Source organism: Ochlerotatus camptorhynchus, unplaced genomic scaffold, assembly GCF_037179485.1.
Source record: "Ochlerotatus camptorhynchus isolate MF236.1 unplaced genomic scaffold, CSIRO-AGI_Acam_v1.1 ptg000432l, whole genome shotgun sequence".
Classification (NCBI taxonomy): Eukaryota; Metazoa; Arthropoda; class Insecta; order Diptera; family Culicidae; genus Ochlerotatus; species Ochlerotatus camptorhynchus.
The window spans coordinates 8,700,454-8,772,542 of NW_027040918.1; the positions used below are offsets into that span (position 1 = coordinate 8,700,454).

At 39.0% G+C, this 72,089-nt stretch overlaps 4 protein-coding genes across 4 annotated transcripts in view; 1 reads left to right on the forward strand and 3 right to left on the reverse strand.

The window, feature by feature from the left end:
- Positions 1 to 3,797: 3,797 nt before the first annotated feature.
- Positions 3,798 to 18,351, reverse strand: LOC135711395 (17-beta-hydroxysteroid dehydrogenase 13-like). Its single transcript, XM_065234272.1, has 5 exons — positions 18,171 to 18,351; positions 17,777 to 18,106; positions 4,470 to 4,726; positions 4,176 to 4,289; positions 3,798 to 4,111 (listed from the first exon to the last, which is right to left on the reverse strand). The coding sequence occupies exons 1-5, from the start codon at positions 18,321 to 18,323 to the stop codon at positions 4,036 to 4,038; spliced, it is 930 nt and encodes a 309-aa protein (XP_065090344.1). The 5' UTR covers positions 18,324 to 18,351; the 3' UTR covers positions 3,798 to 4,035.
- Positions 18,352 to 24,967: 6,616 nt separating this feature from the next.
- On the forward strand, positions 24,968 to 29,002 carry LOC135711443 (uncharacterized protein K02A2.6-like). Its single transcript, XM_065234310.1, has 3 exons — positions 24,968 to 26,666; positions 26,826 to 26,986; positions 27,065 to 29,002. The coding sequence occupies exons 1-3, from the start codon at positions 24,968 to 24,970 to the stop codon at positions 29,000 to 29,002; spliced, it is 3,798 nt and encodes a 1,265-aa protein (XP_065090382.1).
- Positions 29,003 to 51,421: 22,419 nt separating this feature from the next.
- Positions 51,422 to 53,104, reverse strand: LOC135711339 (cytochrome b5-related protein-like). The gene is made up of 5 exons (XM_065234133.1): positions 52,805 to 53,104; positions 52,351 to 52,742; positions 52,094 to 52,288; positions 51,808 to 52,029; positions 51,422 to 51,740 (listed from the first exon to the last, which is right to left on the reverse strand). The coding sequence occupies exons 1-5, from the start codon at positions 53,102 to 53,104 to the stop codon at positions 51,446 to 51,448; spliced, it is 1,404 nt and encodes a 467-aa protein (XP_065090205.1). The 3' UTR covers positions 51,422 to 51,445.
- An 8,612-nt stretch (positions 53,105 to 61,716) lies between these two features.
- The window catches only part of LOC135711394 (17-beta-hydroxysteroid dehydrogenase 13-like), a 15,171-nt gene continuing 4,798 nt past the window's right edge, over positions 61,717 to 72,089 (reverse strand). Inside the window, exons 3-5 of the mRNA XM_065234271.1 lie at positions 62,114 to 62,370; positions 61,942 to 62,055; positions 61,717 to 61,814 (exon numbers count right to left, since the gene is read on the reverse strand). Of these exons, the coding sequence (XP_065090343.1) occupies positions 61,742 to 61,814; positions 61,942 to 62,055; positions 62,114 to 62,370 (444 nt within the window). The 3' untranslated portion in view covers positions 61,717 to 61,741. The remainder of the gene's footprint in view (positions 61,815 to 61,941; positions 62,056 to 62,113; positions 62,371 to 72,089) is intronic.

The following is a 72,089-nucleotide window of genomic DNA, read 5'->3' on the forward strand; positions in this document are numbered from 1 at the left end:
CATCAACACATACTTTGTTGAAATGTTAAGGGGGGAAATACAAGTAACACGTCAAAAACTCGACGATTTTCGGAATATTTTTGTGAGCAAATGAAACAACGCAAACGTTTGGGGTTTTTTGCATCAAATTGCTTAAATCTTCCTCTACATTTGAGATTTTTTTCATTGGTGTGTGACCTCTGTGGCTCCTTGGGGTCACATCGGAAGGAGGTCGCCTCCGGTGGGGATTGGTAATTGGCGGGCGTTCTAGAGACCTGAAAAATGGACAAAACTTACTTTTATCAATTGGACCTTATTCAGAAAAGATTTTTGTTCTATGTGAACCTCATAAACCCAAAAACAAACGATTTAAAAATTTAGAAAAAAATATCTGAAAGTTGATTGTTTACTGTTTTTTTTCCACTTGCAGACCTGAAAATTATTTATTGATATCAGTGGTTCACATAGAGTAAAAATCTATTTCCTTAAGATGTACCAGGTTTCAAGTCATTTGGATGAGAACTTTTTAAGTTATCTTTCCCGCCAATTTGGAAAACACCGTTTCGAGAAAAACGCGTTTAAAGTTTTGGGTTGTGTAAAAACATGATTTCTGGAACGGTTAATTATAGATACCGAGGCCATAGATCACTCCTTCCTCGTGCTCGTAGCATTAAAAAAAAAAATTAAAGTAAAATCTAAATATCGATAAAAAAAATTTTTTAACTTGAGCTCAAATCCACCGGCGCCGTTTTCATCATAAAATATTGTGCGTGCGACTGAAAACCAGGGCCACGAGCTCTAATGTCGCAAGTTATGGCTGCTAGTGCAAGTTTTTAGCAGCAGCAAGGTCACGAAAACCAAGTTACATCGCGTTTTATTCGAAGCGTAACAAAGATGAACGGTTCATAAGGCACTGATTAGCCCATAAATTTCTGAACCTCATTAAAATGAACCAACAGAAAAATAGCGCATGCCTCACAACTGTTTGTCCAAAACTGTATAGAGTGTTTTTTTTTCAATTTGTTAAACCTAATGTTCAATTTTTTTTACGGATTAATACAAGAAGCAGTACTGGAAATTTATTTAGTATAGGGAATGCGACCTTTATTTCTCGAAAGATTTTAATAGAGTTAAATAATTGTGACCGGTGCGTAAAATTTATAAGTTTTACACACTTCTCTGCTGTTAATGATCTGGTGTGACTGATCTATGTGTTACCTTCCAATAGGAGAAATTATAACTTATTTGGTTGATTATACTGTTAGAAATACCATGTTTAAAGAAACCTTTAAACAATTAACTAGGGTTTATATACTTCAAATTCACAGAAACTTTTCTCCCAGTGAAGAATTAAGAATATTTTTTGAAACATGGACTCCTTTGTCATTGAAAAACGACCAGACCTACTTATAATCTATAGATGATTATTGGCAGGAGGAATTACGACTGCTTTTTACAATCTAAAATCATGCGACGAAACACACTGGGTTGGATTTATTTCTGGTTCGTCGCGATTCAATGTCTGATTGGAAGGAATCATGTACCAGCACAGGTTGACCTCATCTTTTGTTTTGTTTATTTGAAAATATAAAATTTTATATTTACCTTGTAAACGAATGACCATCACCTTTATGACATCTTCCATTAAAATACGCATCTAAGAGGAAGATGAGACAATATACGGGGGCGAAAACAAACCACTTTTCTGTCAAACGCGAACCAGCTCGTGATTGGCCGATTTGAAGTGCGTACACACTTAGTTTTTTTTTCTACCGAGCTCGGCTGTGCAAATCCAAGCAAAAATAAGTTTCACTGAGATCTCAGCAAAAGTGACATTTGATTCCTGTGTATCGGATAATGCTTAGATGAATGTTAAATGTTTGAATAGATCACAGTAAAAAATTTTTGGCCGAGATTTGCACAGCCGAGCTCGGTAGAAAACACTAAGTGTGGAGACTAAGATTGAGATCGAGATAGAGATATAAGTGAACCCCACACGATTGATTTTATTGACAATAATCGTATTGTCAATAGATTCAATATTGACGTCAATACATCGGTATTGACAATATTTCTGTACTCACATCATCAATATTATTGTCAATAATTCCCCTTCGTGTCAACATATTGATGCGTGTGGGATTTGCTTTAGATACAATATTTCACGCACAGACGAGCTTAAACTAAAAAAATTTGTCACATAAATTTCACTGGAAAAAAAACCTTCAGGTATAATAAATGATCTGAAAAGTACATGACGTTAACAAAATTCATTACAAATATTAAAAGCAATGTGATAAGCTTTGAAACTTAGATGAAACATATATATATTTTTTTAATTTCATGTAAGATAATTTCACTTAGATTCTACATGAATTTATAGTGTGAAAATTTCTGAGTGGCGATAGCATGAACAAAACCTAATATGGCGTCCGAATGCTGACGACCGGTTGCTAGATTTGCCAAATCCATTGGATTTATTTAATTTTCTGAATAGTAAGTTGTTTTAATTTCGTCATCATACAGCATTTACTAATCATAATTTTTTGTAGAACGAGGAATCGACGAGTTTGATTTCCTTACTTCTCACCCAAAAGATTGGCAGAGGAAGTGCAACTGGCTGGGGGCGGCTGGCAGTTGCATTGCATTGGATTGTAAGTTTTTTGTGTGTGTATAAAATAGCTTAAACATAGAGATAACCCTAAGACCAGCAGGTCCCGAAGGAACGTGCACAACTTTTTGGCTCAGCTCTGGTACTATCCTCGGTCCCAAGCTAATCGATGAACCCCTCGAAACATAGGAAAATCCACGAGCCCCTAATTTTATCTGTCAAACTTTCATATCGAATCAAAACAAACATAGTGCAGTACTAGAATTTTTACTAGAATGGGATACGTTAATCGATTTGCTTGGGACCAATAGACTAGTCAAGTAGTGAGCCAATTTAAAATCGTCAGTTTCCACCGGTTGGCTTAAACGTGCAAGGGACAGTTCATTAACTACGTAGACAGTTTTTTTAATTCATTACCCCTCTCCTTCTGCGCAGACAATTGTCCATACAAATTATTAAAATTAGTATGGGCTGTGAATAATTGCCAACCCCTCCGCCCCCCTAAACTGTCTACGTAGTTTATGAAAAGCCCCTAAATACATATAAGAAACCATCTGCATTAAGCTGAACAATAAAATAAACAAACAATTATCTATTCAGTTATTTTTATTATTTCAAAAAAACATTTTAGAACGCCTAGCAACAGTTTGGATGCTACGAAGAAATTTACTAAAATTTATGTGAAAGCGTAATAAAATTCACTTAGAAAGTACTATAAAATCTATGTTGCTTTCTAGTGGATTGGGGGAAGATCTTTTCACTTTGAGTAATTTTCACTTAGATGTTACATGAAAATATAGTGAAATTTACTTCACAGGTCAATACTACCTACTACAATTTTTTATTTGGATTGAAATTAAAACTTTAGAACCGATCTACATATGAAAAACGTAAAATTTACGTGAAAAACTAGATGGAAAAAATCTATGTAAACATGTAACATCTAAGTGAAAAAATTTCTGAGTGTATTCGTTCGTCTGACTATCAGCATAGTGTAGTGTAGTGTAGTTAGGGTTGTCAGTACCAGACCCTTTTGCTAGTACCGGTATTTCGGTACCGAGAGATTCAGTATCGCTGTTGATGCATATATTATGTTACGCTCTAGGGGGGAGGGGGGGAGGGTGGTTAGGGGGTCTAAGATTTTGTGACAAGCAATGCATTAGGTATAGGAAAAATCTAAATACTAAGTATACATCCATGCTTAAGAGCATTTTTTGGCCAAAATCGAGCACTCAAGGACTTCTTTTCCTTGGCGATAATTGGTATTGCCGAAAACGTCATTCACCCTGTTTCGTTTCGTTTGACTAATTTATGATCAACCACAACCTAGTCATTTGTTTTTGACAATTCGAAAGACTGGATCACAATCGAGAAATTAGCTCTTTGATAATGGCTTTAAAATAACAATATTGAAAAATCATTTGTCTAGAAATGTGATCGTACGTTTACAGTGCTGAGTGTAGTTCATATTCTCTCATAATATGATCCCTGACTAACTGCTGTACCTTCAGGGGGAAAAATCTGAAACAAAAAACCGAAAGTTAGTTTTACAAAGTTTTGACTACAGTTGACAGAAAATACTTACTGTGAAATCTTAAGCCCAAAGTCCATCAAGGGTGGTACTGATACAAAGGATTCGTTACGTAAAATACCCTCAACTGTGGTGCGTGCTGTGTATTTTGTGGTCAATAGTTCGAATCTTTGTAGATAACCAAAACATAGAATGAGAAATGATAATTGATTAGTTGTGTTTAATTGGACGTTCGGCTATGCATAGGCAAAATTCCAATTAATAATTTACCAAAAGTTGGAAAATTAGTTACGTTTCTATTTGCATATCCTACCGCTTTTTTTTATTCCAGCAAGAAATATTCCTTACCGAGGTTTCTGGAGAAAATCGACAATGTCCTTTCGTGTGGCAATGTAGTATGGGCATACGCAAGTCGTTTGGATTTGATCAGCATAACCTTGTAACCGAAGTTGCTCGGCTACGGCTGCCATGAAACCATTCACGGCAAACTTCGATGTGGAGTACACTACGGCCCACGGGAAGGCATGAACACCAGACAGTGACGAAATAGCCACAATGTGCCCTCGCTTTCGATCCATCATTTTCTCCAGCACGACTTTGGTGGTCTGAAATGGGAGTAGGTATACGAATGTCGACCTTTGTATTAGTAAATTTTTATTAAGGCAGAGCAGAGCTAAGAAACTTTTTACGTGTACACAAATCTGTGTTTTTAGTGTTGTGTTATAGCTAATTACAGGGTGTCTGAAAGTAATACCAACCGGTGAACACTCGTGTTTATTTCAGTTACCGTGGGGACGTAATTTGTGATTAGTCCTTTCAAATTGTATCATTATTTATGTATGGGCCTAATATTTGAAATGACGTTTCACATTCATCTAGTGGTGGCCGATTTTCATTCGAATAATCGATTAATCGATTAACGAACCAAAAAGTAAAATATTTGTAATCGGTTATATCATGCCGATATAAGTATTAACATCTCCAGAGGATCATCACCGATCTTTTCAAACATGTGCTGCACTCTCATTGGTGGAAAAATGGCAGCAAAGCGAACAAAAAAAAATCGATTAGTTGTTAATCGAGTAATTAAAAGATGGGACATCTCTGATTTTGGTGTGATTGTTTTGATCAAAATGAGCGCAAAATTTCGAGGGGGCAGAAAAACCACAAAATTACCTTGAATACGGGGGGTATTCATTGGATGAAAGGGACCGTGAAAGAGGACACTCAAATGGAAAGTTTTTCTTCCGACAGTTTCATCTTAGTATTCATCTTTGGTAATACGAATATATAAAAGGTGTCCCACATCAAATTTCATCACGGAAAAAACGCTGTAGAAAATTGCCAGTTGACCGATCCTTTTCATACTTTCAGACAATAAAATACAGCTCATTAGTAAGCTTTTGGCATATATATTTCATTCAATTTCAATACTATAACCAAACACTCGCACCTTATGATTAACTCCACTATTTCCTTAATTTGTTTTCCGTCGATCTTGTTTTCCGTGCTGAGCACCAATGCTACCGACGCCAGGGAGGCAGCTCCCACACCTGGACCCTACATATCGACCCATCAACTCATGAACCGGGGACCAACGGTTTCACTTCCCTTCCTAACTTAACTCCACTCATTACACGGATAGAAATCTCCTTATACCTTTTGGTAAATTTCTATTGCTGATTATTCATAAAATGTATAAGTCAACTAATAGGCAGACGCCTTGCAAAAAGCTAATGGAGATCATGTGTCAAATGAAATGTATAAGCGGTCACACATACCTTTTATGCATTCTTATAGGACCTATGTGGTTTGTCTTATGGAATGTATAAGGCTGATGTTTTGGCAAAAATGTTACACGTTAGTCACGAATGACCTAAAATGTGTTAAACAAATCGGATAAACGATAATCATTAGTTCAACGACAGATGAATTTCAATTAAATTTTAAACAAGACGTAAACAGCAGAACTTCAAGTTAAGTTGCTTTCATTTAAAACGTCTTGACTGCATAATGAAAGCACAATATGATATCAGACTTATGTCGCAACATTTGAAATCAAAATGAGTTTTTATTATGATAGGAACTGCACACTTTAATATCGATTTGCTTTCATTTTGTTAACCGACTTTGCTCGGGTAGCTCATCGATTCTTTCGGTTCGCCTCCTAGCATCGTGCTATAATGTACCAGGCGATAACCAGGGTAGTTGATCGATAGCTCGATGACGTCATTTCGTTGGCATCTGCAATGGGAAATTCTCATAGCAGGCGTTGACGATGGAACGTTGTCGAGTTGTTGAATAGCAACTATCGTGGTAACTCACCGATTACCTGTCGATCTTCCAAATTTGGATAGACGTCTGCATTGAATTGTCTCATATAATAATATTCCGCCCACTATATCAAAAGAAATTGCGAGTAGCTGAGTGGAATGGAGATAAGTTAAGCATTGGGTACAGGACCAAGTCTCCCCTGGGTGGTGCCAGAAGATGAGCGCAATAGAATCATCAAGTTGCCATAAGGCATGGAATGAGACTATTGCATGGCTGGGTAGTCAAAGTCTTCCATTCGTTAGTCATTTCAGGTGGGTCTCGCTGGATACGCCCAAGACTGGACGGGCGGTAGCTGGTGGCCGTGAACGGTTCCTGGGGAAAGCACTAGATGCGACCCTCCTCCCAGATGACCATGGCAATACAGGAAGTATTACAACAAAGGTAATTGCTATCAGATATGTTGCAAACAGTGACAGATAGCGGACATGAAGAACCAGTGGAAGTGCCGGGCAAAGGTGTTTATCCTAGACAAATGGTAAGTTACAAATTCCATGTTTCGTTGTCGTAGGCGCCGTCGTAGTCGCTGTCGTAATCGCCGTCGTAGTCGTAGGCAGTACCGTTAGTATATTTAAAATTAACCACCAACCGCTGAAAATATGAATTATCGCGTATTTCTGTTGTTCATTACATGCCAAGTGAAATTCGGGAACGTAATTTCATTTGAATAGCTTGTTTTACCAGGTCTCAAACTATCGTCACGTCAGTCATAGCTTGTTATGATTGCCTGAACCATGCGTAAAGAGAAAATCGAAACATTGAACGTCGCGTAAAAGTGGATCTTAATGAAGGCCTAAGTACTCTTTCGTAGCTTTTAGTTTTAGGATTTCAAAGGTCGTCGGTTGCAGTGGCTTGCTTACTTAGCAGAAAAACACGGTCCCAGGTCCTTTCATATTTAAAATGTATGGTAAGATGTCGACTTTTTGGTGTCGTCGGTGCCGGGTTTGAATAGTTATACAAACTTGAGTAACGCTATAATGTGATATGAGGGGCTCGGTGGCCTTAGAGCAACCGGTTTTGCCTACTGAGCAGACCATCATGAGTCTAATCTCAAGCCCATCCACATTCAAGATTCTTCAATCGTTTTATTTGTTAACATGACTATATGGTAATAACAGCACCTCGATGATTAAAAAGGAGCTCGTCAGTCTAGTGGCAAACGTTTTTGTTTACTGAGCAGAAGACCGTGGGTTCAATCCCAAGCTCCTTCGCGTTATATGATGGTTAGGACATCAATTCAGCTTATCGTTTACCAAAACGAACCCTGCTGCAAACTCAACCCTATTACCCAATATCCCAGTGATTCCTCGTGGAAGTGCAGAGGTGTTCTCGGCTTTCATCAAAGCGAGTGTCACGTCAACACATTCCTACCCCTTCCTTTCTTGACCTGTGTTCGGGCGCGGCCGGCGCTGGTATTGCCTAGTTTGAGATCACCAGTTTTTACACATTGAGGATGATTGCTAGTCCCAAGCAGCGTCTATTGGTTCTCTGTGTAATTACAGCTGGTGTGGCAATAACAGAGTAGCAACCGTGGGCGGTCAATCATGCTCATGCTCATGCTCAAACTATTGCTCTTCCATCATTGTATGTGATACTTAAATTTACTTTAATTTATTTCAGATAATTATAGGTAAAAAATTATCCAATGTACAGTTTGAAATTATGGCTACATGATTGTTACTTCTGTCATTCTGACTGCCTAACATGATTAGTGCGCATTTTCTAAAGGCGGAGCCAATCTAAAGTTAGGTATTCCACTCTGAAATCTGTGCAAGGGAAGCTAGTATCATCTAGAACAAAACGTCCAATGTAACACTCATTGATTATGTCATTGAGAAAAATCGTCTAATGTAACATGTCCGATGTACAACTTAACTGGTCAAAACGTCCTTTTTGGTTTATTTTCTATATTGTAGTATGAAGTAAAATTTTGATTTACCGTTTCTACTGAATTATCAACGTTATTATTCACTGACTACATTAAAAATAGTATTGCTAAATGTATTGTTTCTAAATAGTTAAAATAATAATCTGTCGCATTCGAGGTCGCATTTCAAATTCGATTTTTTCAAAATAGTGGATACGTTACATTGGTCTATTTGAAAAGTGACGCAAGAAGTCTCTGTCAAATTAGCAAACTAGAGTCGGTGTATAATGAGTCACGCCAAGTCTATCTATCGAACTGTCAAACCAGCTACCTATCGTGCAAAGTAAACAAACATTACGATGCTATGAAAGGTCCACGAAAGGTATTGCAATAAAATATAAAATATAATCGAAGAAATGGTAATAAACACGCAGTGACCATTCAATTGTAATGGGATACGTTTGGTAATGATCAGTAATGAGAATTTCTACTAATTTTTGTTAAAATAATTTGACAAAATCACTGATATAATGATTTACTACAGCCGCTATTATTTTTTCTCGCTAGAATTCATTTGATGTTGATGTAGAAGTCCTCTGTTGCCAAGTTAAAAGAAAGGAAATCTTTCGAAAACCATGATGCGAGTTCAACTGTTTTTCTCTTGGCGTGACTCATTATACACCGACTCTAGAGCAAACGACTTGGCACGAGCCCGCGAGCGAGCCCGTCTGATTTTGGCGAAGCTTTCAACGTGTCTTCATTTCATTAACATGTCTTCAGTATGGAAGATCATGATTTTTCCAAGGATTTTTCCAAAAAAATCTACAAAAAAAATCTAACTCTAAAACCGTTTATTATATAAAAATTGTGTCTGAGAAGAAGTTGTAGAGAATTGATTGGAATTTAAATGAAAAAATATACACTGAAAAATTATACGTTAAATTGTTGAAAAAAAAAATTAAAATATAAAATGTGAATTTCTTGTCATTTGAACTTACGATTTTTTTTCATTTTTTTTTTGTTTCGATGACCTTATGTCATAAGACAATTTATAAAGGTTAATCCAAGATGGAGCAATTTCAAATAAAAAAGCGTCAGAAAGAAATTGTTTTTATTAATTTTTCAAATTACCAATTAAAAAAATACCATATTTCTAAAACGGCTACAATTATTTTGATTTTTTATGACCTAAAGAATCATATTCAATTATTGTAATATTCTTATTCATTATAATTCATTAAATTTTCATGAAAAGTTTTCTTCCAGGATTTTTTTTTATTTAAAATTGCTCCATCTTGGATTAACCTTTATAAATTGTCTTATGTCCTACGCACTTAGATTTTTTTGCACCACTGAGCATTTATTTTTACTGAGATCTCTGCAAAATTTATGTTTGTTAGCCGAGATCTCGGCTAATTCCCGTTTGTTAACTGAATCTCGGAAAAAATTTCATTGAGATCCAGCAAAATAGATTGCCGAGCTGCTTGGTGGTGCTCATCTCGACAAAAAAAAATCTAAGTGTGTTAAGGTTATCGCAGAAAAAAAATGTAAATAATCGTTAGTTGGAATGAAGAGAAATTCACATTTTATATTTTAATTTTAATATAATTATTTATTATTATTATTATTTTTTTTCTGTGTTTATTTTTTTCTTTAGAGTTAGAACTTTTGAAAAAAAAATCATAAAAAGGAAATTGCTCTAATGTTGGCCTATGGATCTAAGATTATGCCCATCGCTAATAATCTGCTGTTTATCAATTTTATCTAGATGAACGCGTCATTGGGACGGTACTAATGGATATTTTTGGTTGCTGTTGAAAATTTAGTCGATTGCTGAATTTAAGTATGGGCCCAAATTAGGGGCATTTAGGCCGACATTACCTCGGACATTACATCCATTTCCTCCATTAAAACAAATATGCATTTATCAAATATGTATTAGTCTTAAGTCAAAATGGTCTCGTGATCTGTGTAAAAATCATAATCTCCAATGCTGAAAACATGTCGAAAGTTCCATTCAGATAGATCGGAAATAGTCGTGTCAGATTATGACTTTTTCTGGCAGATTTCACCTGGAAATGCTCAATAACGATTCGACGCAATCAAGTAAGTTCCACGGTGCTTCATGGCTTCAATAAGGAAAAGTCATTGAACTTTTACGATGCCCCAACGAACGCAGTAGTTAATTTGAAAAAAAAAAGCACCGCAGGCATTAAATTGGTTGACTGTTTCGAAGCGTTACAACTAATAAAATTTAACTTTTACTGTTTGAGCTGCCCCACATCAGACGTACGATTTTAAATTACAGTTAAGATTCCTGTCGTTCTATAGTATTGATTCGTGGTAATGTCGTCAATAATACATGTACACTATATGGCAGCTTTTCTCAATCTATGGGTCGTGACCCTCCGTGGGAATTTTATGTGTTTCAAGCCGAATCAATGTCAATGTGTTTTTAAGTTTCAGGTAATCAACATACATCATCATATTATATACATATAAAACATCTGTATTCAAAATTGAAATGTTGGGAGCTTATTAAATTACAAAATATGATAATATGAAAAAGAAGAAAACGAAGATGGAGAAACGCTGCTGTTACGGACGGCCGTGAAAAATATTCGAGTCCTGCCGCGAAGGATGACAGTTCAGACACGAATACCTCGTTGTAACCCTGTTACCGGTACGCGCACTTCTTGTAATCGGAGCAAGTTTGCTCGTATCACTTTGGCAAAAGACCAGCTTTCGTTTCAAAGCACCTCGGCCTTTCAAAGCTCCAGACTAGATCCCTCTCACTGTCGGAGGGTTAGCGATTGGAGGAGAAAAGAAGTCTTATTAATCTCTATACGAGCTCACCTTTTCGCAATTACTTGAGAGTAATCGTCTTTCGGGTTTTCCAGTAATTTACCAGATCTGAACCATTCGGTTGTGTAACGATAACTAACTTTATTCACAAGAAACTATTACTATTCATACAAATTCTTATCCTAAAATATTTTACCTAAGAATGCTCTTTTGAGCTATGTAGACAGTGAGTAGAACAGATTTCTTTTTGCGCTCTTTCGGAGGGCAATAAAAAAGGGATACAAAATGTAAACATATTTTGTTTGCGCTCTGCCTCCTCACCGCAATAACACTGTTACGCGTTTAGTTGTTCATTATCCTATCCTTTGGGTTTTTTCCCACAAAACTACTTTCAGCCTGGTGGCTGTTGTTATTTTTCCTGTCTGGTTTTTTTCCCAAAACTATGGCGTCATTTTATTACGGTTTTGTTGGTCAATATCGATAACAAGTCTGTATCGCGTTCTTAACAGCTGCCTTATGACATTTATGCTAATTTGGAATCAACATATGGATGAGATGACCGGTTCCAAGCAAGTAGAAAGTTGCTCTACTGTCGGAGATGCAGAAGTTGTGGCAGGTCACGAACTAGTATTGTGGGTGATAATAGATATGAAGCAAAGTTAAGAACGATGTTAGGGTTTAAAAATTTTCGTCGATTTTGTGCCAAAAGATCGGAAACTGTATCTATAAGCTATACCAAAGCGGCGCCGGTGACATATTCGTACAACTCGTTTGTCATTTTGTCATTTTGAGATATTTTGATTCCTTGTCATGGAAACTGCTGGTGTACCAGTATTTTTATCGCGTTTACTGGAATAGCACAAAACTTTGAACAAAATAGTTTTGATGCCAGGCCATGAAGGCCAAACGGGTGCAAATTTGTAGAATTGTGGGAAATGTTTTCCTAAATATAACCACAGCGAACCAGACGTAACTCTACATTCTGGATAATCATTCACATATTTTACGTTAGGTTTAAATAAGTCAAATCGATTTGACATTTAACATGAAACTGCTTTAATTGACTTTTGTATTATACATCTTCGATTTCTAGCAAACGATCATTGAATAACACAAATTAATACCATACACACTTAGAAATTATTACCGTATTCGGTAATTTTTTACCGAACTTTCAACAGCTGAACGTTCGGTAGTCAGTTCGGTAGTCAGTTCGGTAATCTAAACGATTACCGAACGATCGGTAAACAGATTTTTTGATGAGCTGTCAAAATTATCGAACAATTATTTACCGAACTATTCAGTAATTTTTTACTGAACTGTCCCGTAAATGAAAATTTGTTGATCGTGTATTTTTTGAATACAGAATTTTTATACAGCTTTTACGGTGAATTAAAATTTAAAGCTATTTTTGCATTATAATAAACGAGATTTTATTCAATAGTAAACATCTAGGTAACAATATATTTTAAAATAACATATATTGCTCGCTGGAGTATTCTTTTCCATGGGGATGCCAGTCCAGAAACATTGATTGGAACCTGATCCCGAAAGCACAGAATTCCTGGCTGTGTCTGAAGAGCAATCATAAAAATGAAAGAAATACATGTAATTATCAATCTCATTAGGAATATTTAATAGATGCATTATACATCTGTATTTGCGAACATACTTACATTGTTTTCACTGGATTTTCCTATCACTTTCCACTGTTACTGTTTATTTTAACACTTGAAATAAATATGACCGTCTTTCGATTGACAGTCTGGAATTATTTACAGAAGTTCGGTAAACGTTTCTGTAATTTGCTGTTTGTTCGGTATTTTTTAACAAAATTCGGCGTTTGCTTTGTTTTACAGTTCTTACTGTACTCTTTTTAACGAAGTTCGTCAATATAAAAGACAGATTACCGTCACTTCGGTAAAACATAACCGAACGTTGGTAAAATTCTTTTTGTTTACCGAAAAATCTGTAACATTCTTCATTTACCGATTTTTTTCGGTAAAAAATTACCGAACAAGGAAAACGTTGCTGAGTGTGTAGAGATAACTATAAGACTAGTAGGTCCCGAAATAACGTGCTCAACTTTTTGGCTCAGCTCTGGTACTATCTTCGGTCCCAAGCTAATCGATTCACCCCTCGAAACATAGGAAAATCAAATCACCCCTCATTTTATCTGTCAAACTTTCATAGCGAATCAAAACAAACATAGTGTAGTACTAGAGTTTCGCCTAGAATGGGGTACGTTAAACGATTTGCTTGGGAAAAATAGGCTAGTCAAGTAGTGAGCCAATTTTAAACCATTAGCTTCCACTGGTTTGGCCGGTACATATCAATTTGATGTGCTAACTGCTCAGTATTATGAGAAACTCGATTTTGGCATCCAGAACCGTTATCCGGAAGTTCCGGGCTAGATTACATTAAGCTGAAAATAATAAATTTCCCTCAATCAAAAGTAGTCTCTGTCGACAGTGAGCATGCATAAAGGAGTAAACGTGATGATCGATTCTCTTCGTCGATCAAATTGCTACTGCTAAGGGAAGAAATTTTCTTAAATTTGTGTAATACAGTGCTGTAACAGGTTGTATTGGCCATCAAAAGCAACAACAAACGCACCGAGAAATGTTAATCCAAGCGAGTTATTAACAAAAGAGAAAATCGACGAAGAGAATCGATCATCGCGTTTACGCCCTTATGCATGCTCACTGTCGCTGTTAACTATTGGGTGTTCCAGAAAGTATAAGCATACTTTCAACTCGTCGGCATTTCTAACTCGATGAAGTTTATCAGCTGTTCATCGATGTGTGTTGTTGTTTACTAATGGCTGTGCGCAAAGTGATTTTTTTAATCAAAATCGCAAACAGATCGAGCACAAATGGTGCTCTAATCCAAACCGATCAGTAAGGAAGTTGGCAAAAATGAAGGATGTAAGTATCGGAGCAGTCCAAACCCCCATCCGGAAGTTTGGTAAAAAAGTAAATTCGAGGACATATCGAAATCTGGCCGTAAACCGGGACCGGTGGACCGAAAAGTGAACCAGAAGATCACCAAGCTTTCGTCAATGCCGCTGTTTGAGATTTGGTCAAACAACTGAGAACACCGAAATGTTACGTCCAACGTGCCAAGGCAAGAAGCAGAAGAAGCCGAAATGGAGTCAGAAACAAGGCTCGGAAGCTATATGATAGCCTGCTGTGTGGAAAATTGGCTTGTAATACTACACAGTCCGTGATGGTCAGAAAGTTGACGAAAAATTTGGTAAGCAGGCCGTGGTGTGACAAGCGATATGTGAGTGTGGCACGTTGTCAAAACCAAGGAGACGATGAACACCAAAATATACATTCGGGAGTGTTTGAATCGGCGTCTGCGGCCTATGATCCGTTAACGTGATGACCCAGTACTATTTTTGTCCGATTTGGTGTCAATGCACTACTCGAAAGACACGGTAGCTTGGTACAAAGCAAACAAAGTGTCATATAGTCATTGGTATAGCTACTGGGGCTGCCAAGGGGGCCAGGCCCCTCCAGAATTATCTAGGCCCCCTCCCCTAGAATTTTTGGTGGTTTTTTGCTTGTCAAGTCCGATGTTACTATTAAACAGCGATTAATAAAATTGGACCACAAATATCGATTTTTTAAAAGTCTTTTAAGTTGGCTACTTTTCTTATGTCTATAGATGTCTGGACAAGAAGAAACAGTTTTGAGAAATTAAAGTAAATCGATATTTAATCGATGGCACTCCATAGATCTTCAGAAAAAATTGTACACAGTTCGAAAAAGTAGTGTAAATTTCTGTTCAATATGATGCACATAAATGGAGCGTCACATATCATATACGTTAACATTATATATCATGTAAAGTTCTGACACATTTCATGCAATGTAGCATATATTGTATACAAAAGCCCATCTTTGTGAACAACATTGTTTGCAAGTTGATCGGTTGCGTGAAATGAAATACAAGTCTACGTGTTTGAATGTTTACATCGCAATTAAAATTCAGAATTTTTATCTGTGTAGAAACAAGGGTCTTGGAAAAGTTCTGAAAACTGCGTAGAAGTGGAGCATTTTTTAAAGTTTGAGGAGCTTTGTAGAAGTTAAGGCAACATTATTTTATTTCAAAGAGAGCTCATTATTGATCGTGAACCTCTATATAATTTCAATGCACTTTTTTGAAGCCTGGACTTGGAATAGTTGTGGAAATTACGTAAAAAATCAAGAAATTTCGTTCGTGGAAAATCAACAAGTAACGTAGGAGTGCAGCGAACTTTGTAGATGTTTTGTGAATTTCGCAGCATTTTTAGGAGCTGCGAAAAACTTTAAATAAACTTAGGGAATTTTGTAAAATCTAAAAATAGTTCAATAATCTTCTAAGAACTTTAAGGATCCTCGCTTCAATTTAGGGAGCTTCGTTGCAGTTTGTTACAGATCTTACTTCAAAAACGCTACATGAACCTCTTTTGGGAATTTTGTTAAATTTCAAGGAACTTTCCATGTGTTCAAGTTTTTTTGTAGAAGATAGGTGTCTTTCTAGAAGTGCATAGATGTTCAGAGATCTTCGTAGGATCACGGGAGATGGAATTTGGAATAAATTTAGAGAATTTCGTAGAAGTTGGGTAAAATTTGTAAAATTGAAGACAGTTTTCTAATGAAGTAATGAAATTGGGTTGTTAGCGGAATGCTTAAATAAAACAAATAAAAAAACGTATTTCGACTACAATGTGAGTTTTATAGATGTTCAGGAAACGTTGCATAAGCTACAGGATATAGAATTATGACAATTTATCTAATTCCGTTGACTTTTATTTAAATTTGTATTTGATGAATTTATGCTTACAATCTGTTTCAGAGGTATCTATTTTTTAGTTGCAAAATCTTGAAAACATATTTTAAATTTATACATTCAGAATGTTAAGAATTGTGCATGGACAAGTCTTAAATGTATGAAATATATCCTGTGTGAACTTTGCCATGAAAGCATTTTATAAAATTATAAAATTAAAACTTCTAGAAGTTAATGTTGGCTCCTATGTCTGAGATTCAACTGATGATGAAATATTCAAAATCTAAAAAAAAAAAACTAGTTAGGGGCTGTCCATAAACTACGTAGACAGATTAGGGGGGGGGGGGTTGACAATTATCCACGGCCCATACAAATTTTAATTTTTTTGTATGGACAATTGTCTACGCATGGGGAGGGGGGGGGTCAATAATCCCAAAAAACTGTCTACGTAGTTTATGAACAGGCCCTTACAAACTTCATGGAATTACCAAACTCTGAAAATTTTCTTAAGTTTAAGATCAAGGTCCCATTCGTTGTTATGAAAGAAATATAATCAAATTTGTTTAACCATTAAAATAACAGTAAGCCTCAATGACACAGAAAAAAAAACCCAAAAAAAAAATGTTGCCCTGGCACAATTTGATTGAATAGGATCTTTGCGAGTTTTTATTTAACCGTAGTTTATCAAAATAAAAAATGCAGCAGCCCCCTCTAGGCCCCTTACAGATACATTTCTAGCTACGTCAATGCATAGCGTACCAAAAGAGATGAATCCTCCGAATTGTCTGGAGTCCCGGTCAATCCACACTTTCTGAGCCCTTTCCAAAAGATATCTACGAAAACACATTAAGGCAGCGAATTTCTTCGAAGAATTTGAAAAAGGCTGGGCAAAAGTGGCCAAAATTAGTTCGCTGAAGTTCGCTCCTTGGCATACTAAAGGAACTGCGGATTATTCCAATTGAAAGAGAGTACTATAGAGAACATATACACATTTGAAATAAAAATTTGAGTTCCTTAACATAACGTTGGTTTATTCCAATAATAAACTCTGCTTATACTTTTTAGGACATCCTTTATTTCTTAAACTATATGTGATATAAAATCATAAAGATTTCATTTAAAAAAATATAACTCAAATTTAATTTAAAGTCCAGGTCAATACGTTATTAGCAACAAAAAGTTATTCCGGAGGAAGATTAATCAATCGCGTGGAGCAAGCGCACGTACAACCTTTGGGAAATCTAAAAGTAGAAGTTTTCGATCGATCGAAAGAAGTTTCATTAAAATTGGTCAAACAATGACTAGATGGGAACAATATCTAATTTTTCAGGCGAAAAAGCTTGGGTACGCAAAGGTTACCCACCGACGAACGTACCGCAATTGCGTAAGAAAAACCTGGCTCCCCCATCCACCGAACATTACGTGCAATCGAGGTTATACCGGTAATGAAATAATATTTAGATTGTGTAATGTCTTTTATGTCCCCTCTCAGACAAAGATCTGTATAAATTAAGTCCCATAAGGTTGAAAATTGATCCAGAGGACGCACGAAACAAATAGCCCATCACAAATCTGAAGTGCTACTGATCAGTAACTACAAAGTGGTTTAGTAGGGGATTGTCCACATACAAAGGGGAAGGGGTGAAGGCGAATGTCCACGGTCCTAAAATGGGGAGGAACTAAAACTGTCCGCGTGGAATGTAGACAGCCTCCTGGCAGAAATAATCATCGGAGAGTAAGCCATAGTCTCGAAACGCGTGCTGAAATTGCAGGGTGTGATGATAGACGACTGACTTAACTTTAACAGTCAATATTAATCCACCATAATGTATATAATGTATTTGTCAGAAGGGTAAAAAGAGAAAATACTCACCCAAATATATCCTTTAACATTCACATCAATTAACCGGTGGACGTTCTCAACTGTAGTGTCATTCAGAAACGTAAACTGGATCAGACCGGCATTGTTGATTAGAATATCTACAGGCCCGATTTCCCTATAGACAGTGTCAATCAAAACCTGAACTTCGTCGTAGGAAGAAACATCCACTTGGTACGCATAAGCTGACACATTTTTCCCACGCAGCTCTTCACAGGTTTCTTTAGCAGCTTTCAAATTCACATCCACGATAACAATATTGCACCCATGACTTGCGAGGTTTAGAGCCATCTCTCTACCTAATCCACCGCCACCTCCAGTGATCTAAGAATGAAGCAGGTTGTCAATAAATTGTTCCCCTTGAACAACGTTGCTTGCGATCAATTACCAACACCAGTTGACCTGTTACATTTTTAAATTCATTTGGAAATAATGCATTGAATAACCGTTGGAAAATAATGGGTATTCCTAACACCAGCACTATGATAACATCTTTCACCAAAAGGCACGCTTCCACCAACAGTTCAAACTTAAACGACATTTTTTCGAACGCCACTGGTAATAGTCTTAGCGAGAGTAGTTAGGTGTTATTCATCTGAACTCTTTTGTCGGACTGGTTGCTCAGTGATTCGAGATATGGTTGCGATGCCGCCCTTTTGCTAACTATCCGGTACGGTGATTTTTGTTATGGTGCAGTGATTGTTTGGATGACAAAACAACATCAAGAAAATAAAACCCAAACTCAGGGTTACTTCCATTTATTTGGTATAAAAAATATTTTATGGTACTATAGAATCATAAGATGTCATAGGCTACAATAAGAGGTTGTAAGGCATATGTTGTACACATGAAAACTGCCATTTTTTCTTTCAAAGAGTGAAGAGTTACAACCAGCGATTTCCTGATCGCAGTTTGCAAAGAATGACAATTGGAGGATGGGTGAGAAGAAATGATAAAACCGCTTATTGCGACGCTCATAAAGCAAGCTACTTACAAATAAAAAATTCATCAAAATATCTTTTGCTTCCAGAATCCCATAATAGCTATTTCTGTAACAAGTTGCAATAAGAAGATTTTTTCAACACGAGTCGCAGTATGTAAGTACGCCGAGTTTTGAAAAAATCAGATTTTACAACGAGTTGCATAAAACATTTTTTGCACTCAAAAGAGTGTCGAAAAGTAGTCGCCACTGGATGCTGAAAAGTAGTACTTTTTGACACCGTTATTTTAGTTATGAAAAAGGCCATTATGTTATTCAAAACAGTGTCGAAAAGTTACACTTTTCGGTACTGAGTGCTAATGCCTAATGCTAATGCTAATACCTGAGTGCTAATAATATATAGTGCCGATTATATTCAAAATTATTAAGTATTTTGATTGCAGAGAGTTTTGAAAAACTGTCTGGTTTTGCCGCTGAGAGCAGATCAGCAAGTAAATAAAATAGCTGAGTCTGTGTCAAGAACATTTTGCTCAAAGCGTGACATAACGTACCTTATGCAAATACTCTTCGAGCTACGCAAATGATCTGCATCTACTTATCAATTAAATGATAATTGCCATTGTACATTGAAAATAAATATAGGCTTGCGAATTGTCGGTATGTGCCAACTGCATCGACTCTGAAAACTTTCCTTATTGACTTTATCATTTTTGAGTGGGGCACGTGGTGTCGGCTGTTTTCGAAATTTATTGCAAGCCTAAGGCCGATATCTTTATCTGAGTCTAAGTCATAGAAAAGGTTTAACATTTAGGGTACACTTGATCTCAGATTGAGGTGCAGGTGATGAACTCAGGGTCATGTTGTTTGATTGTTAATGTTCCGTGTTGATTCAATTCAGAGCTCATATAATCTCTTCGATCCATCGAACGATCACAAGCAGCACCGAAGGAAAATGTAAAGTTGTTCACGGGTTGTCGAATTATGTGCTGATAAATGCTCATTGAGATCTGAACTGATTACTTATTAAAAGCTTTATAAACGTTGACTGTTTTCCCGTTTCAGCACCAGAAGTTTGATCTTATAACAAACTGAATAAGTGTAATTTCCACATACTAGAAGACTGTTTTTAGTTGATTTGAAAATATCCTTTGGTGGCGCCGGTGGTTTAGTGATAAGCGTGATTGCCTCTCACACCAAAAGGTCTGGGTTCAATCCCAGTCGGTACCGCAGGGATTTTCTGAGGCATACAATCTCGGTACACGCCTTCCTTCGGAAGGGAAGTAAAGCCGTTGGTCCCCGGCCTATGAGTTAATGGGTCGATAGGTAGGGTAAAGGTGTGGGAGCTGCCTCCCTGACGTTGGTAGCATTGGTACCCAGTACGGAAAACAAGATCGACGGAAAACAAATCAAGGAAAAAATAATAATATGCTTCTAAATGCTTTCGAGCTCCATTATTAGATTTCACTATCACAGTTCGAAAAAGTAGTGTAAATTTCTGTCACTATGATGCACATAAATGGAGCGTCACATATCATACAAATTCACATTATAGATCGTGTAAATTTATGAGTAATTTAATGAAATATTCTAAATATTGTATGCAACCATCCATCTTTGTAAGCAATATTTCTTGCAAGTTGCTAGTTTACGTGAAAAGGAAGTTTACATGCTTCAATTTTAGCATGCATGGATATTAGACTGATGCAAAATTTGAAATTTTCGCTCCACAGTGCTCAAACGGTTTCGAATTGGGCCCTGATTAGCCTCCCAAAATTGAACTCATTTAGTGAGAAACTGACTTGGCACAAACCATTTGAAGTTTATATGGAACTTACTATGGAGAAACCATAATTTCGGTTCATATCTATCTCAAAATTCACCAGTTCACTCTACTTTAGTAAATTATAGCTGAGCTTGTTGTTCTCAGCTACAACTTTGTTCAAGATCAATTTTCGATCACATTTAAGGAACATAAATTATTAATGATTCAAGTCACTAATGTCTTATGATTATGCTCAATCAACTGTTCAGCAGGCAACATTGGTGTTTATGGAGCGTAGAATAGAGGACAAAAATCATGGCTACTATGTCACACTGCAGAATACAGTGTTGCCCACAATACAGTTGCTTAATTTTGCCATAAGATTATCAATCTCTTAAACAATTAATAAATATTTAATTTGACGTTTGGCTGAAAAATGGTTTTCTGCAAAGTTGTAACTGATAAAAATTCCCATAAGAATAGCAAAAGAATTTGTTAACAGTACAGCACAGACAAACAGAAGTAACTCTTCATTGTGTATCTTCGTTCACGCATTTAACGGTTGATTTGAATATTATCAGTTCCGCGAACTACTCGCCGCAGCGCTGGCATCGGATCACTTTGACGTTTCTATACATTCTATAGAACTTTTATGCAATATTGTTTGCGAGTTAGCGAGCAAGCTTGTTTTCCGCGAGAAGCCTGAAGATGTCGCTACTGAGGTCCTATGTTTTGAGATACTATGTTTTCATGAAAAACTTTTTCAAAGAGTTACGTCTGTTTGTCTGTGAGTACAGTATGTTAAAAGGCTAGAATACAATGAACAAAAAGTTTGGTTTTCCCATAGTTATTTCAATATAAACTTCAAATGGTTTGCGCCAAGTCAGTTTCTTATCGAATGGTTTTAAACTTTCGGAGGCTAATCAGGACCCAATTTGAAAGCGTTTGAACACTGTGGAGCGAAAATTTCAAATTTTGCATCAGTCTAATGGATATTTACATCACCATTAAAATTCATAATTTTTTGGTGTGTACATTGCTTTACAGTATTGCTGAATAAAGGTGAATACAGTCAGCATAGTAGCTCTTATACCACTATGTGTCCATGTTTTAATCTCATGCTTCGAAAGTGTGGTATCCGAATTGGATAGTTTCGAAAAACTTCTCTAATTCACTGAGTATAAATTATGTTTATTTTGAGTAATACAAATGTAGTGTGTAGAGCAGAAAAAAAAGTGTAACTCTGTAACAACAAAAGGATAGAGATAAATAAACAACAGGTGAAGCTGGGCTTCACTCTACTTTGAAACATCAACTAGAAAACATTCTCTTAATTCAAATCATCACGGTTTCTCAACGAATTGACTTTATCTCTATTATTCGGACATAACAGTAAGGTCGATCAGAAGACAGGTTTCTGTATTCAGTGAAGTTATTCGGATGTACAAAAGCTATCGCATTATTGGCCTCTCGGTTCAGAATTCACTCATCATGTCATTTGATTCAAAAGGCTTGCATAAGCAATCTACATTCAATGAAAACAAATCTTAATCAGAGAGTAAGTCGCTTTTACTCATTCGAATGGGTACATTTCGAAAAGCATAGGCTACTGATACGCTGAGTGACCTACGCTTTTAGAAATTTCTCCAAACGAATAAGTAAAAGTTAGTTAGTTTCATTTTCAGTGTTTCGACTAGATAGGAGGTTGCTTTCTTTAGTAAAGTTATTTAGATGGATAATACCTATTGTATACTGGACAGTGTAGTGACCGAGCACGATATCTTAGCTAAGTGCAACCGTCGCAACAATAGCCAACAGAATGCCAGGGCAATCTTCGTCTGGCCCATTCCTAAGCTTCTTCAAACTATTCATCCGCATTCCTATTCTATCTCTATCGCTCGCACTCTGTTTTAAGCATGTCGTTGCACTCTAATGCCCCCATAAACGGATCATTCTACCCGAGACAAATGCATCGTTCGGGATTTTGTCCTACGTTTTGCTTCGTGTTTTTCCGTTACACGAATTTCGCTTTAATCTCGCATATGTTCGTTTTCTGTTTCTAGAGCTGTGCGTTTGTCCAGAAATCAGACATCATACACTGGACAATATTTTTACTATATTTTCGCTTTATTCACTACGTGAACTAATATTATGCATTGGTTCGTAATATTCTTGATTATGATAGTCGGTCAATCGAAATATTCAAGTGAGCATTTCTCCTAGCCTTCATCTCATCTACTACAGACAGCTCAGATCAGAATTCTCATAAATGTCAGAACTTATGTACTATTTGACTTTTGATTGCTTGCTTTAACTCAACTGCTCTGCTTCACAGAAGGTTGCTGTCTTTGGAAAAGTGGGTCAGATGAATACAACATATTACGAATTTTATTGTTATGTTCCAACTGGACTTATGCGTCTGCCTTCAACTTTCATTTTATTTGACGTTACTTGGGAAATGGTGAATACACAAACCCCAAATTTTTTTTTGTCAATCACCCAAACTACTATATGTTGTATAAATGGGGTTTAATCCATTCTATTGGGTGTTTAATATGCTTCAATACAACAATCAAATTGTTATTCCATGCTATTTTATTAATTTTTATTGAGCACAGGTAAAGATAAACTACATTTAAGCTAACTTAAATAAGTTTCAGTTGAAAGCCACTTGTCTATCATTGTTCTGCAACATAAAGATTTGTGATGTTAGGTGCACTTTGATTTCTAAAGTTGTTTTACCATGACCAACATAAGTAAGTTTCCGAAAGTTGGGTGAACATTTTTGGGACCTATGACCTATGGATGGTATGAATAATAAAGGAACTGATTTTCTTATTTCAAAAATTGATTCTTAATTTAGGGAATTATTCAACAACCGTAGTCGTAGTTCTACGTCAAAAATGTGGTCGTGCTTTGGAAACAACCATTAACTATTTTTTTTGTGTTATACGCCTAATTAATTTAAATCGTAATCATCGATCACATCACTCACGACAACGATTTCATTGTGTTTTTGTTTATTAATTTATTTGATAAGGCTCAATCGAATTAACTTTACAGAGCCGAGGATTCTTGTTCACTATAAAATACATCTTAAAACTATAGTCATAAGGTACAGCACAATAAATACTTTATCTTCCGCTATCCAAAAAGCCTGCTCCATCAGAACGGAAGCCGCTTCCAGTGATTTCATTGTATGGCAGCATCGCCAACGGGGGGCAAAGCGCTTCCATTGCAGCAACGGACGCAAAACGTGGTCAACACTCACACACTCACCACGAAACGGTTGCTTTCCAAAGTTGACGACGCATCGAAAGAACTGCTTGGCGAAAGAACTGCTGATGAAGAACAATGAAGAGGACCACACAATGGCTGCTGCCGAGTAAGCAGACGATCGCGTGAAACACATCGAGAGTGGCCTGCTTCTGTTGACAGCCGAGTGAACACTGGATTTTATTGATCTAGTTTAAAAAATAACCCATTTGGAAATTTGAAAGGTGAAGAGATAACATTGGTCTCATGTTAAACATCGATGAATGAATTAATCATTCGCATAGGACCTTGAAGGAGCTAGAGTTGCGATCGGAAGTGCTGATAGGTATTCAGTTTCAAGCAAGCTTTTATTGATTATTGAGTTGATAATTTGATGTATTCTAGGAAAACCCGAGGGGCACGCAGTACAAAAAACCGGTGTGTTGAAGTTAAAATGCAATCAAAAGTACTTAGTAATTAATGCGTTTTGAAATACTGACGGTAACTAAAATTATCTATCCGTAATTAATATTATTAAAAGTATTGAAAATGCAATTAATGTACTTTAATTAAGAAATTTCAACTGTAATTAATAGAGCTAAAAAATAGTTAATGTTCTAACGGGTGTTCAATAAAAAATGAGAATTTTTTCAGTCATATAGCTAGTAAAAAAAATTTAAACGAATTCAGCATTTTTTTTTTAAACATAATGTTTATTCTTTACAAAAAAAACGTCAATGAATATTGGAGAAGGCGCCCTGGTCAGCCGTACGACGCAACATAGTCGCGATGCTCTCACAAGAGCGCTGGACGGCACTGAAATCATTCTCATTTTTTATTGAACACCCTTAATATTTTGTAATTAATGTAATTAAAGCAGTAGTTAATGGAATTAATTTAATTACAGCGGTTGCCTGCGTTGGAGCTAAAGGTTATTGCGTACCCCTAGGGAAAACCCAGATGGCAAGGCAAGCGGCCGGTAATCGGAAGGTACATGGTTCGTGATGTGTAATAGCATTTCTTTATATAATTAACCGTCAATTTGAATAGCTTTCGAATGAACTAAATTTGTATTTCTTGCCATATGCACTTTCGAAGATTAGTCTTGAATTGGAAGTTAACTGATATACTTCTTAGTCCGTACACTAAAAGAAATCGTAAGTTCTATGTTAGTTACCACTAAACATAGCATTTTTGGCGACGAGGCGAAAGCCTAAAGTGACTGTTAATGCCAAAATTTGGAGGAAAAAAAGACGAAACACTAGATGAGAGTGTAGTAGTTGTTGAACAACAGGAAACATCAGAAGAGGAGAATTCTGGTGAGGAAGATAGTTCTACCAAAGATTCTAGCTCGGAAGAGAGTGCGGACGAGAACTCGGAAGACGATAACGGTACCATGGGCATAATACCGGTGGAAGCAATTGAGGTCTTCTCCGCAAGTTCTGTGGATTGGGAGATGTACAAAAAGCGATTACAAAGCATCTTCACAAACTATGGCGTCACTGATGTAAAGAAGATGGCGTCATATGTTCTAATGAAGCTAGACCAGGAAACGTTTCGGTTGCTAAATAACGTATGCTACCCTGACGACATCACTACAAAGCCATACAACGACATTGTAAAGGGTCTCGACCAGCTTTATGGAAGAAAAGTATCGGTATTTGCGGAGCGAGTGAAGTTCTACGAATTACATCAAATGGAAGGAGAAAGAGTCAATGAATACCATTGCCGCATCAGGGGTGCGGCAGCTACATGTGAGTTTGCAGATAATTTGCTGTTCGTCGTAAGGGATAAATTCGTCACTGGACTGCGCAGAGGCCCTATATTGGATCGTTTGATGGAAGAAAAGGCTGATCTGAAGATTGATGAAGCGTTGGCGATAGCAGAGCGAAAGGAGTTACAGCAGCAAGAAGCAAAATCTTTCAACTATGTGGGCCGGAAAGAATTCCGAGCTCCAGCCAAAGGACGAAAGGGGTCAACAATGGTGTGTAAGGTATGCGGTATGCAGAACCATCGTTCAGAAGACTGTTTCTACAAGGATCGTAAGTGTGACATCTGCCACGGTAAGGGGCATCTAAAAGCTGTATGCCGTAAGAAACCAATTGAACGCAAGTTTCGGAACAATTTCATCACAGATGGCGCTAACGATGAAGAAGATGTAACGTCGGATAACGGTGAATGTTCAGCGGGGACACCAACCTTAGCTCATCTAAATATGAAACCGTACATGCTGTCACTAGATAGTAGAGACAAAAACCCAATTTTCCGAGCAGTACAACTTAACGGTCACAATCTGCTATTCGAGCTGGATACAGGGAGTCCAGTGAGCTGCATGTCCATGGAATTGTACAAAAGGATATTTGGTCAACGTGAGCTGGAACAAACTGATCTTACTTTATTCGGTTACACGGGAGAGAAAATCAGACCAGATGGCAAGCTACAAGTTCAGGTACAAGTGGAAGGCGATATGATGGAGATAGAGCTGTACGTAATGACAGGTGGAGGACCCCCTCTTTTGGGACGAGACTATGTTCGGAAGGCAAATTTGATGCTAAATATGAATCCAGATAGTGCGCTAGAGAATATCTTGCAAAAATATCCAGAACTTTTCGACGATGAACCAGGAACTTATCGATATGGAAAAGTGGAGTTACGTTTGAAGTCGAATGCATGTCCAATTTTTCGTCGTCCACGACAGATTGCCCATAGCTTAAAGGAAAAGGTCGATGCCCAGCTAGAAGCCCTAGAAAGAAAGGGAACCATTACTCGGATCACTACAAGTGATTGGGGAACTCCGTTGGTGCCCATACTCAAGGCTGATGGAACAGTGCGTATTTGCGGTGATTATAAGGTCACTCTCAATCGATTCCTCGAAGACTGCAAGCATCCAATTCCAAGGATAGATGAGTTGCTATCCCAATTGCAAGGTGGGTATAAATTTTCGAAAATTGATCTACGAGATGCGTATAATCAACTAGAACTAACTGATGAGTCTAAGCAGCTATGTACTTGGAGCACCCACCGGGGTATCTACCAGGTAAACAAAATGCCTTTTGGGATAACTCCTGGAACTTCCATATTTCAAGGGATCATAGAACAGCTGCTGCAAGGCGTTGAGGGTGTCGTTGTCTTTATCGACGACATAATGGTAACTGGAAAACAAGGGGTCACAGATGAAGAAAAAATTGCCAACCATTTGGAGAACGTAGAAAAGGTGCTTCGAATACTCTCAGATGCGGGATTGAAGGTAAAAAAGGAAAAATGTGAATTTCTAAGGGACAAAATCTCATACTTGGGATTCACCATTGACCACAAATCGTTTCAGATGGAACAGAAAATCATCAATCTCGACGAGCCAAAAAACGTTCATGAGGTGAGGCGTCTTATGGGAATCGTGGCTTTCTATTCGCGATTCATCCCACATATGGCCTCGATAATGGCTCCAATATATGCACTCACTCGCACGAAGGGAAGCCGAGGAAAATTTCTGTGGACCGAAGACTGTCGAGCAGCTTGGAAAAAGATAGTCGATGTAATAAAAGGAGATATAGCTCTAGCGCACTTCGATCAACAGTTACCTTCTATAATCGAAACTGACGCTTCGGATGTCGGAGTGGGAGCTGTGTTACTGCAGAGGCAACCGGATGGGTATGAACGACCTTGTTACTTCGTTTCCCGTGCGCTAACCGATGCTGAAAAAGGCTACAGCGTGATAGATAAGGAAGCATTGGGTGTAGTATATGCACTGAAGAAATTTTACCCATACGTTTATGGTACAAAAGTCACTATAAGGACAGATCATCGGCCCCTGTTAGGAATACTGGGTGAAAATAAGGAAATACCAGTATTTTCTAGTCGGCGTATGCAACGATGGGCACTTTCCATGGCAGCTTTTGATTATACGTTGGAGTACATCAAAGGAGACAATAATCACTTGGCGGATCATCTTTCGAGGAATCCGGATCTAGAACAAGAGTTGGAGATCGAACACGAAGAAGAAGCAGCAAGTGTGCATTATGTTGCGGGAGCAGGTCTCAACGTTGTCTCTGCTGATGAGTTGAAGGAAGCAACTGAAAAGGACGAGGTATTACGAAAGGTTCGGCAATATATTTTCAACGTGTGGCCCAGAAAATTATCGTCTGGAGGAGAGCTTCAAAGGTACTTCGCAGTTCGGGAGAAGCTGAGTTGCAGTGATGGATTGATATTGCATGGTGACCGTTTGGTAGTACCTTCACTTCTTCGGAATAGAATCTTGAATGAGCTACACCAGTCACATCAAGGTGAAGTTAAGACAAAGAGTTTTGCCCGTCAATTCGTGTGGTGGCCTACTTTAAACGCAGATATCCATCAGCTTCTCGAAAACTGCATGTCATGCAGTAAATTTAGGAGTTCACCGCCGAGGACATCGTCACCGTGGCCTGAAACGAAACGTGTATTTGAGAGGATACATCTGGATTTCGCAGGTCCAATTCGAGGTCGATACCTGCTGATACTCGTAGACTCGTTCACAAAATGGATAGAAGTATTCGTGATGACTCGAATAACTACCGAAGCTACTATTAAATGTTTACGATCAACATTTGCTCGCTTTGGGCTACCTGTTCTCGTTGTCAGTGATAACGGACCACAATTCACGGCATCGGAGTTCAAGAATTTCCTGCAGGTGAATGGGATACAGCACATGACTTCACCCGTAGGTCACCCTCAGTCAAACGGAGCGGCTGAAAATGCTGTGAAAACGGTAAAGCTGGCCCTAGAGAAAATTTTGGCAACGGAAGGTGACATGATGGTTGAGGACGCAATTGTGAATTTCTTGATGGTGTACCGAAACACTCCTCACTGCACCACACAGGAGACACCTTCACAACGAATGTTCGGAAGAAAGGTAAACCTGAGACTAGACTTGGTAAAGAAGGCTACCATATCTATGCCACCTCCGTCCGATCCTGTTAAAGACCACCACCAGCTTAAAACCGTACGGAAGATAAACGTAGGTGAAGCAGTTTTGGTACTGGATACGCGGATACCAAATAAGAAGCGATTCGTACGAGGTACTGTGCAGAAGAGGATTGGTCGAGTTGTTTACTTGGTATTAACTGAAGAGCAGCAGATATGGAAACGTCACATCAATCAGCTGTACAAACTGTCAAGTCAGCAGGATACCAAACAACAAGCATTGGGCGATCCCAACACTTCGGCGATTTTACCAAGAAGATCCAACCGGGTTAAGGAAAGAAAAGAACGTTTTAAAGATTGCAAATGACTTGTTGCAATCTTGGAGGAGCCTATGATGTGTAATAGCATTTCTTTATATAATTAACCGTCAATTTGAATAGCTTTCGAATGAACTAAATTTGTATTTCTTGCCATATGCACTTTCGAAGATTAGTCTTGAATTGGAAGTTAACTGATATACTTCTTAGTCCGTACACTAAAAGAAATCGTAAGTTCTATGTTAGTTACCACTAAACATAGCAGTTCGAATCCCATGCAACGACATGTGACATGTAAAGGGTGTCCACGATGAAATTGCCACACTATGAAATTGCTCTAACTTTTTAACCGTTGGGTAGAATTTAATGAAAATTTGGGTGGATTTAGTTCATAGTGCATTATTTACATCCTGCAAGTTTTAAAGTCCTGTGATCAAAACTCGCGGAAATGGAGTCGAAAGAACAGCTCGTGCGTGATAAAATCTTGCGCATTCATCACGAGAACAAGGATCTCTCGCATCGTTCCATCGCTAAAACGTTGGGAATCGCGAATTCCACGGTGTCGCGAGTGATTAAGCGGTTCGAGGAACGGTTGACCACCGATCGGAAGCCCAGAAGTGAAGGAAAAAGTATTCCGTACAACACCAAAAATCACAACCGCGTAGTTGGGGCCTTCAACCGAAATCCGAACGCCTCCGTTAGGGATGTGGCTAAGAAGCTGCGCCTAAGCCGAAGTTTTGTCCAGAAGGCCAAAACTAAGGCTGGGCTTCGAACGTTCAAGGTACAAAAGGCCCCTAATCGCGACGAGAAGCAGAACAAGTCCGCCAAAACCCGTGCCAGGAAGTTGTACCTCAACATGCTGACGAAAGTTGAATGCTGCATCATGGACGACGAAACATATGTGAAGGCTGACTTCAAACAGATCCCCGGCAACCTGTTTTTCACGGCCAAGAATAAGTTCAGCGTTCCGGAGCATGTCCGCACTCAGAAGATGTCCAAATTTGCGAAGAAATTCCTGGTTTGGCAAGCCATCTGCACGTGCGGGAAGCGGAGTGCACCTTTCGTGACCCAGGACACGATGAACGGACAGGTGTACATAAAAGAGTGCCTCCAGAAGCGGCTGCTTCCTCTCCTGAAGGCCCACAACGTCCCAACAATCTTCTGGCCGGATTTGGCCTCATGCCACTACTCCAAGGACGTGCTGAAGTGGTATGCGGACAATAAGGTCAATTTCGTGCCGAAAATGTTCAACCCTCCCAACACTCCGGAGCTCCGCCCCATCGAGAAGTACTGGGCGATTATGAAGCAGCACCTTCTTAAACGACCTAAGGTAGTGAAGACAGTCGAGGCACTGAAGAAAGTATGGGTTTACATGCAAAAAACGGTTGATTCACAGGCTGTGCAGAATCTTATGGCCGGGGTTAAGGCCAAGGTGCGGGCATTTGCGTATGGACTGTAAATAAAATACGAGTAAAATGGTAAAATGAAGTTTAATAGTTATTTCTCAATCCCTGAAAATTTGATGGCAATCGGATGAAAACTCGAATTTTGCGAATCAATTTTGTGTGTGGCAATTTCATCGTGGACACCCTTTATATATGTAATAAATATTCTATTATCTGTGTTGTGCCGGGCATCGTCAGAAATAATGAAAACAATCACTAAACTAAAACCAACCCTACCAAGTAACATTTATGGTTTTATGGGGGTTTTGCAGACCGTAGCTTAGACTTGAAGAATTCTTTTAAACCTCGATAAAACTTGCAATGTTGCTTGGGCTGTTTTTCTGTCCATTCAGGCATGGCCAATCATTTACATTCATTTACCGCTAACTTTTTGCATCAATAGAATTTCGTGAAAATATGTTTGAAGCTTTTGTAGGTTTTGATATTAGCTACAACTTTTAACAAAAACTCAAATTTGTATCTCTTTCTATAAATGTATAATAGTGTCTATTTAGACGTTACTTAACATTAGAATCAAGCGCTGTTTAAGGAAGCAATGATGTGTAGTATACAGCTTTCCAAGTTATTCAAATCATCAAAATTCACAAACGTCTACTACCCAAACAATAACATGTATTTTCCAAGTTATAAACTACATAACAGGTTTTCCCGCTTCGCTTCCAAAACAACCGTTTTATGCAAATCAGCAAAACTTTTCTTCTAACCTTTCCTTGGACTTACCCATAATAAACAGAACACGCAGCATGGATGCGCAGCCGCATCCAATGTCACTACTTTATTTAGACTACCTGTCCTAGAGCTGCCAGAAAAACATACTATTGTAACTTAGTATATAAGCCGTTCTCCATAATAAAGACAGACATCTTTTAAACTCTAACGTACTCGCAGACGGACATGCTGTTCGTCGTTGTTTCATTTGAAAATCACCTTCTCCGCGAGTATAGCTGAGATATCCAATATAAGCTGAATAACCAAAAAAATGATCGAACACCAAGTACTTTATTGTTGTGGTTGAATGAGTTCTCCTTATTTGTGTGAACACAGCCTGAACAGAAGTTTTTATTAAAAATAGTACACTCAGGTCTTTTTTTACACGGGGGATACGTACCGTGTAAAAAAACCGTGTAAAAAAAAACCTACATGTTTTCAAAATTTCTGTATTTACACCAAAAATTGTGATTTTTTTCTTAGTATGCAATTCGATTACCTATAGCTTGAAACGGATAATGTGATTGGAATCAAGTCGATAGGTTGTATCGTTGTCGAGAAATCGTTAAAAACGTACCGTGTAAATCGTGGAAAACCGTGTAAAAATAACCGTGTAAAAAAAAAAACGCGTAAAAAAAAACCGTGTAAAAAAAGACTTCAGTGTACACGTATTATTAAGCATGCAGTTGAATAAAATCGTCAAGAATTCGTTTCTTCAATAGGCTATGGTTTGTTGGGAACCCCTCCCTTTGTAATATCATACATTGAATATTTATATGTTCTGCATTTGATCCGTCCATGATTTTGTAAGATATTTCTACGACCCCCTCCCTCTCATGTAACAAAACGAACGTAAATTTCACGCATCCCCTCTCCCCTTAAATCGCAACGTTATTATTGGATGTCTCCTATGAACGAAAATAACAAGCTCAATCGATGATAAATCTTGCGTCACCTGTCAAATAGACCAATATACATTGATCGATTATCTTCTTCGACTCTCTGTTACGTTAATAACTCGGCACCAAAAACATGTTCAGCTGTTTTTATCGTCCAATCACCGGTTGGAAAACTAACGATTTTAAATTGGGTCACTACTTGACTAGCCTATTGGTCCCAAGCAAATCGATTAACGTACCCCATTCTAGTCGAAATTCTAGTACTACACTATGTTTGTTTTGATTTGCAATGAAAGTTTGACAGATAAAATGAGGGGTTCGTGGATTTTCCTATGTTTCGCGGGGTGCATCGATTAGCTTGGGACCGAAGAGAGTACCAGAGCTGAGTCAAAAAGTTGAGCACGTTTCTTTGGGACCTTCTGGTCTTAGAGTTACCTCTATGGTCAAATACACTTAATAATACCATAGAGGTAACTCAATAAGACCAGTAGATCCCGAAGAAACGTGCTCAACTTTTTGACTCAGCCCTGGTACCATAGAGGTAACTCTAAGACCAGAAGGTCCCGAAGAAACGTGCTCAACTGTTTGGCTCAGCTCTATTACTATCTTCGGTCCCTAGCTAATCGATGCACCCCTCGAAACATAGGATAATCCACGAACCCCTCATTTTATCTGTCAAGCTTCGATACACGCTAACTTGAAAGTACCCATTAATGGTTGAAAAAGACCCATTTTGAAGAAAAGTGGCTTAACTCATTAAATGAGTAAAATTTTTACCCATTAATGAGTATCTGTTACCCATTAATGAGTAATTGTTAATCATTAATGGGTAACAGATACTCATTAATGGGTAAAATTGTTTAATAATTAATGAGTTAAGCCACTTTTCTTCAAAATGGGTCTTTTTTTACTCATTAATGAGTACTTTCAAGTTAGCGTGTAGCGAAAAAAAAAACATAGTGTAGTACTAGAATTTGAATAGAATGGGGTAAGCTTATAGATGTACTGGGGGCTAATAGGCTAGTCATGTAGTGAGCCAATTTAAAATCGTTAGTTTCCATCGGTTGCTGGTACTCTCTTCGGTCCCAAGCTAATCGATGCACGCCTCAAAATAAAGGAAAATCCACGAACTCCTCATTTTATCTGTCATAGCGAATCAAAACAATTATAGCATAGTACTAGAATTTTGACTAGAATGGGATACGTTTATCGATGTACTTAGGACCGATAGACTAGTTCAGTGTGAGCCAATTTTCTAGGAGGAAGAGCTTTACTTCCCTTTCGAAGGAAGTCGTGATCAGAATGTGATGCCTCAGAACATTCCGGTGGCACCGACTGTGATTGAACCCAGGAATGCTGGGGTGAGAGGTAATCACGATTACCACTACACCAGCGGCGCCGCTTAATTCAAGTCAAAGGTAGTTCTTGTTGTTTGCTCTAAGAAAGTTAGGTGGGACGAGTTTTCCGCTTCCATCTTATGAGTCGCGATGTATGTTTATAAATTTAGATGAGCTCATATTAATTTGTATGGTTCCACTCGCTCACTAAGGAAAAACAATTATTTTATGTTAACAACCAAAGAACAAAGTATGCCAAAAATGTACCATTAAATAAAATGATGTCGTGCTATAATGCAAATTCCGAATCAATTGATTTAACAATGAGTAAAAGTTCACTTAAAAAGGCTTTCTTTTCGAGGTTAGCCAGGCAATAACATTTTTTTTTCATAACATACTAAACTGTCGTTTTTCGCATATCTGTCCCATGTTACTTTTGGTAATTTTTAACTTTTGTTCATAGATTATATAGTTTTACATAAAATTTCGATTGAAATAAAAAAAATTGTACTTGGTTTATACAAAAACAACATCAAATCTAAATGTCCCATAGTGAAATTCTACACATAACGGTCCCACAAAGATTGTTTTATACTGAATCCATCATAAATGTATCCACCTGAGTGTACACATGATTCATACAGGATTTATATGAACACAAGAAACGGTAAAAGGCATTTGAAAAAGTAGGAGTAACTATTTTAAGCGATTCATTATAAAATATTCAATACAAGGTCCTCGTTTAAGAACAAATTCAAAAATTTAACATGATTCCATATTCTGACGATACGTAGCGTCGAAGTACTAGCATCATTTATATAATGTTCATACAATACTTCTTGTATGTTTAGTATACTCAAAAGTGACGGAACGTTTATAACACTTCAGATATTGAATCATCAATCAGCTGATAATATAGCTGCTACATTTTTTTTTGTTTTGTTTTGTTTTTTTTTTTTTAATGGTGGGTGAGATAGGCCAGCTTACACGCTAACTTGAAAGTACTCATTAATGAGTAAAAAAAGACCCATTTTGAAGAAAAGTGGCTTAACTCATTAATGATTAAACAATTTTACCAATTAATGAGTATCTGTTACCCATTAATGATTAACAATTACTCATTAATGGGTAACAGATACTCATTAATGGGTAAAAAATTTACTCATTTAATGAGTTAAGCCACTTTTCTTCAAAATGGTTATTTTTCAACCATTAATGGGTACTTTCAAGTTAGCGTGTAGTGCTTTTGGCTGAGTCAGAATATACATTAGCATACGACAGGGAAGCATGCAAGTAATGGTCAACTGTGTATGTAGAAATCCAAACTTTGCATGTCTAGAACTTTAACCAGCATTTTAGCTAATGCAGCGATGCCAATACACTAATTTCCAGTATCGGTTGACACACTCCGTAAACATATGTAAACATAAGCTTAAGACGTCAAACACAACGGACAACACGGAAAGTTGTATTTCTTAGTGGGACTGAAATGCATAGAATTTCCTGCTAAGTGTTCAATTTTTCGGCATAACAGTACCACTGAATGGGGGTGACCCCGGCGTAGTGGTTAGCATCCATACCTCTCACGCCAAAGTCACGAGTTCAAATCTCACCCCGGACAAGTCACGAATGACCCAAGAGCGTTAAAGTGACTATAATAAATAATAAAAAAAAGTACCACTGAATATTTTTCGTATAAAAATATGCTAAACTGATATATATATATATATATATATATATATATATATATATATATATATATATATATATAAAGGTAGTTTTTGTAGTTTTCACTACAAGAAATTCATCCATTGTGTTAGAATGTGAACAATGCACTAAGTAATTAAAACGTTTTTTGCCTCCAATAAGCAGAAATGATTCTAAATAATAATCGTGCTTTTCTCAGATCCAAGTTATGGGACAGATATGCGTAGAACGGCAGTATATATGTATTTTAAAACTTAGTAAAATTGAAAAATAGCACTGAAGGCAACTATTGTAAAACGGTCTGTACTTATTGACGACAAATAAATAAAACTCAATGGAAGGGGTCAACCATGAAGATCGTGAATTCGTATTTGGAAAAGCGTAGAGTGAACTCAACAAAATCAGGGCTTCATGTGAGAGTAAGTTGCCAAAATAACATAAAATAGATGATTAATTTATAAACAATCCTTTAAATTTGTCGAACCTCATAAACATTATTTTCTGCACTTCATTTTGTGTGACTACTTTTTGATCGTTCCACCCTTTAAAAACCATACATTCTTAGATTGGAATTTTCACATCATGTGAAAATTCAAATCGATTCAAATCAAAACAAATCGGTTTATTTTTGTATTTTTTGATTTGGTACAAAATTTGCAGAAACGTTCCTTATGACCGACAATGCCATTTTGCATCTTCATATCGTCATTTTGAATCCAGCCTTATTTTTAAAAAGGGCGTATAGAAAAATATCAAGCTTATCTTCAGAAAAAACTGCTTAGACTTTAAATTATAAAAGTTCACCAAATTTACAATAAAAAAGCACTTGGGTAAAATTTTACTAAGTCGCATCGTTTTCAAGATGTAGAGGTTTGAATATTTTTTTAAAAATCATAACTTTTTTGTCCATCATTTCTCTATCTTGACCTATAGTGCAATAGATGGCATTTTTTGTCCCCTAAAACATATCAACAAATAAAAAAATAAAAAATCATTTTTTGAGAAAAAATTTGTTTTTAAGATTTTATTTGAAATTTAAAAAAAATTGTGTAATTTTTTTTAGAGGGCATATTTTTTTCAAATAGTCTCATCTATTATCTCCAATATTGCGCAAGACACCAAGCCGATCCAGCACACAGTTTTCGAGTAAAAATTTTCTGAAGATAAGCTTGATATTTTTCTATATGCCCTTTTAAAAGTAAGGCTGGATTCAAAATGGGAATATGAAGATGCAAAATGGCATTGTCCGTTATAAGGAACGTTTTTGCAAATTTTCAACCAAATCAAAAAATACAAAAATAAACTGATTTGCGAATTCGTAGGGAATTGCTCTACTAGTGAATTTCGACTGTATCACAAACCGCCAACAGGGTTTACGTATAATTTATGTGCATAAAAATGTGTACCACTGTTGTCAAAAAAATAGTGGTTGGGGTAGAGGATTATGTGGTCACTTCCACAGAGGAAAACCATGAAAATCACCAATGAGGTGCTGATACTTTTTAAATTATTTTCCTCTATGGAAGTGACCACATAATCCTCTAAACCAACCACCAAAGTTTCCAAGGAGCTGTTAACGGGTTGCACGGGTTGCAAATGGTGAGTGATTTTTAAAGTGTACCTGGCGGATTTTCTGGATAAAAATTACCCCCAAAAGTTGACCTGACGAATCTGACTGTTCAAACACAGGCAAGCGAAAAAGCTTGTTCAGAAGACGATACCGTTCGACGAGAGCTTTGTCAAGTGCTTTGTTGTCTATAAATCAGTACTAACATTTGAAAACGGCGCAAAAGCCATTTGTAAACAAATGGTTTGTGGGCCCTTTACTCGCTACTCGAAGTACACCCACGCAACACAACAGCTACATCGGGTAGGGGAAATCTTCCCCTTCCTGACGATGCTGTTGGTTTGCGTGGGTGTACTTCGAGTAGCGAGTAAAGGGCCCACAAACCATTTGTTTACAAATGGCTTTTGCGCCGTTTTCAAATGTTAGTACTGAAATGATTGTTAGTTTTTAAGTACTCCCCAACCTACTCCATACCACCGCTAATCACCAGCTATTATCAGTAGCAACAGCTCCCACAGGTAAAGCCCAAAGCACTCTAGTGAAAGTATGGACGACTGTCACCACAAAATTGCAAAAAGTTGTTCCAATCGAGAAAAGCAGTGAATTTTGACGGAACAACATTTGATAGAGGTCCATACTTTTACTTATATGGCTTTAGTAAAGCCATCTAAACCAGCACTTCACCGAAAACAATCACTTATCACACCATGCTGTTCTGGTACATTCGCTCTAGTACATGCTGCACGTTCTCACTCGAAATTTTGACCAGGTGCATGGTACATTTATAAATCGTCTTTCCAACGTCCATATACCGTTTTGGTCATGCTAAAAAGGTAGTTTGTTTATTATTATCCTAATCAATCGAAAGATGTACAAAAAGGGAAAATAGAAACGATATCAATACATAATAAAATGAATCATGGAAACTGGTTCCGATGCACAACAAAATTTGATCAGTGCTTCTGCTTTATGTAAAGCACTGTGCCTAAAATGCCGTTCATCTATCATCAAGTTAGTTAAGTTATTCAAGTAAAACCGAATTTCCTTCGCGCTCTTTTTTTTTCCTTGATTTGTTTTCCGTCGATCTGTACTGCTACCGACGCCAGTGAGGCAGCTTCCACACTTGAACCCCCTACCTATAGACCCATCAACTCATGTCTGGGACTGGGGACCAACGGCCTTACTTTCCTTCCGAAGGCAGGCGTGATCAAAGATTTTATGCCTTAGAAAATCAAGGCGGCGTCGACTAGGATCGAACCCAGGCCCATCGGAGTGAGAGGCAATCACGCTTACCACTACACCACTGGCACCGCTTCGTTCGTACTCTAATGCCACTTTATTTGCAAACCACTTTATTCCTACACTATTAAGCTTGATTCATTGCGTTCCGCTAACGTTGAATAGAGATGTTTTTCTGGGTTATATCAAATTCATTGACAAATTTGAGCGAAATGTATTCGTTATTATGTACAAATGTAATAGCTTAAAGCAGGACTGGAAAATGTAATTTTCAATGAAAGATCTCACGCGATATTTACAGAGATGCTTCTGACACTATCATTGGATGAGAAAACGATGATAGAGATTTTCTTCAAAATCTCATCGAATTTTTTGTCATGACAGAACGTGACAGTGTTAAGATCATCGTAATTACAAGCTCATTTATTGCTATTAAAGTAGTTTGTACCAAGGAAATCTTAATAATGTATTCACTTTACCGATAACATACGGTTGCTGGCTTAAATTCATCTAAATCAGTTAGAAATTGTTGATGTCAAAAAGCATAAAAATTATTCTCATGAGTGCTTGATCATTGGAAAATGACAAGAAAGCTAATGATAGGTAGTTTCGTCTCGTGATAGTGAGATAACCTGTTTTCTCATTGTCAAATGACGGCCGTGATATTTACCAGCTCTGGCTTAAAGTGATAGATTGAAGAAATAGTGATATCTAAGGAGGCTGAATTTATAACACACAATAATGGAAGAATAGATTATCTGTCAAAGTTATAGGATAAATTATTCCAATCAGAAGACCGGACAAATGGATAAGATGTCGCCTCTTTACCCAGTTCAGTCTCTTGAGGGCTATCCTACTTAAAACTAAATGCAAAAGCATCACCCAAAAAATAAATTACTGAACATTATAAAGCGCATTATGTTTGTAGTGTAGATGGACAAAATCTAAAATATGAATTGCTTCCCGGGCTCTTTACGCAACCGATACCTACTAACGAGCTCACAACTGTACTGGCGCCACATTGAGGATCTCGAAACGAAAAACTTTTTCATACAAGCGTTCGTACAAAAAGTCTTTCGTTTCGAGATGCGCAATGTGGCCCCTGATAAAGTGATGAATGATTGGCAATCAGCTAAAAAAAAATCAGCAGTTCTGATGGATTGGTCTGGAAACGTATTAGCTTTTAAACTTTTTTGCCGGGTAAATATTGTGCCGATGTTATTGTAAAATTCATATTATTTCTGAGTAATTATCTTTCGACGGTTAGGTTCGATCGATTAAGTGTCAGTATTGAAAATACGATGGATGATGAAAAGAGCATAAAAAGCAAAATTTATTAAAAAAGGAGTTACCTTTTGACAGCAACTATCTGAGTGATAATTGAATCGGCCGTTATTGATTTTCGAGACGAAATCCATCTTTGACGTAAATTATGGAACGTAATCAAAAATGTCATGTAAAATTAAGTGTTCCCAAGCCGAAACATTTGCCACTCGACGAAAAGTACAATTGATTAAATTTATTTTCTCGTTTCTTTCAACTGATTCTTATGTCATTTGGGCCGCTTGTATTGTCGGTCTCAGGGCATGGAAATTTACATGACTTTTTGGCAATGTGTAAGATTTAGCTTCATGTCGTTTTGTTTGTGGTTTTTCTTTGTTTTAGGTGGTCTTTATAGAAGTTGTTTTAAATTAAATGGGCATTTTTTAACAAAAAGAAAAAACTGCTTAGTATGGTTCCCATTTCAATTTCAATCTGAAATACAATCTAACTATGTCTTCTGAAAGCTGAATTGCTCTAGCATGGTGAAATAAGGAGCTAACTAATTTTACACGTGACGGAAACTCTCTTTGACAAAAAGGATGAGACGTAAACAAACATGTCATGTATCCCAGACTGAAAAGTTCGTTACTCGACTAAAAGTACGCTTGACTGAGCTGAATTTCGTGTCTGTTATGACTCATGCATGTCAAAACTGTCGCTCGTCAGTCTCACAGCACATAAATTGGCTAAGGTTAAGGTCAAAGGACACTGCCCATGGATGACCTTCGACGTATGGAAGATGATGAAGATCAAAGATAGCCTTTTAAAGTCTAGTCGAAGACATCCAAGTGACGAGCACCTTAAAGAGCTCTTCAAGCATGCACCAAAGAGGCTGCAACAAATAAAAGACCGAAGTAAAAGTGACTATTACCGCCGCTAGTTATCGCACTCATCAAATCAGAAATCTTGGCAATTGATGAATGAACTTTTGGGACGTAAAATCAAACAGAGCTGTTCAGTTTCGTTGAAAATCGAAGATAAGGAGGTGCTTCCAGTGATGGGTAAAATACTTGACCATATGATTGCAGCAAGGACTTCGCAGTTCTTGTTTTCCAATCATCTCATCTACAAACGACAGTACGGGTCTAGAGTTGGATGTAGCACTCTCACTGCTACATGTGAACTAATGGATGAGATAGCTGAAGCGATTGACGGTCGAAAATACTCGGGGGTGTTATTCCTCGATCTTAAAAAGGCTTTCGATACTATAAGTCATGAGCTGCTTCTACACAAAATTGAGAGCTATGGTATAAGAGGGAAGGCATGGGCAGAAATTTGGGTCTGTCAACTATGGGAGAAGTGATCCCAAGAACATATCATTTGGAGTTCCACAAGGCAGTAGTATTCTAGGTCCGTTGCTATGGTGTTCATAAGCGATCTATCTTGCTTAAAGCTTCACGGGCGGATCCAGCTATTTGCGGACGATACAGTAATTGTGTACAGATCTTCTGAGGGCAGTTTGACTGTACAATACATTCAGCGAGATCTACGGCTTCTTCAACAATTTTTCAAATCAAACCTTTTATCGTTAAACCTGCAAAAGAGCACATATATGGTTTTCCAATCTTCAAGGCGACCAGTTTCAGAGCTTCCGATCGTACAAGTTGACGCCATTGAAATTTGTAAAGTAGAGCGCTTTAAATATCTGGGAGCATCACATTGAAAACCTAAACAACAAACTGTCAGTATTGTGTGGAGTGTTTTGAAAAATATCACCATTCGTTCCAACTGGATGATGAACTTGTATTATTCATTGACTCACTCACGGCTACAATATTTAGTGAGTTTATAGGGAACCGCAAGCATGTCCAGGCTACGAGAACTTCAGGTACTACAAAACCGTTGCTTGAAAGTCATCTTCAAAAAACCGTACCCAACGGAACAGCTGTACAATGACCTGCACAAATCGCTTTTACCTATTCAAGGACGTCAAGTGTTGCAGACGTTAACATACATGCATAGTATTGTAACAAATCCAGCCACACATCATATATGTCTGGCCGAAGCCGCCGATGATACAACGCTTGATACTACGCCCCTAATGGTTCGTACAACAAATGGTTCCAGATCCGCAATACATATTTGCTGATCGGTGACATCGATAACTTGGCATCCATGGCATCCTACGATTTCGACGTCTAGTGGAGTCGACGCTCCCACCGGCCTTCAATTGTCATTCGATCGGTTTGAACATCAGTTCTCTGTCAGCATCATTGATCGCATGGCCCTACGCCCCGACATGTAACTGAGTCGCGACGCTCCTAGCGGCCATCATCTTCGGTCTGGTTGCACACTAATCAAGTATTTAGTTGCTCGGTATTTTTTTGTACTGGGCTTGCACGGTAAAACGAAAGATTTGCTGAAAATTCAGTTTAAATCTGGTGAATAACCGACGTTCTGTAAAACACAAACTGAACTTCGGTATCGTTTGATGCAAAATACTGTACACAGAATATATATTTACTGAGAAAGTCGTTAATTCCCAAATTTTTGAGATTTCACGAAAAGTCAGTAAAAATAATGACTGTGCACAAAGAAGTCTTATTTTTTTACCGACTGGTCAGAAAAATAGCCACTGTTTTACTCACCACGAATTGTAAGACTCTAACCTGTCAATTTTATTCCCGCCGCCATTTAGCTTCAGTAAAATCCGGGAGCAAGTGTTTTATCGCGCAGTTTTGTGAAAATTTGCAATTAAACATGAACGACGGAAACTATTGATGGGGGTTGGAAATATAACAACTACGGGTGAAAAGTTTCTCCGTAGTTTGGATTGATTTTATGATTGTTGTTGTTTCTTATCAGTATCCTGAAAATTTGAGAAAAAAATAAAATGCAATATTAAATGCAATTCAAAATAAATGCAATAAATGGTTTTCCTCCCGGGTATCTTATTATTATTAAAATTAAATAGTTTTTTTTTTCTCCTGACAAAACTTTTAATATAACTGGGTAACACGGTACAAGAATGAACAAAATAACTGCATTGTCAGTTAAATTGCAGCAAAATAAACGAAAAAAAAATACTGGGTTTTCAGTATACGCAGCTCGAACCAATTACTGAATGAACAGTTACTTTTGACAGATTGACTGTGATGATTACTGGGCGATCCGCAATTCAAAAACCCAGTAAAATTTTACTGACTCCAGTAATCTAAAGTTAGTGTGTGATCACCAGGGCTCTGTGAGGTAACTTAGTCTGGTATATGTCTGGCCGAAGCTGCTAGTGATACAGTTTCAGTTTTTAGATAACAGTTCGACAAACAAATGGTTTCAGATCCACAATGTTAGCTTGGCATTCTTCGTTCCTCGCGTTTAGCTGTTTCAACTTTACCAGCGGTCATCATCTGTCCTTCAGTCTGATTGAACACCAGCTCTCTGCCATAAAGGCAATACCTGCTTCACTACGACATCTTTAGTTTGGCATCATATACCTTCGACGTCTGGCCGATTCATCGCAGTCCACGTTCCGTTATAAATGTTATCCTTAAATTAAATTGTAAAGCAATAAAACAAGTGTATCTAAAAAGGCTGATCACATTTATTCATACCAAAGAAATAGTACGATAATCACTAATGATTGTAAACATCCTCAAAGAAGAAAAGAAACATCATGACTTGATATTGATCAGTTTTTTAATTGATAACCATTTTAGAGCTTATTTAGCTCGTTCAAGCAACTGTACACAAATAATTGGAAAGTCACGAACTAGTTCTCATTCTTGCTTTGGAAAAAAGGCGCCAATTTGTGAGCGGTATTGAAAGGCAAGACAGTTAATATTTTTCAAGCAACATAACTTGAAAATTGAAAGTGACCGACTCCGCACCACTGGTCAAAGCCGCCAATTTTGGATTTATCACGCAACGGCAACACAACAGTCGTATACTGAAAATTATCCCTGAGACAAGTTGCAACGTCTGTCGTCCACTTTAGATACTGCCTATGCCGAGGTGCTTGACTTGTTTGAAGCTTAAAGCACGGAGCTGCAAGAATGAATGCTCGCTGTGAATATGAAGTCAATGCATACTGGTAGGCGTTTCAAGCTGGAATTCGTATCATGTGTCACAGTAGGTAAAAGCATTTATGGTGCATAGTGACCAAAAGCCCATATTATTAGTCGTAAGAGCAATGTTTTTCACGTGTTACCAAAATGTTAAAAAAAATAAATCAAATAAATTATCATAAATTATTTGCTTTTACTCTGAGGGCCGATTTCGTCACTTGCGCTTAAACCTTGGACCAGGTTTGATTCCAATGTTAATGTTTGAGCGCAGGTGAAAAATTTGGCCCTTAAATTAGTTGCAGTTGATATTAAAGCTAACGTGTTTAATATCTCAACGAAACATATAACAAACCATAAAAGTAAATCAAATTCTCAAGTCCAAAGAACTTCAAGAACTTTCAATGGTTTTCAGGACAGTTCCATTTGTTTCTGGAGAATTAATAAAACTTTAGGGAAGCTATGAGAACAACAGAACAGATCAATTAATTTCAAAGAATTTGGTGAGTTTCCGAAAACTTCAGCAATGAGCTAGAGGTTCATCAAAATGTTGTAAGTTTTTTTTTTGTTAATTACTTTATTTGTACAGGCTCATTCGAATAAACTTTACAGAGCCAAGTTATCATTTTCTTTATACATTATAAATGTCTTAAATCTAAAATTAAAGGATTGGAACCGATTACTCGCGGTCTTCTCGAGGTTAGTGGATGACAATTGTTTGGATCGGGAGAGGGAAAAGGAGATTTGGAATATGATTCATGATTCAAAAATTTCACTATTTCTAAAACAAATACTTAATCCTATCGACGTTATATCAACTCTGTAATTATACAATTATTACAGAAACAAATCTACAAAAAAAAATACACACACACATACAAAACACAAACTAAACACAAGGTTAATCAAACTTACAATCTATGGTTAATATTCTTCAAGAAAACATATATGAGTTGCATAAACTCCAGATCGCGTCTAGCCAAAATATCCCGAACTGGAACATTAGGTTGTCTACCTCGAGCCCGAAGGGAATCGTACAACTCGGATCTGACTCCACGGTGCTCAGCACATGACCAAATAATGTGATCTGCGTCCTGGTAACCTTGTCCACATTCACAGAGATTACTGTCCCCCAGCCCAACACGGAACAAGTGAGCGCTTAGTGAATAGTGATTGGACATGAGGCGAGACATCACACGAATGAAGTCTCGACCCACCTCCAAACCTTTGAACCAAGGACACTTCGACACCTTAGGGATAATTGAATACAACCATCGTCCCAAACTCCCTTCACTCCATTTATTTTGCCAGCTGGCGAGTGACTGTTGACGATAAATGAAGAAAAATTCGTCGTAGGCGATTTGTCGATCGTAAATATCGCCTTCCATAGCGCCCACCTTTGCAAGCGAGTCCGCCTTCTCATTGCCCGCAATCGAGCAATGAGATGGGACCCATGCAAAGGTGATGACAAAAGATCTTAAAGATAAAGCACTTAGAAGCTCTCGTATTTTCATGAGAAAATACGAGGAGTGCTTTACCGGCCTCATGGAGCGAATAGCCTCGACAGAACTGAGACTATCCGTAAAAATAAAATAATGATCTGGTGCAAGTGAGGCGATCGTTTCTATCGTATAATGTATTGCCGCCAGTTCAGCAACATATACGGAACAAGGAGCATGAAGCATTCGAGAGGCGCTATGAAATTCGTTATAAATACCAAAACCAGCGGACGCCTCTATTAGTGATCCATCTGTGAAGAACGATCTTGCGGAATCAACTTGGCCAAACTTTGCAGCGAAAATTGACGGAGCAATCATGGAACGATGATGCTCTGGGATTCCGCGAATCTCTTGCGTCATTGATAAATCAAAATGAACAGAACTGTCGAAGTCGGAGAAGCAAACACGATAGGGATTATGCTGCGAAGGGCTGACATCCTGTGTTATGTACACGTAGTACAATGACATAAAACGAGTTTGAGGGTTTAGCTCAAGAAGCTTCTCAAAGTTTGCAATCACCAGTGGGTTCATAATTTCACAACGGGTGAGGAGCCTGAGGGACAATTCCGAAAACCGATCCGATAGTGGCAACATGCCCGCCAACACTTCGAGACTCATCGTATGAGTCGAGTGCATGCATCCTAACGCGATACGAAGACAGCGATACTGGATACGTTCCAGTTTGATGATGTGAGTTTTAGCCGCCGACTGGAAGCAAAAACTACCGTACTCCAAAACCGATAAAATCGTTGTCCGGTACAACGTTAGAAGATCTTGCGGATGAGCTCCCCACCACGTTCCGGTAATTGTTCGGAGAAAATTGATCCTTTGTTGGCATTTTCGTCTCAGATACTCAATGTGGGATCTCCAGGTGCATTTGGAATCGAACCAGACCCCAAGATATTTGAAAGACATGGAATGAGTGATCGGCTTACCCAAAAGTTGAAGCTTCGGTTGTGCTGGGCTATGCTTCCTAGAAAAAACGACCAACTCAGTTTTCTCCGTGGAGAATTCGATACCTAGCTGGATAGCCCAAGTAGACAAATTGTCTAAGGTATCCTGTAAGGGTCCTTGCAGGTTGACCCCTGTGGGCCCTGTCATAGAAACTACGCCATCATCTGCAAGTTGTCTCAACGTGCAGTTGTCACTTAGACAATTGTCAATTTCTCTGACATAGAAATTGTACAAAAGGGGGCTTAAACATGAGCCCTGGGGGAGACCCATGTAACTAAATCGAGAAGCTGTAGAGTTTCCATGAGAAAAGCTCATATGTTTCTCTGACAGCAAATTGTACAAAAAGTTATTAATTAATGGGGAAAGGCCACAAGCGTGGAGTTTGTCTGAAAGGACTTCAACCGATACTGAATCAAAAGCCCCCTTAATATCCAAGAACACAGAAGCCATTTGCTCTTTTTTAGCAAAAGCCAACTGGATTTCTGTGGAAAGCAACGCGAGACAGTCGTTCGTTCCCTTACCCCTACGGAAACCAAATTGAGTATCTGAGAGTAGGTGGTTCGTCTCAACCCATTTGTCGAGGCGAAAAAGGATCATTTTCTCCAACAATTTTCGAATGCACGATAACATCGCGATGGGACGATACGAGTTATGATCTGACGCGGGTTTTCCAGGCTTTTTAATGGCTATAACTCTCACTCGCCTCCAATCATCTGGAACAATATTGAACTCCAGGAACTGACAAAACAAGTTCAACATGCGCCTCTTAGCGACGTCTGGGAGGTTCTTCAACAAGTCGAACTTGATCCTATCAGCCCCCGGAGCCGAATTGCGACACGAAAGGAGCGCGAGTGAGAGCTCCAGCATTGAAAAAGGCTGGCTGATCTCGTCTACCGAATTCGTCGTTTCGCGAGGAATCATCTGTGCCGGCACGGAATCAGGACATACTTTTCGCGCTAACTTGAGAATCCACCGATCCGAGTACTCCTCGCTCTCGTTGTTTGAAGACCGGTTACGCATCCTTCGCGCCGTGTTCCAAAGCGTATTCATCGACGTTTCGCGCGATAAACCGTCCACGAATTGCCGCCAGTATCCGCGTTTCTTGGCTTTGATGAGGCTCTTGAGTTCGCGTTCAAGAGTTGAGTACGCTTCGAAATACTCGGGTGTTCCGCGTTGGATTTTTTACGATAAACCTCAGTGTATTGCTGGTCCCACCAAGGGGTAGGAGGTTTCCTACGAAAAGACGTTCCTGGAACCGGCCGAGTTTGAGCTCGAAGCGCGCTGTCCAAGATCAGATTGGAGAGGAAGTTATATTCCTCCAACGGTGGAAGCTCTTCTACCGACGACACGGCTTCATCTATCGCGGTCTTGAACGTTGTCCAATCGATATTACGGGTGAGGTCGTACGCGACGTTAACGGATTCCGACGAATTGAACCCACTGGCAATCGAAATTTTGATCGGCAAGTGATCACTACCGTGGGGATCCTGGATCACATTCCACGTGCAATCCAACGATAATGAATTAGAGCAAAGTGTGAGGTCTAATCTACTTCCATTTGAGGATGGACCAGCCAGACGTGTTACTTCTCCATTGTTAAGAATTGTCATATTGAAGTTATCACAGAGGTCATATATCAAAGTAGAACGGTTGTCATCATACAGTTCCCCCCAGCCTGTACCGTAGGAATTAAAATCTCCCATAATCAACCGTGGAGTAGGAAGAACTGAACAGATATCTGAAAGTTGTTTTTGACTAATCGAAACTCGGGGAGGAATATACACAGAAGCAATACAAAGGCTCTTGCCTTTAACAAAAGCCTGACATGCGACAACTTCAATACCTGGAAATTGTGGAAGATTCACTCTATAGAAGGAATGGCACTTTTTGATCCCCAAAAGTACTCCTCCTCCACGCGAATCCTCACGATCCAGTCGAATAATGTTAAAATCATGAAAAGGAAGATCGATATCTGAAGAGAGCCAAGTTTCACACAGAGCAAATGCATCACAATCGTTATTGTGAACCAAAAACTTAAACGATTCTATCTTAGGAATAAGACTTCGACAATTCCACTGTAGAACAGTGATCAAATCCCCGACCTCGTTTGGAAAATTATCCATCGAAGGAGATGATTGCTGCAAGGAGGGGCCACTTTAATGTCAACTGCTTCAAGAGGGTTTTCACAGTAGGAAGCATTGCCAGAACAATGCTTTTCAGAGGATCAGAAATATCGAGGTAATTGAGGATACTGTCCACAATGTTATCAAATGAAGGGGCTTGTGTTCTGAAAATTGGGGCATCGGGGGTTTTGGATGTCCCCGGGAGAGGTGGAAAATCCTGGGTATAATCAGTTCTGCGGAATCCAGGAGGAGTAGAAGTCTCCTTTTTTCCACCACTCCTTGATTTGGGCAAGCTGATTTGGGGTTCTTGATCTGCAACTTTCCGCGAACGGATGCGTTTTCGTTTCCGGGCAGAACCTTCCGGAAAACTGAAAGAAACTCCCTCCTCAGCCAAGTCAGAGCCAGACTCGTCATCTGACAAAAGAGCGAAGGGATTTGTTTCGTTGGTCGATGGCTTGGCTGCCTTAAGCATTTCTGCAAAAGACCGCCTGGAACGTTCTTTAAGAGAGCGCTCTAGTTTTTCCCCGCGTTGTTTGTACACCGGACACGACGAGAGACCATGAGGAGGAGATCCTTTGCAGTACACGCATTTTGGTGCCGTGACTGTGCAGGCGCCATCCTCGTGCTTCTCCCCGCATTTGGAACAGCGTGCCTTGCTGCCACAGTGGGACGCCGTATGTCCCAACTGCTTACAGTTTTGGCAGTTCATGACCCGGGGAACGAACAAGCGCACAGGTAGTCGAAGTTTTCCCAGCTCGATATACTGAGGAAGGGCTGAACCAGAAAAGGTCACGCGAAACGAGTCTGTGGGGGTAAAACTCTTTTTACCCTCGCTGAAAGATACTGAGCCCAGTTTTTGGACATCCAGTATCTTCACCGGGGGGAGCAAGGGGTTCTTGAAACGGCCAACCGCCTGCTTCTCCAAGATCTCGGGGGTCAGACTCGCTTCGGTGACCACACCTTCGATCTCCACATCACGAGCTGGTATGTAAACCCTGTACTCAATCGTAAAGAGCTGGGAGGCAGCAATCTCGTTAGCCTGCTTCAGGTTAGAAACGACAACACGAAGTTTATTATGCCTAACCTTCGTGATTTCGGTCACGGCCGAGTATCGCTTCGTCAGATCAGTGGAAATTTGCATCAAGTTCAAAGGTTTGTTTTTGGGCTGAAAGTAGACAACCCATGGCCCAGTCGAGTCATCTGGATAGGCTCGCGATCGGGGGCTTTTCTGAGACGAACTATGAATGACAGGACGTTTTCGTCTTTTCTTGCCATCGAGTGGCAAACTGGTGTCATCTTCCGACAAAATGTCCATATCGTCTTCTGACGAGACGTCCATTTTGCCGTACTAGTGGGAGCGGTAAACGCTCTACCACTGAAACGATGCTTAAAACCACACAGACACAATAAACAGAAAAAAAAACTACAAACACAGAAACACAAAATTAAATTTAACTGATGGGCGAGAGAAAGAAACAGGAAAAAAAACTTATCTGTTATACTACTACCACCGAGTGATTACACAGCAGCAGCGGAGCGACGCGCAGCGTGGGTGACCTTCGATGCGCGTGTGCGGGCGATCTTTATAGTGGTGTGCTTGTATTAGGCTCGGCACTCAGCTGGACACACGATGATGGATGACCGGTATAAATGCGGAGGCAGATGCTGACACTCGATGACGATGATCTGTGTGCCGGTATGCGTGATCACGCACCGATGGTGCGCAAAATGGTTGGCGAATTGGCAATCGCAAAAACAATTTTCCTTCCGATGATGCCGAAAACACACTTTCTTCTCAGAAAAAAACTCACTTTCAGATAATTGTTTAGCCGGGTACTATGCCAGTAATCACTAAGCGAGAAAAAACTGATAATTTAAACCAACCGAATACCGAGAAAACTTCCGAAATACCGGAGCGCGAAACAAGTCGACTGTACTTCTTGCTAGGTCGCAGTGGGGTGAAAAGACGCATCTGTGTGACTTGAAAAATTCATACATGTAAACCACACAAACACAAGAAATAAAGATCATTTAAAGTCAAATGGAACACAAAGTGGTGGAGATGGACCTGACGTCACCGGAGACTAAGAAGAACAGAACAGTGGAGAGAAATTATCCGATGTTCAGAAATAGCAGCCGCCTGTTTTTAAACTTTGAAGGGACGCGTAGGGCTTACACGCTATTTCAAAACTACCCAAATATGGGTAGAATCCACCCAGATCCGTCAAAACTTAACCTACCCAAAAATGGGTAGACTGTGTTGGGAGTGACAAGTTGACAAATGAACAATGTCTATCGGATTCATGAAAATGTTTTTCATTTGTCAACTTGTCACTCCCAACACAGTTTACCCATTTTTGGGTAGGTTCAGTTTTGACGGATCTGGGTGGATGCTACCCAAATTTGGGTAGTTTTGAAATAGCGTGTAGATCTAACTTTGAGCCTGCTATTTACCGCTATTTTCGAGCGGGTTTTTTTTTCACAAAATGGAATGTTTTCACTGCAGATGTCTTTTAATTGTACTTACCTTTCCGAACGTACCGTAAGATTTGATAGAAAGTAACAATTTTTTGATATATCGTTAAAAATCTAACACTGTTTCTTGACCCCAAACTCTTCCTAACGCATTAAAACGCCATTCAAACACCATTGAGTTCACTTCAGCCTTCTTCTGTTTTTGAAAATAATGGGCGCAAACATTCATATCACGCGTTCTTATTTACTTCGTTCGGTAGTTTTTGAACTAAAGTATCGCACCAAACGCATAATTGACTTGTTAACGCCGAAATCAAGGATTTATTAGATGTTTTCTGCTCGATTAGGCCGAATCAGTTCTCTATCCTAACACTTGTAGAAATCCGGGATACATAGTAGATGCCAGCACCATATTTGACGCGTTCCTAATGATGCCGCACTCGTCTATTTTTGATCGCATTTCGATTTTGACAAGATTTTTTTTTTTTAACCTCGACACCATCATCCCTTGAGCACTGAAACTAATATATGCAGAAGTAACATTTAAAAAATAATTATTGAAAATACTCGAACATAATTGAGTGCGTCGATTTAGGAACCGCTTCGAATATGGTGCCTCCACGGTATACCGAAAAGAAGCGCATTTAAGAAGGCCGAGTATACCGAAAAGAAGCGCATGCGTAGAAGGCAGAAAACAAAAGCAAAATTCAAGTCACTTTCCAGCCCAAGAATAGTAAGAAGAATGTTTCTCATAAATATGTTTTTATTATTTTAAAAGTATTTACTATTTCTCGACATCGAGGAATCCATTTGGACATTTGAGCAATAATTAATAAACTAATTTAAAAAATACTATTTTGTTGAACAGTCAGTCAAAGATCGATTCCATCTTTATTTCATCACCATGTTGTATAAAATAACCTTACCATAAGTAGATATGTTTGAGATTGTTATTATTGAGATGGCAATATTTCTGACTCTTCTAAACCGACACCAGAAATTTATCTGTTATTAAATCTCATTTGTAATGACTGGCCCGAGAAACAAACAAAAATTACGATCAAATACCGGTCTATGAAATCTTAACAGTATTAATTCCAGCACTATAAATACTGGTTCAATCACATTTCTTCAGCCTTTCGGCATCCATTTATTTCCACAGCCAATGATTCTCAAAGCAGTGCCGCACCACGTTTCACTGATTAAACTTTTTCGTTGGTACATAAACCATAGGCTCGATTCGAGCTAGCTGTTGGTGCTGACCAACAACTGCCGGCCACAAGGACTGAGCTCTGTATTCCAGCTGAAATTCAGCACACGTTTTTAAAAACACCGGATACAGCTGCGGCAGTATGCCGTGGTCTAGTGTCGGAAACAAATGATGCAAACTGTGATCACCGAAGCTGACCAGCGCCTTGAACTGCGATCCATTGATATCGGATCGGTCGATGATCGCTGCCATCTGGTACACACCGAAATCGATGTCCGTTCTGTGGGAAGTCAGTGTAGAAATGGATCAACCGGTATTTTTCTCCAGTATGTTATATTTAAACTTACGGAATCCAATCACCCGAGTGAACGACATCTGGATGATGGTGAGCTGCAGTCACACCGATTGCTGCAAAGACGAAACTTGCTACCAGTACAATGAAGAACCACATTTTCAGTACTTCCCAAATGCTACTATTGCTAGTAGCCAACATAAAGAGAGGCAATGCCGCTGGGATGATATTGTCTGCGTAGAAGGTATTCTTCCTCGATATCACCGATTCGATTATACTACAAGAAAATCATTGGTATAAATTAAAAAGACGTAAAATTTCAGTAGTACCTTCAAACATACCGTATGACAAATACACCAAAGAACATTGCACAATAATACACCGGACCGTAGATCCACGAGCCAAACCTTTGGAGCAGATTCTTACTTGACGGTATTGGTAGAAAGCAAATGAAGGGTTCCACTAAAGATATCTCCAGATCCAGCAATGAGTTGGGAAACAAATGATGTGAAAGCACATGTGATATTCTCCAATCCCTATAAATATACAACTTTTAAATGAGCTCGTCAACTCTTGCACTAATTAGCCAACAACTTGCCTGTAACTAAAAAATGCTAAATTGAACGCCAACATTCGCCAGTTGTCCTTCCTATGGAAGAAATTGTGGGCGGCGATCATGGTCCAGGAGATGAACAATGCACAAATCGCAGCCAGCAGATAACTATCAAAATTGATAGCCATGGACGCTAGGACGAATGAACTACACAATAGTGAATCCAATATCATTTCCGAAGTTCGAGCCGGCCGGTAGTCGATCACCGTAAGCTTATCACGCACACGTCTTTTTAGTGTTTTGTAGAATCCATGCTCGTGGAACGTCAGCTGGACGTTCCGCGGGGACTGAGCCGTTCGAATGCGAAATTTCGGCAATAGCTGCTCGGGTCGTGTTCCGATGTGATGAACTTCAAACGCCTCCGTGATGTCGGTTCCCTAAAGCAGACGAAGCAATTTAATGCATATCCCTATTGAGAACATGATGCGTCTAATTATACCTTGGTGGAACGAATCCATTCAGCCCCTCCTGGATGACTGTCCATGAATTTGGTAAGGTCATACAACGAGTCATTTATTCGCCACAATCCTTCTGCATCGTCATCGCGGCGTTTTCCTCTTAACCATTGATTGTTCGTTCGCAGAGGATTGCGGTAATAGGAGGGGTATTTCGCTGTGATGGATTGTGCAATGGAGGGATTGTTATTGTTGATAGCAGACGTTGCTGCTGCCAATTTGTCACCATCTGTAACAACCGTATTGACTGTAGCAGTTGTTGTCGTCGAAGTCCAGTTTACCATGATGAACTGAAAATAAAAAAAAATTAAAAATCTTAATCAGCACGGGAGCAAAGTCATGATTGGGATAGATTGACGAACAGCAGTGCCGAAATATACCTTGGTGGAACGAATCCATTCAGCTACAAAAACAATGAGGATCATACAAAAGAAGTTTGAAAACGCATTGCTCGTGCCATGAATTTTTCAACTACTGCGAAGATCGTAGTTTTTTTTTTTTTTGTTAATTACTTTATTTGTACAGGCTCATTCGAATAAACTTTACAGAGCCAAGTTATCATTTTCTTTATACATTATAAATGTCTTAAATCTAAAATTAAAGGATTGGAACCGATTACTCGCGGTCTTCTCGAGGTTAGTGGATGACAATTGTTTGGATCGGGAGAGGGAAAAGGAGATTTGGAATATGATTTATGATTCAAAAATTTCACTATTTCTAAAACAAATACTTAATCCTATCGACGTTATATCAACTCTGTAATTATACAATTATTACAGAAACAAATCTACAAAAAAAAATACACACACACATACAAAACACAAACTAAACACAAGGTTAATCAAACTTACAATCTATGGTTAATATTCTTCAAGAAAACATATATGAGTTGCATAAACTCCAGATCGCGTCTAGCCAAAATATCCCGAACTGGAACATTAGGTTGTCTACCTCGAGCCCGAAGGGAATCGTACAACTCGGATCTGACTCCACGGTGCTCAGCACATGACCAAATAATGTGATCTGCGTCCTGGTAACCTTGTCCACATTCACAGAGATTACTGTCCCCCAGCCCAACACGGAACAAGTGAGCGCTTAGTGAATAGTGATTGGACATGAGGCGAGACATCACACGAATGAAGTCTCGACCCACCTCCAAACCTTTGAACCAAGGACACTTCGACACCTTAGGGATAATTGAATACAACCATCGTCCCAAACTCCCTTCACTCCATTTATTTTGCCAGCTGGCGAGTGACTGTTGACGATAAATGAAGAAAAATTCGTCGTAGGCGATTTGTCGATCGTAAATATCGCCTTCCATAGCGCCCACCTTTGCAAGCGAGTCCGCCTTCTCATTGCCCGCAATCGAGCAATGAGATGGGACCCATGCAAAGGTGATGACAAAAGATCTTAAAGATAAAGCACTTAGAAGCTCTCGTATTTTCATGAGAAAATACGAGGAGTGCTTTACCGGCCTCATGGAGCGAATAGCCTCGACAGAACTGAGACTATCCGTAAAAATAAAATAATGATCTGGTGCAAGTGAGGCGATCGTTTCTAGCGTATAATGTATTGCCGCCAGTTCAGCAACATATACGGAACAAGGAGCATGAAGCATTCGAGAGGCGCTATGAAATTCGTTATAAATACCAAAACCAGCGGACGCCTCTATTAGTGATCCATCTGTGAAGAACGATCTTGCGGAATCAACTTGGCCAAACTTTGCAGCGAAAATTGACGGAGCAATCATGGAACGATGATGCTCTGGGATTCCGCGAATCTCTTGCGTCATTGATAAATCAAAATGAACAGAACTGTCGAAGTCGGAGAAGCAAACACGATAGGGATTATGCTGCGAAGGGCTGACATCCTGTGTTATGTACACGTAGTACAATGACATAAAACGAGTTTGAGGGTTTAGCTCAAGAAGCTTCTCAAAGTTTGCAATCACCAGTGGGTTCATAATTTCACAACGGGTGAGGAGCCTGAGGGATAATTCCGAAAACCGATCAGAGAGTGGCAACATGCCCGCTAACACTTCGAGACTCATCGTATGAGTCGAGTGCATGCATCCTAACGCGATACGAAGACAGCGATACTGGATCCGTTCCAGTTTGATGATGTGAGTTTTAGCCGCCGACTGGAAACAAAAACTACCGTATTCTAAAACCGATAAAATCGTTGTCCGGTACAACGTTAGAAGATCTTGCGGATGGGCTCCCCACCACGTTCCGGTAATTGTTCGGAGAAAATTGATCCTTTGTTGGCATTTCCGCTTCAGATACTCAATGTGGGATCTCCAGGTGCATTTGGAATCGAACCAGACCCCAAGATATTTGAAGGACATAGAATGAGTGATCGGTTTACCCAAAAGTTGAAGCTTTGGTTGTGCTGGGCTATGCTTCCTAGAAAAAACGACCAACTCAGTTTTCTCCGTGGAGAATTCGATACCTAGCTGGATAGCCCAAGTAGACAAATTGTCTAAGGTATCCTGTAAGGGTCCTTGCAGGTCGGCCTCTCTGGGTCCTGTCATAGACACTACTCCGTCATCTGCAAGTTGTCTCAATGTGCAGTTGTCCCTTAGACAATTGTCAATTTCTCTGACGTAGAAATTATACAGAAGGGGGCTTAAACATGAGCCCTGGGGGAGACCCATGTAGCTAAATCGTGAAGCTGTAGAGTTTCCATGAGAAAAGCTCATATGTTTCTCTGACAGCAAATTGTACAAAAAGTTATTAATTAATGGAGAAAGGCCACAAGCGTGGAGTTTGTCTGAAAGGACTTCAACCGATACTGAATCAAAAGCCCCCTTAATATCCAAGAAGACAGAAGCCATTTGCTCTTTATTAGCAAAAGCCAACTGAATTTCAGTGGAAAGCAACGCGAGACAGTCGTTCGTTCCCTTGCCCCTACGGAAACCAAATTGAGTATCTGAGAGTAGGTGGTTCAACTCAACCCATTTGTCCAGGCGAAAAAGGATCATTTTCTCCAACAATTTTCGAATACACGATAGCATCGCAATGGGACGATACGAGTTGTGATCTGACGCGGGTTTTCCAGGCTTTTTAATGGCTATAACTTTCACCCGCCTCCAATCATCCGGAACAATATTAAGCTCCAGGAACTGACCAAACAAGTTCAACATGCGCCTCTTAGCGACGTCTGGGAGGTTCTTCAACAAGTTGAACTTGATTCTATCAGCCCCCGGAGCCGAATTGCCACACGAAAGGAGCGCGAGTGAGAGCTCCAGCATTGAAAAAGGCTGGCTGATCTCGTCTACCGAATTCGTCGTTTCGCGAGGAATCATCTGTGCCGGCACAGAATCAGGACATACTCTTCGCGCGAACTTGAGAATCCAACTATCGGAGTACTCCTCGCTCTCGTTGTTTGAAGACCGGTTACGCATCCTTCGCGCCGCATTCCAAAGCGTATTCATCGACGTTTCGCGCGATAATCCGTCCACGAATTGCCACCAGTATCCGCGTTTCTTGGCTTTGATGAGGCTCTTGAGTTCGCGTTCAAGAGCCGAGTACGCTTCGAAATGTACGGGTGTTCCACGTTTCCGGAAAAGCTTAAACGCGTCGGACTTTTTACGATAAACCTCAGTGCATTGGTGGTCCCACCAAGGGGAAGGAGGTTTCCTACGGAAAGACGTTCCTGGAACCGGCCAAGTTTGAGCTTGAAGCGCGCTGTCCAAGATCAGATTGGAGAGGAAGTTATATTCCTCCAACGGTGGAAGCCTTTCTACCGACGTTAGGGCATCTTCTATCACATTCTTGAACTTTGTCCAATCGATATTACGGGTAAGATCGTACGCGACGTTAACGGGTTCCGACGGATTGAACCCACTGGCAACTGAAACTTTGATCGGCAAGTGATCACTACCGTGGGGATCTTGGATCACATTCCACGTGCAATCCAACGATAATGAGTTAGAGCAAAGTGTGAGGTCTAATCTACTTCCATTCGAGGATGGGCCAGCCAAACGTGTTACTTCTCCATTGTTAAGAATTGTCATATTAAAGCTGTCGCAGAGGTCATATATCAAAGTAGAACGGTTGTCATCATACAGTTCCCCCCAGCCTGTACCGTGGGAATTAAAATCTCCCATAATCAACCGTGGAGCAGGAAGTACCGAACAGATATCTGAAAGTTGTTTGCGATTAACAACGGCTCTAGGAGGAATATAAACAGAAGCAATACAAAGGCTCTTACCTTTAATAATAGCCTGACATGCAACAACTTCAATACCTGGAAATTGTGGAAGATTCACTCTATAGAAGGAATGGCACTTTTTGATCCCCAAAAGTACCCCTCCTCCACGCGAATCCTCACGATCCAGTCGAATAATGTTAAAATCATAAAAAGGAAGATCGATATCTGAAGAGAGCCAAGTTTCACAAACAGCAAATGCATCACAATCATTATTGTGAATTAAAAACTTAAAAGAATCTAATTTAGGAATGAGACTTCGACAATTCCACTGTAGAACAGTGATCAAATCCCCGACCTCGTTTGGAAAATTATCCATCGAAGGAAATGATTGCTGCAATGAGGGGCCACTTCAATGTCAATTGCTTCAAGAGGGTCTTCACAGTAGGAAGCATTGCCAGAACAATGCTTTTGAGAGGATCAGAAATATTGAGGTACTTGAGAATATCGTCCACAATTTTATCAAATGAGAACAACCCGGATGAAGAAAGGGCTTCTGTTCTTTAAAATGGGCCATCAGGGGTTTTTGATGTCCCCGGGAGAGATGGAAAGTTCTGGTTATAGTCAGTTCTGCGGAAACCAGGAGGAGTTGAAACTTCCTTTTTTCCATCACTCCTTGATTTGGGCAAGCTGATTTGGGGTTCCTTATCTGCAACTTTCCGCGAACGGATGCGTTTTCGTTTCCGTGCAGAACCTTCCGGAAAACTGAAAGAAACTCCCTCCTCAGCCAAGTCAGAGTCAGACTCGTCATCAGACAAAACAGCAAAGGGATTTTTGTCGTTGGTTGATGGTGTGGCTGTTTTTAGCATTGCTGCAAAAGACTGCCTGGAACGCTCCTTAAGAGAGCGTTCTAGTTTCTCCCCGCGTTGTTTGTACGCCGGGCACGATGAGAGACCATGAGGAGTTCCCTTACAGTACACGCATTTTGGTGCAGTGACTGTGCAGGCGCCATCCTCGTGCTTCTCCCCACATTTGGAACAGCGTGCCTTGCTGCCACAGTGAGAGGCCGTATGTCCCAACTGTTTGCAGTTTTGGCAGTTCATGATCCGAGGAACAAACAAACGCACAGGTAGTTGAAGTTTTCCCAACTCGATGTAGTGAGGGAGGGCTGAACCAGAAAAGGTCACTCGAAACGAGTCTGTGGGGGTAAAGCTCTTTTTACCCTCGCTGAAAGATACTGAGTTCAGCTTCTGGACTTCCAGTATCTCAACCGTGGGAAGCAAGGGGTTCTTGAAACGGCCAACCGCTTGCTTCGCCAAGATCTCGGGGGTCAGACTCGCTTCGGTGACCACACCTTCGATCTCCACATTACGAGCTGGGATGTACACTCTATACTCGAGTGTAAAGAGCTGGGAGGCAGCAATCTCGTTAGCTTGTTTCAGGTTAGAGACGACAACGCGAAGTTTATTGTACCTCACCTTCGAGATTTCGGTCACGGCCGAGAACCGCTTCGTCAGATCATTAGTAATTTGCATTACATTCAAAGGTTTCTTTTTGGGCTGAAAGTAAACAACCCATGGGCCAGTCGAGTCTTCTGGGTAGGCTCGCGATCGGGGGCTTATCTGTCCCTGTCCATTACCAGACTGAGATGACGAAGCAGGGATGGCATCATCTGATTTCTGGGATGACAGACGTTTTCGACCCTTCTTGCTATCGCGTGGCAAAGTGGTGTCATCTTCCGACAAAACGTCCATTTCGTCTTCCGACAAAATGTCCATTTTGCCGTACTAGTGGGAGCGAAAAACGCTCTACCACTGCAACGATAATCAAAATTACTCGGACACAATACACGAGAAAAAAAAAATACAAACACAGAAACACAAACTTAAAATTTAACTGATGGGAGAGAGAAAGAAACAAGAACAAAAACTTATCTGATAATCCTATACTACTACCACCAAGCGTTTACACAGCAGCAGCGGAGCGACGCGCAGCTTTGATGATCTTCGATCCGCGTGTGCGGGCGGTCTTCGTTGGTGTGTGCTTGTATGAAGCTCGGCACTCAGCTGAACACACGAGATGGATGAGCGGTTTGAATGTGGAGGCAGATGCTGACACTCGATGACGATGATCCGTGTGCACAGGTATGCGTGACCACGCACCGATGGTGCGCAAAATGGTTGGCGAATTGGCAATCGCAAAAACAATTTTCCTTCCGATGATGCCGAAAACACACTTTCTTCTCAGAAAAAAACTCACTTTTTGATAAATTTATCGGGAATTATGCCAGGAATCACTAAGCGAGAAAAAACTGATTATTTACGTCAGATAATAGCGAGAAAACTTCCAAATTAACGGAGCGCGAAACAAGTCGACCGTTCTTCTTGCTAGGACGCAGTGAGATGACTGAAAATGTTGTAAGTTGTAATAGTAGTTTTTCCCCAACTTCTCCTTGAAGTTTCTTTCGACTGTTCCGTAAGCCCTTTAGCTTCTGACGCATCCGATATCTAATTTTTTTTCTGACTTCATCTGGATATGTCATCCAATTTTTTTTCCTCAAGATTATTTCAAATTTCCACCAGAAGCTTCTTAATATTTGTCTTGGAACTTCTCCAATTTTTTTCCGACTTTTCATAGAACTTTCTTCATACTTCCTCCAGAACTGTTGACTGTACATGTTTTTTAAGAAACGCGTGAAGACTGAAATCAAAAGTTCAAATCAAACCGTCAAACGCGGCTTAAATTGAGCGATGTAAATAAACACTAGCGCTTCACGAGAAAAAGCGTGACGAGTATTGAGATTGAGGTTGCAATTGAAATTTTGAGATTTACAAAATTATAGGGTTAATTACTTCATTTCCGGCCTATTAAACACAACCCGCGCTTAGTCTTTCTTAATCTAGCGCTGTTTAGCACCAAACGGAATGTTATTATTTCTGATGGCTTCCAAATTTATTTACCTTTCCGTGTGTACCGTAAGATTTGATAAAGAGAAACCAATCGTTGAGATATTGTCAAAATTCTAACACTGATTCTTGACGCCAAACTCGGTCTACGGATTCTAAACTCGGCCTAACGCATTGAAACACCATTCAAACGCCAATGAATTCACTTCGGCCTATCGGATGAAGATAAAAAATTATTCCGTCGGAGCACATCTTTTGTTTTTGGGAATAATGGGTGCAAACCTTCATATCACGCGTTCTCATTGACTTCGTTCCGTAGCTTATTAACTAAAGTAATCGTTAATAACGAATCGTACCAAACGCATAATTGACTTGTTAACTCTGAAATCATGGATTTATTTGAGGTTTTCTGCTCGATAGGCCCAAAATGGGCGATTAGGCCGAAGTAGTTCTCTACCCTATGATTGTATATGAAAAGTGAAATAGGTACTCTTTGACTTTTGGAAATAAAACACAAGAAAAATCTTTTGAGATACATTGTTTATATTTACATCAATTTCAAACAGCGGCACCGGTGGTGTAGTGGTAAGCGTGATTACCTCTCACCCCAGCAGGCCTGGGTTCAATCTCAGTCGGCACCGCCGGGATGTTCTGAGGTATAACATCTCTGATCACGCCTTCCTTCGGAAGGGAAGTAAAGCCCTTGGTCCCCGGTTCATGAGTTGATGGGTCGATAAGTAGGATCCAGGTGTGGGAGCTGCCTCCCTGGCATCGGTAGCATTGGTGCTCAGCACGGAAAACAAATCGACGAAAAACAAATCAAAGAAAAAAGAAAAGAATCAATTTCAAACGGTAAATTTTTTTTTAAATTACAAAGCCATTGATCGACTGTCAAGTTCTGGATTTGTATGGTTGATGAATACGGAGTATAAACATTATGAGCCTATCAACAAATTTTCTGCGAATGTCGTGACTTCAAAAATCGTGATTGGCAGTGACATCATTAAGGTAGCTAACTGCTCTGGAATATTATTGATATGCACCAGATGTATTCTCATTATGTTCTCACGAAATATTCGCTCCACATGTACACAGGCCCTGTTCTGGCGATCAAGGCGTTTCTGGTGTGATCTTGAAAGATAGTGAAATTTGTAAAAGGCTTCAAAAAAGGGATTTCATTCATACATGATAGGATGCAAGAATTGCAGATTGTATAATTTTGTGCACCTCTCTGAAAAATATACCCTCCAATGTGGTATATTTGGTTTCACGCAGAGTTGTCAAAAATTGAGTCTTCAAATACTTCGGATTCAACCGATACTACCGATACGATCAAAAAAGTATTCGTTTAACCGTGACGCTGAAGCAGACGACAGCCGCTCAAATTAAATGTCACTCGAAGTAAACATGAAGAAACCACATGTTTGTGGTCAGATATTAAAGGGCCTCATAGCCTAGTCAGTAAAGGCAAACAAATCAAAGAAGAAAAGCATATGGCTATTCCTCTGGGTACTTTCTTCAACCTGAATATAATAATCTTTACAAATACTACCTATATAATAGGGGAAATGGCTCTAATGTTGGCCTATGTATCTAATATTGGTCCCATCGCTAAAAATCGGCTATTTATCAATTTTATCTAGATGAACGCGTCATTGGGACGGTACTAATGGATATTTTTGGTCGCTATTTAAAATTTAGTCGATTGCTGAATTTATGTATGGCCCCAAATTATGGGCATTTAGGCCGACATTACATCCACTTTCCCTATCTACTAAATTATAAATTGGACTTTCTTTCTTCAGGAACTGAATACACCTGTTTCGCACTTTGGTGTCAGGTAGACTGAAATCATTATATTCAAGACGAATTTAGCTCATATTCTCTCATAATGTAGTCTCTTATTATTTGTTGGATTCCTATTGGGAAAAGCCTGCAAGAAAAGTAAATAAAAAACAGATGAATGATTCTATCGGTAACATGTGTAAGGTCGGTCACAACTTTTGACCCCGGTTGGGTAGGTATTTGATGTTTTTTTTGTAACAAAACGGTTTACTTACTGCATCATCCTTATTCCTAATCCAAAGAACCTTGGAACGGTAACAGTTGTCTCATTTTGTAGTACTCTTTGGACTATGGTTTGTGCTGTGCTCTCTGTCGTTAAAACTTCAAATCTAAAAAAATAGGCATTAAGAATGTACTGAATCCTCAAACGAGTATACCAAAACCTACCTGGGCTTCTTCAAAAAATCAACGATATCTTTTCGCGTGGCAATGTAGTACGGATTTACGCAGGTTGTACGAATTTGATCGCCATAGCCCTCCAGACGTAGTTGCTCGGTTACTGCGCTCATTAATCCGTTCACGGCATGCTTCGACGTGGAGTAAACGGTTGCCCACGGAAGGGCGTGAATGCCAGCCAGGGACGATATGAAAACAATGTGACCGCGCCTGAGTTCCGTCATTTTCGGAAGAAAATGTTTTGTGATCTGGATCGGTTAGATATGGAGTAAACATAATTGTAGAATGAGGCAGGATGCCCGAGCATAGTCTGAGATCAACTGAGAAACTAAATATGATGTTGTGATGTGATGTCGTTTTGGTCGTGTAAGTTATTAAAAAATCAAAATTGAGAGCATCACATTGACAACTAATTCTGCTATCAGTGAAAGCATACTGAAAACTCAATATGATATACATTTTACTTATTGATAACAAAGCGAGTATTTAAATTGATGTTCTGCTGAGGCAATGAAAACAATTCTGTAACATCATATATTTGAAGAGCCAATGTACAGCAAAATGGAAGCAAAATTTGTTATCAAATTTGTCAATCGCACAAACTGAAATCAAATTATAATTTCAGTTTGATGTTGATATAAATATTTGATTTCGATTTGCTGTCATTTTGATGCTGGAATTTGCTCCGGGGGCTTCCATATTTTGAACCATATTAAATCATCTATTTGAAAATTGATTTCAGGAGTATGGCAGATTTCGTTAAACAATCTTGACTTTATTTTTGTTGATGATTCAAATGTTCCAGGGAATAAAACACTCAGTACAGGTAAATTATGTGGTATAATGGTAACACCTGTAGCCTCAAATAACCTAGTCAGTTATATGGCACGGTATTACCCAACTAGACGCATTTCAAACTATAGAGCTGACAATACGTAAGACAGACTATCTTGCAATGAGCACTGGAAGTCATATGTTCGACTTTTGATATCAAGATAGCCTATATTACGTACCGTTAATCTTGCAAAAAACATCAAAAAAAATTTAATTATTTTCCATTTAATTTCAATAAGTATTTTGTATCCATGACACAGATACGTGTTTCGACAAAACTATCGATTTTTCTCCACCCCACTCAATCGAATTCAAATCAGGTTCTGATCTTATTATTCTTCTTTTTCTTGTTATTTTTCGTCTTCTGCTTCTTATTATCATTTAAAACTTATTGCTTATCGTATATTAGCTTATTGCGTGCTCTCAACTTAGTGTTCTAGATGCACTTCCACAGTTATTAATTGCGAGCTTTCGGTGCCTGGTACCATTTTCGAATTAGTATAATTGTGTGGTAAGTAGAATCATACTCATGCCCAGGGATGTCAAGAAATTTTCCAACCCGAAAAATTCCTAGACCGGACCGGGAATCGAACCCAGCCACCTCCTCCAGCATGGTCTTGCTTTGTAGCTGGTCCTTTCAATTTTATAAGGGATTACTATGGGAAAAGCTAACTTTTGTACTAATCGTCTTAGCGTTTTGCCATAATGATATACGGAAAAGCCTGATATGTGTACTTATGCGAAATTTTCCCAACTTCAAATTTACAACTATTTCCTATGAAGAGTTTAGATTTTCCTTCTTTACTTGAATCTTGGGTTATTAGTTGGGTAGGTTTCAATTCTCCATGTTGTGGCTTCATGTTTGCCTAGGGGGATGAGTACTTAAGAGAGATAAATTTCAATAGGCCTTTAGTGGGAATTACACTGATGATTTGTATGGTGGATAATTTCCCTGCTCAATTCAATCAATTCCCTGCTTCCCAGTGCTCTTTTGATCTGTATTGTATTATCCCCCACACCTGTGCCACATATGAGCGAATTTGGCTACGATTTGTATTTGCGAGAGAACTTCGAAGCTTGAAATGGGAAATGAAACGAATTTGTTCAGTCGTTTGTCAAAAAATTCAAAAATTGCTCTATTTTGACCAAATATTAGACTGAGATTGAGAAAATTATAAAAAAAAACTTGGTCGAAAACCGCAAATCGATTCGACTTCTGTGTAGAACTTTCGACAATACTTGTATAGCAGTTAAAACTAATCTTCAGATTCGGAACCGAGGCTGCACCGGACAGTTTTTATCGCATTTCACTTAAATGTGTGATTTTTTCATGAATCTGATGTTTAGTCGACTGATAAATGTTCAAAAACCAGTGTAACGACGAAATTAAAACATTTAACCTAAACCGTGCTTGGAAAAACGTTGGTAAACCATGCGGATTTCGTAAATCAGTGCGGCTCACCACTGTTTTTTGAGGCAGGTTCCTGTAAACAGTTCTAATTTCTTCGCCAAGTTAGTGTTTGAATATGTTTCAGTTGAATAAACATCGGATTATTAAATAAAATGCTAATTTCAATGAATCGATACGAAACTTATCGCGCGAAGTCCTCAGTTCACTAGGCAAGCCTGCTAGTCTGGGTGCAGCTATCAATGCACCATTGCGTCCCTAGCAAGGAATCAAAAATATCTCAAAATGACAAAATGAAAAGCGATCATCTCTCGAACGATAACGCCATGTCAGTAATGGAAATCAATAATGATATTGCGCATTTCTCACCATACTGGACAAATAAGCGCGTTTTCACTTATTAAAAGTGTGATAAAAGTGCACGTTTATGTCAAATCGTTTTATTGTCTTCGGTGAACTTATTCCTTATGAAGCAAGAAATAAGTGCTCCGAAGAAAACAAAACGATTTGACGTAAGCTTGCACTTTTATCACACTTTTTGCATTTTTGGGGCAGTCCAGTTTTAGTTGCAACCAACAATATAACCTTCTTCCCTTTTTTTCATGACAAATGGCCGTTGGAATATGGCTTGCTCGGGTCGGTAGAAGGAAACGACTAAATTGTTGGCAAGCGAAGTAAAGCCGGACATGATAAGGGAGAACAACCTATAATGCACCCCTGGGGTAAAATGCCCACTTATAGAAAAACAGCGATAACTTTTCCTCAGATGCATTTTCCGGGTAACGGATCGTGTTTGTTTTCAACTGGAGGTTTTACAAATAATTTTTGATCATAGCATTTTGTGCAAAATATGACACAGTTGCTAAAATCGTCGGCTTCAAATTAAGCTTTTAACAGCATATATCGCAAAAAAATCAACGAATTCACTTTTCGTATATTTTTTAGCTGTTTTACTTCATGAATCACACTCCATTGAGACCTTATTTCTGATGTAACATAAAGGAATAATCATTTGCAATACCTCATGCCCTTGCATTCTCTACTTGTATGGGTTATGGTTTGTCTATCATGCGGTGCATATTACCCCAATGTTGTGGTGCATATTGCACCATGAGTCAGGCGTTTTGCCCCGTTATCATTTTGGAACCAATTTATAAAATGAATGAATGAAAATCATGAAAAATTCATCGTTAGTTCGAAATCACTTGATCTTTGTAGAAAACATGGTAATGAACCATACACCATTACTTTCTTCTTGATTTTAGCCTTCATATGCCAGTAATTGACGATTTTGCTTAAACAGTGCGTTTTGCACCATCTTACCCTACACGTGTGTTAATGGGAATTTTTTGTAATGTATTTTCTTCTCGATTCCGATCAAGTTATGTTCTCAACAATGTAGGATGGCTTCGGCAATACCTTATTCTTTTATCGTCAGGGGGTAAACAACATCCTTGAGAGCATCTATTTTGCCAAATTTGAGTGCTCTAGGACTTTGTTTACCCCCTGACGATAATAGGTTAAGGTATTGGCGAAGCCAATATTTCCCCTATATCGTAACATAGCAATATATCATTATCCTTCTACAATTCCGATCAAGCTGTATTACAGGGAGAGTTTATCGTGGTAGTAGTATCAAGCATTTTGCCTTTATCGTTGGTTGCTGGTCCCTAGTGATCGGAACCTGAAACTGTAGTCTGCACTTTGCTTATCAAGTTTTTATGCTTAAAAAGTCCCTTCTTTTGGTGATTGTAAACAGTAAGGTAGTCCTCAAAATAATATATATTCATTTTTGAAAAAAAAAATCTGAAGTGGGCCGCCCTTAGATCAGTCGGTAAAGACACAGCTACAAAGCAATATCATGCTATAGATGGCAGGGTTTGATTCCTAGTCTGGTCTAAGAATTTTTCGGGTTGGAAAATTTCAAGACTTCCCTGGGCATAGAGAATGATTGTACTTGGTATACAAATTACTATTATTATAGTCCTTCTTACTTGATATTCTCAATGAAACACTTAAATCTAAATGTAGTCACTCATTAAAAATTAAAAATTGGCCGACAGCAAACGATGACGAAACCTGGAGGCTTTGATGTCAAAGTCAAATAGGTCAGAAGCTTCCTTGAATAGATGAATCATGGCGACAAAGGAACTGTTTGCAGCATAGCTACTTTCAATTACGAATTAGATTTATACGTGACATCGAATAGCGGAAAACTATTAGCTGCTCTAGGTGCAGTTTTTGTTTTTGAGATTGTTGCGGATTTGAACGAACAGCGAATGAAATTTATGGTGATGTAAAAGATTATAATAGGATTGATAGATGATTTTTACTTTGCATGCGAAAACTTAATTATAATCATTTAAATCTTTAAACTTAATTTTTTCCCCAATCTCATTACTCCCCACGCTTTTACTCATGAAGCGCTCTTGTTTATTTACATAGCCCTCTGTACGCAACAGCAAAAATAAAAAATAAAATAATTGGTCGTGTCTATTTGATCCCTGTGGTCAGAGAAAATTACATCAACGGAAGATCAATTTTTTTACTCAATTTGGTAAAAACCACACTCAATGTTTGTAGTTTTTACCGAATTGAGTTAAAAAAATGATCATCCATTGATACATTTTTGTTTTGCTAGTTGCGTCGGTGGTGTAGTGGTAAGCGTGATTGCCTCTTACCCCAAAAGGCCTGGGTTTAATCCGAGTCGGCGCCGCCGGGATTTTCTGAGGCATAACATCTCTGATCACGCCTTCCTTCGGCCGTTGGTCCCCGGTTCATGAGTTGATGGGTCGAGAGGTAGGGTCCAGATGTGGGAGCTGCCTCCCTGGCGTCGGTAGCATTGGAACTCAGTACGGAGAACAAGATCAACGGAAAACAAATCAAGGAAAAAAAATAGAAAAAAATCCGATCACACGAATCAAATAGACACGTCCAATTATTTTTTTTTTCTGTTACGTCCAGAGGGCTATTACTGAACACGCTTTTAGAACCCAGATGAACGCCGTGAGTGGTGTCGCTATTTCTGGCCTGTTTGTTTTTTCTCAATTGAGCTTATTTTTTGTATGTGATTAGTGGTAACCATAAACTAGTCGCCTACAGAAATTTAGCACAATTGGTTGAATGACAGTCGGGAAGAAAAAAACACCATTGCACTGCACTCATATGTCGTAACGTATTTTCGCAATAGGAAATTCGCATAGCAGGCGTTAACGAAAAGACGTTATCGAGTTATCGATCAACAATCCAGGTTAAGAGTATAGCTGATATTACCGTAAAATGGGGTCTATTTAGACGATCAGCTTCAATCAGAGCTTGCGTTGTGTAGGTTCCCACAACTTTGTTGATGCCATTTATGTCGACAGTGTTAAATTCAATCATTTTTTTTACATCAACTTGTTAACTTACATCTTAAATAATTGTAATTCTTCTCATTCATCTTCAAGATGGATGTTTAAGGTATAATGGTGGTATTAGTTTGCGTGGGAGTGCTAATAGTTTCGACAAATTGATGTTTGAATCTTTGTTTACAAATGCAGATATGGTAAATGATGGCTTCGGCACCCATTCTCGTAAAAAGAAATCCGTTCCTATATTCGTGAACGGTAGTCGTGTAGAAAGATATGTACACCGTGAACTATAGCTCACGGCTCTCGTTCACGAATATGGGAACGGATTTTTTTGCGAGTTGATTGTCTTCGGAAACCACAATTTAATCGGTTATTTTGTCACACTAAAACAACAGTCTTTCAGCTTCTATCTGATTATATTTTTACGGCTACGCAAACTTGTTATGCCAGGTTTTTCTTCAAATGAAACATATGCAATTCAAAATACGGCTGATTTCGAGTTTCCGATGATAGAACAGCTGATTAACACGCAGTTCAAATGGAAAGGTTGCCGACGAAAAAGAGGCTGCCGACAATAGTAACACTCACCTGAGAAGTTTGGAGCGTTGTAAAACCATTTTCAACCCGTTTTGGACAATGCTGTCGATTGGAATGGGTAGAAAAGCACGCAGAAGATAAATGTAAACAAACAAACACGTCATATGAGTGCTTGACGCACGCTATGTTTACAGGCGACTTTTATTCAAAGTGAATGTACCTAAAATTTCATTTAATTAGATGATAGTTTGGGACCTCTAGTTTCATAATCTGTAATATTTAATATAGTTCATCGGTAAAAATTTGATTTTTTTTAATTTTTCATGTTTTTTTTAAACGTAAAAATACGTTTTGATTTTTAAAAAAAATATTGAAACAAGATGTCGCAAATCTAAAAACTAGTTTTTAGAAAAATTTACAGGTTAAACATTTTTTCTGTGTTGTCATGGCAAAAAGTTGGACTAAAAAAAACCGGAAAAATCAACAATTTTTTTTTATTATATTATCTCCTCTTAAGTTCAGACGCAAGGTCAATGTGCCTACTGTGATTTATATCATTGTTGTTGTCATGAAATGAGGAGGTACAGAAAGATGCAGATCGTCAAATGCATTTGTATAAGTAACGCGAAAATATTGTAACACAAATAGTGACGTCACTATTTGCATGGGCAGCCTACGGAGCCCTGCGCGTATGGAGTTGAGATATCGCTTAAATCGTACAATGGTGCCACTCACACAACATTGCCAATTGCTTCAACATTGAAAATGTGTCAGACTTTGTATCATCAATATAAGCGTATGCTTCAATTGAAAAGTAAAAACCATAATGTGTGGTCACGATGAGAACCGTGGAAAAGTGTGCATTTTGTGCTTTAAAAAGGCAAAACAGCCGAAATTCATTCATCAAACCCCGAAGTCAGTGATCGTTGCAAATTTGCTACCAGATTACAGTGAAAATAATGAGATTATAAACACGTGTATAACTGGGTTATAAGCTTTCGTCTACAGGAGAGATTTCAGAGAGTCACGATGAACAAACTTTTAACACATCAGTTTCCTTTTTCCGTTCAGGTTCTTTACTGCTCAGAGGTATCAGTGAGTTCATGGTCTCTCTGGCTACCTGATAAAGATGGCAGGAATCGTTGTTCGTATCTTTACGGGTTCTCACTATGTGGTCCTTTGAAAAATCATGGACAACAACTTATATAGATAGATATTAGATTACAAGCTATTAGATTACAATTATTGACAGACAATTATCATATTACCTTTTGAACACCTGTACACAGCAAGATAACAACTTCCGCAAAGAACTTTAGGATAAATCTATAAACCAATAAACTATTGATGATACAAAATCTGACATATCTTCAATGGTGAAGCAATTGGCTATGTTGTGTGAGTGAAACTATTGTATGATTTAAGCGATATCTCAACTACATACGCGTAGGGCTCTGTAGGCTGCCCATGCAAATAGTGACGACACTATTTGTGTTTGTAATATTTTCGCGTTACTTATACAAATGCATTTGACGATCTGCATCTTTCTGTACCTCCTCATTTCATGACAACAACAATGATACAAATCACAGTAGGCACAATGACTTTGCGTCTGAACTTAAGAGATAATATAATACGAAAAAATTGCGGTTTTGACGTAGGACTACGTCTTTGATTTCTATATGGGGGTACACTTTGTGAAAACCGAAAATGGAACATGTAACAAATTAAGAAAGATTTTGACCGTTAATAACTCAGCTGCCCCTGGTCCAATTTCAATAATTTTATCACCAATCGATCATAAATATGGCTACGCATCGATGACAATGCTTCCGAATGTTGATTTTCAACAAGAAACTATTGAAAAACTGGTAAATGTCAAGCATTGTCGAATTGACTAACAAATCCACCAATTACCTACATGCATATGCTGCTTCCCTAGCACAGTCGTCAGAGAGTAGTAAGTAGACGAAACAAGTCGAAGTGGCATTCGCCTCCGATCCTCGGGCGCGTACAAATAGGGAGGATGGAATTGCGTAATATTTTGCATACTCATCGCCATATTCAGAACTAAACGCAAATTCTTCGAGATAACCACGATCCGTCGTCTGGCTCGCCGTGGCGGTGTCTGACGTATTTCTGGTCTGAATTACGAGGTGTGCTGAAGGTGTTTCTGAAAAATGAGATCCAAGATGCTGTCACCTACACTAAACACGCCAAGCGTAAGCGGCCATGGATGTCATCTACGTTTTGAAGTGACAGAGACGCACTCTGTTTGGTTTCGGAGGTTAAATCATCACCAACTTTGGCAACAAAACGGCTCTTTTCAGGGCCACCAAGCTTATTACAGTAAAGAGTAGGAATAGAATTCATCTGCCTGTTTGTCCATATTCAGAACCAACGATCACACAAAATTCTCATGTAATCAAACTGGAAGCAGGGGTACACATTATGTTGATCAACCTTGATCAACTTTGAATCGCCACGGCCGGATATTTTCGATGGAAGAAGCAACAATCTAGCATCTTATTCGACGAAGGAAACATTTGTGAAGCCGAGTTATTTACGAAAGAGAGTGTAGATAAAGAGAATCGATCAATGTAGATAGGACCTATTGAAAAGTGACGCGAGATTTGTTTTCCTTACTGAGCTCCAATGCTACCAACGCCAGGGAAGCAGCTCCCACACCTGGACCCTACCAATCGACCCATCAACTCAACCGGGGACCAACGGCTTTACTTCCCGAAGGAAGGCGTGATCAGAGATTGGACCCAGGCCTGCTGGGGTGAGAGGTAATCACGCTAACCACCGGCGCCGATATCTTTCAAGGTGATATCACGGCGAATGAGATCGACCCAAATTTGAGTTTAGGTATCTCAGAAATAAGAAATAAAGTGCAGGAACTCAGCGATGAGTAAATTTGCTTCATGTTTTCCCAGGTTTTTCCAGGATTTTCCAGGGAAAAATTCCCGAATTTGAGAAAAGTAAAGATTGGATTCACTCAGTCTATTGGTACTACTCCGAGACTGAATAAAATTTTCGTCAATTTCCTCATTTTCTGGCAGATTTTTTAGGTTTTCCACACGAAACCATGAGACAAATTTACTCATCGCTGAGTTCCTGCACTTTTGGCGATTATGAGTAAACTAAACTCAAATTTGGGTCGTTCTCATTTGCCGTGTACGCAAAAGGAAAAGAACCAGTGTCGCTACTTGATAGCAAACTACTCATAATGGGAGGAGTCTTTGTAGCTTTTATACCACTTGGTTGCACATCATTCTGCTTTAACCTGAAAAGATATAAAACAGCGCTGTTGAATGGCATTAGCTCATTTTCGCTTCGGACGGCGTGGTGAACAGCAAAGTTCTTCGAGATAACCGCCATCGGTCGTCTGGCTCGCCGTGGTGGTGTCAAACGTATCTCCGGTCTGATCTACGAGGTGTGGTAAAGGTATTCCTGGAAAATGAGGTCCGTGATGCTGTCACCTACACTAAACACGCCAAGCGTAAGTGGCCATGGATGTCCTCTTTAATAAAACGGCCCTTTTCAGGGCCATCAAGCTTGCATCAGTAAAGAGTTGGAATAGAATTTATCTGTGCTTGTCTGTCCATACTCAGAACCACAAGCCCCCAACGACCACACAAAATGCTCTCCAGAGTTGTAATCTTGTAACCAAACTTGGAAGCAGGGGTACAAGTGATTTTGATTGATTCTCTTAATCAACTTTCTCTTTGAAAAAAAAAATACTACAAATTTGGTACGCCTACAATTCAGAAACGGAAAGAGTTGAGATAATAGATAATTGATCAATTAGGGACTGTCCATAAACTACGTAGAC

Excerpts from the sequence above, each read along its gene's own strand:
- LOC135711395 (XM_065234272.1), bottom strand. The coding sequence starts at position 18,323 with ATGTCGTTTAAGTTTGAACTGTTGGTGGAAGCGTGCCTTTTGGTGAAA. Across the intron at positions 4,727-17,776 it reads ATGTTAAAGGATATATTTGG|ACCACCAAAGTCGTGCTGGA; the intron begins GTGAGTATTTTC and ends CTCCCATTTCAG. Across the intron at positions 4,112-4,175 it reads TTTGGGCTTAAGATTTCACA|ATTTTTCCCCCTGAAGGTAC; the intron begins GTAAGTATTTTC and ends TTTTTGTTTCAG.
- LOC135711339 (XM_065234133.1), bottom strand. The coding sequence starts at position 53,104 with ATGGTAAACTGGACTTCGACGACAACAACTGCTACAGTCAATACGGTT. Across the intron at positions 52,289-52,350 it reads TTAGCATTTTTTAGTTACAG|GGATTGGAGAATATCACATG; the intron begins GCAAGTTGTTGG and ends GTATATTTATAG. Across the intron at positions 51,741-51,807 it reads CACTCGGGTGATTGGATTCC|AACGGACATCGATTTCGGTG; the intron begins GTAAGTTTAAAT and ends GACTTCCCACAG.
- LOC135711443 (XM_065234310.1), top strand. The coding sequence starts at position 24,968 with ATGCCAAAATTTGGAGGAAAAAAAGACGAAACACTAGATGAGAGTGTA. Across the intron at positions 26,667-26,825 it reads GTTGCTATCCCAATTGCAAG|GGATCATAGAACAGCTGCTG; the intron begins GTGGGTATAAAT and ends CCATATTTCAAG. Across the intron at positions 26,987-27,064 it reads TCTCAGATGCGGGATTGAAG|ATGGAACAGAAAATCATCAA; the intron begins GTAAAAAAGGAA and ends AAATCGTTTCAG.